At 54.9% G+C, this 66,700-nt stretch overlaps 1 protein-coding gene across 1 annotated transcript; it reads right to left on the bottom strand.

Moving 5' to 3' along the window:
- Positions 1 to 6,283: 6,283 nt before the first annotated feature.
- Positions 6,284 to 47,132, bottom strand: WNT3A (Wnt family member 3A). The gene is made up of 4 exons (XM_026488565.3): positions 47,037 to 47,132; positions 32,184 to 32,425; positions 12,330 to 12,595; positions 6,284 to 6,763 (listed from the first exon to the last, which is right to left on the bottom strand). Exons 1-4 carry the CDS (start codon positions 47,105 to 47,107, stop codon positions 6,284 to 6,286), a joined length of 1,059 nt encoding a protein of 352 aa, XP_026344350.1. The 5' UTR covers positions 47,108 to 47,132.
- Between the last annotated feature and the right edge of the window lie 19,568 nt (positions 47,133 to 66,700).

The raw sequence follows: 66,700 nt of genomic DNA, 5'->3' as shown, positions 1-66,700 counted from the left end.
ACTGTTTACTGTGTGCTCCTGAGACTCAAATAAAAAAGGGAGGGAGAAGGAGACGTGATCGAGGTGCCAGCCTAGAGCTAAATGTCAATTAGCACCTTCTGACTAGCTCCTGTTCCAGCTGCCAGGCGGGTGGTGGCGGCTCCCTGGCTGGGGCCCTCCCAGGGCTACCCTGGTGCGCTGGGCACCCCGCCTGGTCCTGGTGCTGCAGGGACGGACTCTCAGATGTGTAGGAGGCCTCAGGGGCCTGGAACAGGATGCCGGAGCCATAGAAACCACGGCCCACGCTCACCTCCTCCTGGAAGGCCTCCCAGGTGACCCAGAAGGCAGAGAAGGGGCCATCATCGCTCAACCGTCCAGGGCCAAGGTCACCGGGCGAGGTGAGGGGCAGAGCAGTTGGGATTTTCATCTGTCAGTTGCTCCCCATCCCCCCATTTTATGGTGGGACAGGGAGGAGGAAATGGGGTGGCCTTGCCTTCATAAATTTACACTGGGGAGAGCGGCCTCATCCAGCATGCCTCAGTTTACCCATTGGTGCCTATGAACATGAGGGCTGGCAGCACCCTCAACCAGGTGGGATGGGAGGGACACCATCCCATTCTCCCCCAGCTGTGGACGGTGCCCTTGAAGTTCAGGTGCAGTCCACACTGAACGTACCCGGGTTGGGGGGCAGCACCCAGGTTTGGGCCAGAGGCCAAGGGGCTTCCAGAGAGGAAGCTGCTTACCGCCAGGCCAAGACCTCAGAATGCCCTGTTCTTGGGGTAGCATGAAGGTTTCATGAAGGGAGATGGGGTTTTAACAATGAAACAGATGGCAAGAGGGCTGAGCAAGTCACGGAGGACGAGGACCTCGGGCTTGGGGAGGGGGAGGATGGTGTAGGGGAGGGCAGAGGGAGTGGGGCCACTCCAGGCCAACAGGCCAGACCCTAAAATGGCCTGTTTTTCATTCCAGACCACAGGGCAGGGCCCTGTCCCCCAGACCAAATCCCAGGGCAGGGCCATGCCCCCCAGAGAAGGGGCAAAGACCCGGCCAGTGGGGCCTCGAAGCCCATCTAGCCCAGGCTCTGATGCTGGGCCGGGGTCATCACCATGCTGGGCCTGGGGACAGGGTATGTGTCGGCGGGGGGGGGGGGGGGGGGGAGGGCTTAGCTCCCGGTGCCAGCCCAGGGACCCAGAGCTGGCCCTGCACCTGCTGCCCTGGGGGTCCCAGCCCTGGGACATTCTGGCCCAGCAGGATGAGGAGGTGGCTGGAATGTCCCTGAAGGGAGGAAACTGAGGCCCCAGGACCCAGAAAGTGGGAGTCTGGGGGGAGGGAGAGCAAGTGGGGGCTCAGAGGAGGGGGCTGGCCACACCCCTTCCATGACTTCAAAGCTGCTGCCCTGGGAGTGTGAGATTTGCAGGGAGGCTGAGCCAAGGGGGGCCTGGTGGGGTGAGGCCCCACTGCCTCCGGGCCTTTAATATGGTTATTCCTCTCCTGTCTCAACTACCTGTGAACAGGCCCACCGGGCCCATTTCCTCCCTCTCCAGGGCGGCGGGAGGGGCTGTAAACTCCCTGGAGAGGCGGAGGGGTCTGCCCTCTCTGCCCTCTGAGTGGGGGATACAGGCAGGGCTGGGGGCTGGGACTGGCTGCAGAGGGGGCTCTGCATGGAATATTCCACAGCTGCAAAGCCAGGAGCAGAGAGACCCTGGGGAGACCCCACTCTTGCACTGCAGGGAAACTGAGGCCGGCTGGCAGAATTGAGGGTTTTGGCTCGTCATTCACTCAGGCTCTTTCCAGCCCCCCACCCATGTACTAAGCCTGCCAGTGCCCCATCCTGGCCCCCTTCTGGTGGGGTTCTGCCTCTGTCTGTCCTGCAGCCCTGGAGAGCTGAGACCATCTCCACTGTGGTCTTGCTCCCAAGCCTGCAGGGGGCCTAATGCCCGGCACCCAGAGGCCAGAGCCTGCCCAGGTCCCTCACGTGCTGTGTGTCCTCAGGCCAACACCTGGCCCTCTCTGGGCCCCTGGGGGACAGAGCCTGCATGCTGGGGGTTTGTAGTCCTGTGACACAGAGGTATGGGGGTCCCCAGGGTGACCCATCTGCTCCCCTAGCAGGCTCTGCCCCTGCGTCCTCCCACCCCACCCACCTCTCCAACCCTTTCATCTGAGGAGCCCCCAGCACCTGGTTCTCAGCAGGTGCCAATTAGGGCGGCTCCTGCCTGGGCCCTGACTTAGAAGTGCTATGGGCTGCGCTCCGTGCTGTGCACCGAGCCCAAGGGTGGCTGGAGTAGGGCTCCTGTCACCCCCTACCTCCAGGGCCGGACCCAGTGCCAAGTGTCTGGTCCAGTGTCACAGCCCAGGACGGCCTGCGGGCTGCGTTCTGAGCTCCCCTACTGGACTCCCCCCATGGAAGAGATTGGCTTCCCGCGCTCCTGCCTCGGCCTTGGCCCTTTGCACTTAATCACTGGCTCCTTCTTTATAGACCATCTGCCCACAGCCCACCTGGTTTAGCTGACCCCCGGGGCCCCAGCTGGGAAAGGGCCTGGTGGGAGAACAGCCAGCATAAGGCTGTGACCTTGGGGTGGGGTGTGGGGAGTCAGCCATGATTTGGGATGTGACGGGAGGGGTACTGGGAGCCCAGGGCCCTGGGTCTCTGTCCAGTTCCACTGCCCTACTGGGCCCCATCCTGCTCTGTCTTCCGTGGCTTGGAGAGTCCTGGGAAGAAGACCAGCGTGGCTGGGAGGGGGTGGACGGGAAGGCTGGGCTTCCCCCAGGTCCTGTTCCGAGGGGCAAGGCCACAACCACCCCCCACCCCATACCTCCGTTTGCCTTCCTTGTCCCTCAGTGCGTTCCCACTCCACAGCCTCTCATGGCTCTCCCAGCTCAGGGCTCTGTTGGATTAGACACCCATGCCTACTCTGGGTCTGTGCCCCCTTGTCCAGGACCCCTGTCCAGCCAGCTGTGGTTTTCTGTCTGCAGAAGGTGGCTCTTCCTCCCTTTGCTCTTAGGGAGGCCGTGGGACCCTGACACCAGCTACTGAGCTGGCCGCACTGGGCTTCCCTCCCTCTGCCCTGGTGAGTCCTCCTCCGGCTGTCCCCAGCCCCCTCCCTTCCAGCAAATGGCCCCTGTAGGTTGGCTGTTCTGGGCCTGAACTTTGAGAGGGTGGGGGCTGGGCCTTCAGCCCTCAGCTTCCTGGTTATCTCCCTCCCATCCCCCATGTATCCCAGCCCGTCCCCCTACCCCTGACTCCTCAACTCCCCCCCCCCCCCGCCCCCCCCCCACCGTAGGTCGGTCTGGCTAGAAATCAGGGTGGGGCTCAGAGGTGGGGCACAAAGGGCAGAGAGAAGAACAGGGACCCTGCACCTGGCTTGGAGAAGTGAAAGTGTGGCCTCGGGAAACCCTGGCCCCCAGTGTGGCCTTAGTTTCCAGAGGCTCCACTCAACCCTGTATGCTTCACATACCCCGAGTTAGGGTGGACGTGGGCAATAACCATGGAGGGGCCATGGGAGGCTCCAGCCTGCAGGATGCCTTGTCTGTCCTGGGGACTCTTCCTGCCTGGCCTGGAAAGGCAGGTAGGGGCTCCCAAAGGCAGGGCCACCCCATCCCCATCCTGAGGTCCTGAGCATGGTGCTGGGACGCAGCCCACCACACACTTAGAGGCTGCTGACCCCTGCCAAGCCTTGCATACTGGAGTTATGTTCTATCACAGAGGGGAGGCCAGGCAACCAGCGTCAGCTCGGGTCCCTGGCCTGAGGTAGACAAGAAGAGGTAGGAGCCCCTAGGAGATCTTGACCTCGTGCAGTGGCTCTCTGCCAGCAAGGGATGTCCCTCTGGCCTTCATGCTGGATTCCAGCCACGTGAGCTGTGACTTCTAAGTTGGCCCTGGCTGGAGGCAGGAGGAGGAAAGCTCCCTGATATCCAGGCTCTGTCTGGGCTGGCGAGCCTTGGGTTGAGGGGGTATGTCTTGCCTCCCAGCCAGGCCAGGCTCTTGGAAAACCCTGTGCTGGGCCACCATGGGGATCCGTGTCTTTTCTTTGGTGACCCTCCCTCTTCCCCTGGACTTCCGGCCTCTGGAGGCCACACCAGAGACGGGTCCTCCCGCCTTGGCCTGTGGACGTCTCCCCTCCCAGAGGGCAACCACCAATCCAGTCCCTGTACCTCACCAACCCACTGCCAAAAATCCAGTACAATCCAGTCTTGTTTCATTGTTTCTTCTTTTTGCTTCTTTTTTGTTTGTTTTTTTACTTCCCCCAATTGTTTGAAACTCACAAGCTATGACTAAAATAATGTCTTTCATAGAAAGAAAAGGAAAACAACAACACATCTGTTTGTCTAGCTCCAGTGTATGGTGGATATAGCAGCATTGGAAATAAAATTAAAACCAAAACGCAAAATTCAAGGCAGAGGGAGGTTGCGTGCGTGCGGGTCATCGTGCCGCACCGTCTCCTGCCCCTGCCTGGGTGTGGGCCCTCAGGGCCAGGGGCTGGGGACATTTCACAGTGGCAGAGGCTGGGCGAGGAGAGGTCTCCGCGGGGCGGCACCCGGGGGGGAGGTCCCAGCGGGCACTGGCCAGCAGCCTCGTGTTCCCTGGCAGGGTGATGAGTCAGACGAGAGGAGCAGCCTTCAGCCAGAGGCTCCAGGACACACATAGCCAGCACACCACAGCCACAGCAGCAGGACCGTGGGGGGCTGGGAGGGAAACCACCCCTCCCGGGGCGTTGGGCCTCTGCCGGCAGCATGGGTGTGGACTCACCCTCCCCAAAAGTCCCCAACAACCCAACCCAAATCAATGTGAGCCTCCGAGGCAGGGTACGGTGCTGGGCAGGGCCTGGACTGCAGCACAGACCAGTTGCTTGGGCAGCCTTGGGGTCTAAGCCCCCTTCCCGCCTTCCTGCTACGAGGGTTGTGAACCCAGAAGGAGACAGGGTGGGGCTGGAACTGGAGGCTTTTCTCTTCTCCTGTGGATGGGAGGTGTGAGGACAGGGAGGAGGGCAGGCCCCGGCGGTGAGACTTTCAGTCAATTGCAAAGTAGAGGTCCCTGCTGGTCGAGCCAAGAGCCAGGCCTGGGTGGGGCCTGGGCGACAGTAGGACTGGTCTGGGGGGGTGGGGTCTGAGGCCAGGGCACACAGCAGCCAGGGCAGAGCCAGGCCTCAGGGTCCAGGCCCCTCTGCTGCTGGGCTCCACGTCCTTTCCCCAGGCAGAACTGGTTCCTGGGTTTCGGCAAGGCGAGGGCTGTCAGGTAGGGTTCCTGGTTGGGGCTCTGGCAGATGCCAGGCCGAGGGAGGGGTACCACAAGGCCTCCAGGCCCCTGAATTGTTCCGGAGCACCAGACGTGGTGGCTGGACCGCAGGGCCCAGAGGAAGGGGTGGGAGGTGATGCCGGCCCCCGGGGTCTCCACTGCAGCTCTATCATGAGTTGCTGCTTTGCACAGGCGAAGTGGGGTGAAATCTTACAGATGGTCTGGTAGGGAGGAGGATGGCCACAGGGAGCTCCGCCCCCAAGAGGACCCCTCCCCACCCGGAAGCCCCACCCATGGAGCCGCGCCAGTCCATGGAGGAACCCCGCCCCCATCCCGGAGGTCCGCACCAGCGTAGAACCCCACTGTCCTCAGGAGCTTCACCCTGGCCCTACCACAGGGGACCCTCCTCCCATCCAGGAGACCCCGTCCTGGAGTCCGGCCCCCGGACAGAAGGCCCGCCCCATCCAAGGAAAAAAACCAGAACCGGTCGGAGGACCCCGCCCCCATGGAGGGAGCCCCGCCCCCGCCCTACTAGGGAGGAGCCCACCCCATCCAGGAGCACCACTCGGAGGCCCGCCCCCAGAGAGGAGCCCCCGCCCCATCCAGGGAGTAAATCAACGCTTGTCAGGCGGAGCCCCGCCCCTCCCGGAGGAGCCCCGCCCCCGCCCTGTCCAGGAGGAACCCCAACTCCATCCAGAGAGAAGCCCCGCCCCCGCTCCATCTAGGAAGGAACCCTGTTCCCAGAGAGGAGCCCCGCCCCGCCCTGTCCAGAGAGGATCCCCAACCCCATCCAGGAGCCCCGCTTGGGGGCCCCGCCCCTGTCGGGGAGCCCCGCCCCCATCCAGAGTGGAGCCCCGCCCCCGCCCTATCTAGGGAGGAGCCCTGCCCCCAGAGAGGAGCACCGCCCCCCAGTCCAGGGAGGAGCCTCAACTCCATCCAGGAGCCCCACTTGGGGGCCGAGCCCCACTTGGGGGCCCCGCCCCTGTCGGCGGAGCCCCGCCCCCATCCAGGGAGGAGCCCCGCCCCCGCCCTGTCCAGGAGGAGCCCCGCCCCCGCCCGGGGCGGCGCGCGCTACTTGCAGGTGTGCACGTCGTAGACGCGCGCGCACTCCTGGCAGCTCACGTAGCAGCACCAGTGGAAGACGCAGTGGCACTTCTCGCGGCGCCGCTCGGTGCGCGCGTTGTGGCCGCGGCCGCAGCACAGCAGATCGCAGCCGTCAATGCCGTGCGAACTCACGTTGCACGTGCGGTCGCGGGTGCCGAACGAGCCGGTCTCGGGGTTGGGTTCGCAGAAGTTGGGCGAGGCCTCGTAGTACACCAGGTCACGCTCCGTGGGCACCTTGAAGTAGGTGTAGCGCGGCCGCAGGGTCTCCACCCAGCCGCGCGACTCGCGGTGCTTCTCCACCACCATCTCCGAGGCGCTGTCGTATTTGTCCTTGAGGAAGTCGCCGATGGCGCGGAAGTCGGGCTGCGACCACCAGCAGGTCTTCACCTCGCAGCTGCCCGACAGCCCGTGGCACTTGCACTTGAGATGCATGTGGCTGGCGATGGCCTGCAGGAGCGCGCCGAGGGGCGTCAGGGCGGACCCTAAGCACCCCCCTCCCTGGTTCCGTTCGTCTGCACGGCGGCGGGGGGGAGCATCGGGTGTGCTCCTTGCCTGCGGTCCCCCCGCCCCATGAGCTCCTGGCAAGCCCAATGTAACCTGTCTCCTCCATAAAGGCCCTTCTCCGTGGGTTCCCGGCGCCGCCTCTTCTGTGCGCTGCAGGTGCTTGTGCGGGTCCGCACCCTGGCGGACCCAAGATCCCCGGAGGGCAGGGCCTGGGAGCCTCGCCTCTCTCCTGGCTGGGTCTATTTCTACAGCCTCTATGACTGAGTGAAGGAAGGAAGGGACAGTAACAGTAACTGACGATCTGGTCAGGGCACGCAGGAGGGAGGACATTAATGCTGACCTGGAGAGCCTAAGATCGCAGCCCAGAGGACATGCACATGGTGGCAAGGCTGGAGGCTGACCTGAGCGCAGGTAATGGGGGTGGCTGGAGCAGAGAACCTTCAGGGCCCAGGAGGCTGGGTTTATGGGGCTGTAAGGGAATTCCAACAGGAGGAAGGTAGTGTGCATGGACAAGCCTGGGGGACTTTGGGGTCCTAAAGACCAATAGCCAAGGGCCTGGGTGAGGAATGTGTCTTTTCCCTTCTGTCTTTGAGGGAAGGGATGGGGTTGGAGGCGAAGGGGCTTGTGACTCAATACGAACTGTCCACGGTTGCACTGACCACTGTGATGGACGCCTGCTGTCCATGAGCCCTGGAGATGTGGCTGGTCCAAAGTGTGCTGTGCTGAATGCTGGCCCACACAGCGTCCCCAGACTTCACTCAAGAAGAGGATGTAAACTATCTCCTTCACTAGTTTAATATTGATGGTGACCATTACTGCAATGATAACATGTTGGTTGATATAGCCACCTTAATAAAATTTAATGTTAAAAATGAATGCCACCTGTTTCCTTTTTAAATGTGGCTACAAGAAAATTACAGCTATGTACACAAGTCCCATTATACTCCTATTGGTCAGTGTAAGGTGGGCTCTGCGTCCAGAAGCTGCCTCTACCCTGCGCCCCTCTCCTGCTGTTTCTTCTACACTTCCTGCTCATACTGGCCCTCTCCTGGGGCGTCTGTAATGACTGCATCCCTCCCCCCAGTTAATTTCTGTCTCATCTCCATATTCTTCTCTTTCCCAGAGGAGACACCTCTTCAGTGTCTTTACGTTTACTTTTATCAAAGTTATATATGCATATACTTTAAAGAGTCCAAGAGTTCCTGAGACTCACTCCCACACCCGCTCACACGCGGCACCTTCCTGATCAGCCCAGGCAAAACCTGTGCCTCTTGCCTCTCTAACAGAATGTTTGTCTCGCTGCTCCTTGAGTGTTGGGGGCTCCAGCAATGTCTCCCCTCTCACCATGGAGGGTGGGAAGTCAGCTCTTTATCATCACACCACCACTCCAGTGCACACCTGCCTAGTCCCCCACCCACCCAAAAAACTGAAGCATCACCCAGTTAGATCAATATCCAGCACTGGCAGTATTGGAACTGTGTGTAATGTCATACCCCGTTGAGCCCTGTGACAGGGTATGATTCCTTTTCCTTTCCTACAAAACTTTGTTGTTGCTGTTTTTAATGTACTTATTACAGATTGAGACTCAAGCTTGCCCCGAATTGTCTAAATATCCTCTTTCAGATGTGCAAACACACTGCCTAGTCAAAGATTTCATCTTCTTGGAGACATCTTTTTCAGAGGCTGTCTAGTAGATTTTGTGAAATGTGCATGACCAAAAACACATATTTTCTACTTGAAAAGTGGAAAAGATGGTTTAGCTGGGTATAAAATTCTTGGCTTAGAATCTTATTTCCCTTCAGAACTCGGAAAGAACTGTTCCACTTTTATCCCAGCTTCCAATGTTGTTCTTGGGAACTCTGATGCCATTTTGATTCCTGATCCTTTGCATGAAACCCACGGTGTGGAGGGCTTCTCTGTGTTGTAGGTTGTGAATTTCATGATGATAGGTCTTGATATGGGTCTCCTCTCTCATGTTCCAGAGTTTCTTACTGGGTCTGTTTGGTCTGAAACTTGTGATCCTCAGTTCTGGGAATCCTCCTGCCTTCTTTGCGAACTTCCTCTTCTCAGTGCTCCTCATTGTCTGTCTTGGACAGCTCCCCCATGTTCTCCATTCTTTTCTTATTTTCCATCTCTTTGTCTTTTTTCCTTTATTTCATAGATGGGTATCTCAAGTATCTGCCAACCTGTGTGCTGGGAGTTCGGTTTCTGCTATTCTACTTTTAGTATCTACCAGCTTTTCCCCCCTCTCTAAATGTTCTTTTCATTTAACACCCTATTCCACTTTTATGGAAAGAGTATTTTATCTTTCTGGGGATAGTGGCAGCTTTTTTCTTTTTTTTAACTTTTTTCAATCACTTAAAAAAATTTTTTTTAAGTAATCTCTACACCAAATGTAGAGCTCAAACTCATGACTCTGAGTCACACACTCTACCAACTGAGCCAGCCAGGCGCCTGGAAGTTTTCATCTCTCTTTTCAATGTCTCTTTTCCCATAAGTTTTGTTTTTGTTTGTTTTGGTCTTTACTTTGTGGATGCGAGAGGCCTTCCTCATGTCCTGTGATCCTTGGCTGTCTATTTAAAAGGAGGACACTACACATTGTGTGGGAAGCTCATGTGCTTGGTGGGGACTTACCAGCATGGGCCCTCACTATAGAGGGGACCTGGCTCCATTATTTCATGGGGAATCCCCAGGCAGTATGTTTGAGTCTCTTGGATTAGTCCAATCCCCAGGGGGAGAATCTTCCATTCTCCTGCCTGGAGGGTCATAAAGATTCACTGTGGGGTACAGAGACTAGGAAGAGCAAGGCATGTGTAGATGGAGACTACTTTCACTTGGGAAACCTCACCTTCACCCAGGCTGTCCTTGGTGTCCCTCCAGACACACTGTGCTTTGCCCTTCCTGGAAAACACACCTCCAGATTTCTGCCATGGTAGAGGGTGGGGGGGTTTTCCTGGATGCAAGGAGTTAGACAGAAGACCTGGTGGGTTATAAACTGCTTTTAAAGTAGATTATCAACCCATCTTCCCATTTTTAGCCCCATTGTTTATCTCTACTTTTCAAGACACCTGATACTAGTAAGTCTGGGGTTGGTTCTCAGAGTTCTCCTCTACTGGTTTAAGATTCTACTTTCTCCTAAGACCCAAGTATTCATGGATCTCCTTCTTAGTCTGCAAACTTTTGCTGCACTGTTAGCCCCTGGTTTCCATGTTGTCAGGAGTGTTCATGTATTTATGTGTTGTAACATTCACTCACTGTCATTTTAGTGGGGTCCTGGGGGGTGCAGAGGGATGCTTATGTTTTGGGATTCCTCATAGACCCTTCACAATTGCTGTGCGATTCTTTCCCAAGTATATTCTGTGATTTTTATAGTTTCCAGTTCCCCACTGAGACATTCAGACTCGTGTTTTGGCTTTGTAAACCTAAGTAAGCACATTTCTTTTTTCACAATCTGCATCTCATAATGCCAGTATCTGGAGTCCCTGCAGACTAGTTTCTGTGGTTTTTGCCACCGATCATTCGTTGTGTCACCAGCTCATATGACAGGTTATCCTTTGATTATGTGCTGGGCGCTGTGTTTGAAAAAATATTTGTAGCAACCTTTTTTGACCCTGAATAAGGTGATCATCCCCCGAAGAGGATTTGCTTGCTTTTTCCAGGTGTGTGGGAAAACCAGCAATTTGGGATCTCCGTAATCAGTTCCCAGACCGTGAGATTTTTCCAGCCTGCACATGTGAGCAAGGGCTGGTCTACTTCTGGTTTTCCTTTACTCCTCAGGGTCCCAGCCTGAGCTGAGGAGTGGTTTCCTAGAGATAGCACCCTTGCAGGCCCCTCAGCTCCGGGAGGCTGCCGGAAGTGCAGCTCAGTGTATGTACTCTGGTCCAGATCAGGACAAAAGCTGCCGTGAGTGCTGGGCTCAGGATTCTGCCTTCTCCCGGCCCTTGAGCTGCTAATTCCTCAGTATATGAGGTTACTTACTTGGCACTTAAAATAACTTTATGGGAGCATAATATACATACAAAAAGTATATATGTTATAAGTGCAAAACCTGACAAAATTTCACGACCTGCCAGCCACTGAACACCAGCTCCCCAGAACTCCCATTATGTTCTCCTCGAGCTGCAGCTCTCTTCAGCTCTCTTCCAGCTCTCTTCCAGCTGCAGCTTCCTGTTCAGCCTCCTATACCTTTTGTAGGTGTCCTTTTATGAACAGAAGTTCTTTACTTCAATGCAGTCCACAGTATTGCTACATGTTTCTTTCATTGTAAGTGCTCTTTGGTCCTGTTTAAGAAACATTTTGCTACTCCAAGGTCACAGAAATGTTCTCCTGTGTTTTCTTCCTGACATTTTTCTTTGTTTCACCTTTTCCATTTGGGTTCTAATTGACTTTATTTATGGTCTGAGGTAGGGGCCAAGGTTAGTTTTTTCTTCCCATCATATTATTGCCCAATTGACTGGGCGCCATTTGTTAGACAAGACTATTTCTTGTCTGCCCTGCACTGTCATCCCTGGGATAAGTCAGGTGATGGATGGTCCACAGGTGGGCATCCTATGCTTTTAACAGGACACTTTTCACATGTAGTCCTGCATTTGTACTTGTCTCCGACAGAAAGATGAGTCAGTCACCTTGTCTTCTGTCGCTGGCAGTCAAATGCCTCAGTCCCCTGCAATCCCCTGGTTCCAAGGCCAGCGTCATCTTTGTGCTGCTGAATCTATTGGAGCTCTCTGGATTCCACAAGTGGTCAGTGTTCCGTTGGTCCCCCATGACCTTCAGACCCAGTCCTTCCAGCTTGGTCCCCATGTCTCTTCTTCCTCTGCTCTCCATATGCTAGTCTACCAGATGAACTCACTTGCAGTCGTACACTTTGGGCTGCCCAAAGACTCCTGGCTTCCCTCCACCTAGATAACTGTGTTACTTTGCATGCACTCCTTTCAGCACCGTTGCCAGCAGAAGGCTTTGTTTGAGATGCCAGCCCGGGGTGTGGCCCCTCTGAGGTACCCACGTCACCTTGTGTGTGCATTTCCTTATCACAGAATGTCCCACGCTATGCTGTAGGGGCCTCATTGTCTTCCTCCCTGGAGGTGCAGGCACTCCTACAGGGCAAGCCTTTATCCCAACCTGCCACCCTGTGGGAATGCCCTAGACCCTCGTGCAGCAACTGGACTGGGCTGTTTCAGACAGCCCTTGGCAGTAGGTGAGCAGATCCCCAGCCTGGCCACCAGAGACAGCCCTCCCACCGTATTTCCACCAAACCACACCCTTCAGGGCCCCGGGGCACACATCCTGCTCAGAAGGCGTCTATCTCCCCAGGACCCTCAGAAATGTGGTCAGAGGGTGCACCCCCCAGACCCACAGGGCCGCAGTGGGATGGCCCCCCATTGCACCCGCAGGATGCACAGGGCCTGGATGGATGACTCCCGGTGCTCCTGAGAACATGCACCCCCTGTGCATCCCCAGCACACTCCCCACTCCACGTACCCCCAGGACCAGCCAAGAGCAGCCAACATACCTGGCGACCGGCCTCGTTGTTGTGGCGGTTCATTGCGGAGCGGGCATCTGGCCGGTTCTCCCGCGCATCTGCAAACTCTCGAGACACCATGCCACCAAACTCGATGTCCTCGCTGCAGCCACCCCACTTCCAGCCCTCGCCCGGAGAGCCCTGGTGGCGGCTGCTGCAGCCACATATGGCTGCGGAGCCCTCGGCACACGAGCGTGTCACAGCAAAGGCCACGCCGGCAGAGGCAATGGCGTGCACGAAGGCAGACTCCCGGGTGGCTGTGGAGAGAGGTGACTGGGTTGGCAGGACGCGGCAGGGGCTGGGGTGGTGGAGCCTGGTCCGGGGCATCGCGGCCCCTTGCTGGGCTGGGCCTGGGCCCCCTGGGGTGGGTGGGAGTCCTGGACTCACCGTCACTGGAGTGGCCAGGCAGGGTTGGGTGCCCCCCGCACGGAAGACCCAAGGAGGAGGGCGGGTACCAGGAGGAAGTACTTGGAGGGCCAACCAGCCCAAGGAGCGGTACTGGCCATCACTCCCCGTGAGGAACCACAGGGATCCCTGCAATCCGAGGTCAGATCCTGGCCAGTGCTGGCCACGATGGACAGAATCTGAACCCCGAACACGGCTGGGGGCAAGGAAATTGTACTGCTTCTTGGAAAGTGGTTTGACAGCTTCTTAAAATCAGATACCTGCCATGTGACCGGGCCATTCAGCTAGGTATGTACCCGGGAGGAAACTCACGTCCTCGCAGGGACCGGGAAGCAAAAATCACGGCTACTGTATTTGTAAGAACCCCCGTCTGGAGGTTCCCAAATGTCCACCAACAGGTCAACCGATAAAAATCTGTGGCCTGAAATAAGTCAGTCGTGGGGACGTGATGCGCAGTGTGGTGACTTCTGCTAACCAATCTGTCCTGTGTGTTTGAGGGCTGCTAGGAGGATAGGTCTTCCAACTCCCGTCACGAGAAACACAACAGTAGCCGTGGGGTGTGCTGTGTGTCAACCAGACTGACTGCGGTGGTCGTCTTGTAGTGCACGTGTCTACCGAATCGTTATGTCGCACACCTGAAACTAAACGTTACGGGCGGTCATAGCTCACTGACAAAAGTAAAATGGATTCTGTCTAGCAGAAACAGAATAAAGAGCATGGATGGATCTCAAAATCATCTACTGAGAGAAGGCAGATAAAAAATAAAACCTTGGGCCCCAACAGCCCAGGGTGGAGACCCCCCAACCTGGAAGTCCAAGCCGAAACTTCCGGCAGCCTAATGGCCTGTTTGGGTGGCAGTTCCTGGCCCACACACTACCCACCTGCACCTCTCACTCTGCCTGCACTCTTTCCCCTCCTCCACCCCTAACTCCAGGAAGGGCCACCTCTTCTGGACCCTGCTCAAGACCAGTGGCCCCCACGGCACACTTTACTCTGTGCTGGCCCCCTTCTCTTGGGCCTGGAGACACCGAGGGCCTCAGCATCCAAGCTGCTACTGACCCCGAGGGCTGGTTTTGAGGCTGCCCAGGCCCCCAAATGCAGCCTCTCCTTCCACACAAGGGGAAACTGAGTCTGGGGAGGTGGTTTTCCAGAAGTGCAGTGGAGGAGGGCTGGAGCTTGAGAAGGAGCTGATAAGGCTGACCAGGAGTGGACAGAGGCATGTGGGAGGCATTGAGGGAGGCCCAGAAGCACAGGGCATGTGGGGGCTTTGCAGAGGCCCTGCAGACACTTGGTCCCCAGCCAGGCTTCCTCAGACCACATGAGTGCACCATGCCTCCCGGGTCTGTGCAAGCCTTGCAGCAAGGGTACCCAGCAACAATCCCTGTGGGTGGAAGGCGAGGGCATGGGGCTACTCTGTGTGAGCAGATGGAACTCTCATTCCTCCACATGTGCATTTGGAGCACCTGCTCTTTGCCAGGTTCTGCAGGAGGGAGCGTGATGGCCTCATGGAGCTTACGGGCTGATTAGCAGGAATTTAAAAACTGAGGTGAAAAACCATGGGCTGTGGAGCTGAGCAGGCCTGGGGCTTGGTGTCTGATGGCTGATGTACCCTTGGATGTCTCTGCTGCTGTCATGAGGTGGGACCGGCAACCCTCCTTTCTCAGGTTGGTAGGAGGGAGAAGGGAGCAGGAGAGATGTGAGGATGGGCCTGACCGGGCCTTCCATGCTGGGCATGGAGGGGTGCCCTGCATGTCCCCATGTTCCTGCTGGGCAGCAGGCCTGGACAGTGCCGGGGCTCCCAATGTCTCCCATCATGGGGTGCAGCCGCCTCCCCACCCACATCAGTGCCCAGGGGGCTTTTGTCTTGGGAGGGGGATGAGCGGGTAGGTCTCATCCTGGGGAGCGAGCAGAGGCTGCAAGCAGAGGCTGTGGACTGCTCCGCACCCCTTCCCAAGCTTGCATGCCCCAAAGCCCAGGCAGGTAGAGGCAGGGGACTGCAAGACGGGTTCCAGCCATCAGCAGGCACACACTCAGACTCACTCAACACCCGAAACACCTGTCACTGAAAAATGCACATTTACCATCCGTGCCTCCCCCTCCCCCCAGGCCTTCCCATGAGTTCAGCCCTCAGCACCTGTCACCTGCACCGTCGGAGGCTCCTGCAGGGAGCCCTCAGCCCCAGCCTGCAGGTCCCCCATCCACATGCGTGTGCCACATGTCTGTGCACACACGCGTCCTCACAAACACGCACGCACACATGCAGTACATGTGCACATACACAAACACGAGCGCACTGATATGTGCACACATGGGCTAAGGGCACAGCCCTTCTTTTCATGACCACCTAGCCCTGCCTAGTCCCTTCTGAGGTTTGGGGTTGTGTCCTTGCTTGACCTGCACACAGGCTTGCCCCACCTGCTGCCCTCCCAGCTCTGGCAGCTGCTCCCTGGCCTCCAGCCACACTCAGCCCCCGTCCTCCCCGGGGGCGATTTCCAGCTGCTCCGCTGGTCATGTGCACCTGCCGTGTCCCCTGTCTGCTCTTCAGGCTGGGGTGGTCATGCCGTCTGGGTGTGGTCAGTGCCTGGCCCAGGAAGCTCTCGCCTCCATCCACTCCTGATTTGTCCCCTCCTCAGCCTGGAAGCTCCCTGAGGCGGGGACTGTGCCTTGTTCATCTTTCGTTTCCAGGGGCCCTGGGCTGGGACAGGGAGGCTGAGCAGGATCTGAGCCCGTGGGGCTGGCTCTTCACCCCTCCCCGCTCAGCAACCTTCACTGTCCCCTTTCCCAAAGGCAGCCAGGCAGCCACTCCCCCAGATGCTGGATGCCCTTGCCTCACTTTGCGTCTGTAACACAACCCATCAGTTCCCAGGCAGGCAGGAGCTGCCTTCTGCGGGTCTAAGGTCTCCGTGAATAAATCCCAGTGTGCCCTGGACATGGACCCCTTGTCCTTCTGTCCCTCCCTCCAGCAGAGTCACGCCTTTATTTTGTCTTCCCAAGAGAATGTTCTCCCCAGAGGGTGGGCTTGGCTCCTTGCTTGCTTACTCTGCAAGAGCCTCGGCCTGTGGCCTCCCCTGCACCCCGTGTAGGGGCCTGCAGGCTCCTGGGGCAGGCCGGCATGTCCTGGGCTCTCCTGGAACCCAGTGCACACACCCGGTGCCCTTCCCTGCTGCACCCTCTGGCTGCTTCCAGCTGGCTGAGGCTCCCAGTGGCCCTGCTCCAGGCCCTGAGTGCCCGACCCCGGCCCGGGGGGCCAGAATCACTCCTACTGGAGGAGACTGCCTCTTCCTCTGCCCGCCTCCCCTCCTGAGATAAGGGAAGAGCCAGCAAGCCTGGGGCCTTGCCCCTTCCCCGAACAAGGGCTTGGCTGCTTATCAGGCTCAGGCCAGGCTGCCAGACATACTCGAGGGGAAGGGCGTGCTCAGGGCTGGAGGGGGAGGGGTCCCCCTTGAACTTGGAGGAAGAAGAAGTCAGTCTTTCCCTGCTCTGTCACCAGCTGTCCGTGTGACCCTGCTCAGGCCTCCCTCCCCTGTGGGCCTCAATCTCCCCTTCTGCCCAATGAGGAAAACACTCATCACACATGAAGTCCCGAAGGCTGAGGACAGCTTGTAGCCCACCCTCAACTTGCTCCAAAGGAAAAGAAGCTCTGAGGAGAGGCCACGAGACCGGCAGCCAGAAAAGCGTGCGACGGTTTGCTCTGGCAAAGAAAGTCTGTTTAAAATGGAAGACACGGCCTCCACACAGTTTGGGAAGGCTGTGTCCTGGCATTGAAGACGCCTGGCCCGCCCCACCTTGCCGGAGGGGTCAGGGCTGTGGGCACCCCAGCAAGCAGGCAATGGACACCAAGCACCCCTTGAGCAGATGCTCCAGAGACACCCGTGGAGGCCTTCTCACCAAAGAATCAGGAAACTTCAGACAAACCCAGGAGGCCTGACCAAGCTCCTCCAGGGCATGAAGAGCAAGGACCAGATGGACCTAAGATGGGATCCCGGACAGCTGGAAAAACGGGTGAAATCCGGGGATAGTCTGGAGTTCAGCTAACATGGATGGGTATTTGTTCTGATGGATGCTGCTGGACTGGTGGGTTGTCAGCCCTGGGAGGTCTGGGAGGGGATGTGGACACTGTGGGCACTGTTCCTGTGATGTTTCTGTACGTCCACAGTTCTTTTTAAATGCATGCTGAGGCCATGCAGAAGGAAGAGCCCAGTGTGTCCAGGTGACACCCACAGTAGTGGGGCTTCTGATCCAGGGGTCTCTGGACAGGCTTCACTGTGGGCAGGAATCACAGGGCATGCCAGAAAACTTCGGGGTGTGTGTATGTGTGTGTTTTGGATAGAGAACCCATTGCTTTTATCAGATTTCCACAGGGGTTTGAAACCAGAAGGTCATGATCTGACACAGCCTCACGCTTTGGAGGAAGTGGGACAGGGCACCCCTGAGGCCGTGGGTGGGGAGGGCACAGTGAGGACTCAGACCAGGGTCTGGAGCCCTGGCAGCCGCCCCAGCCACAGCGAAGTTCTTAGCCACCGACAGCAGCTTTGTCAGAGGTTTCTGCTTCTGTTTACACAACAGAGGCAGCTATGGAGTGGGAGGGGAGCCATCACACCGTGGGAAGGGAATCACATCTTTGCAATGAGATTGGAGACACCTCTGTCCCCATCACCTGCAATGTGCTCCAGCAGGTCAAGAGAGGAGGAGGGCACACGGGCCCCTGGGACGGAGTCAGCCCGAGCCTTGGGAGCTGCTCAGGACGGCTCTGCTGGCCCCAGGATGCTTCTTCACACCTATGAGATGGGCTTTGCCTCCTTGAGCCTCAGCACTCCAGAACTAGACCAATCTTGTTTCCAGACTTGGATTTCACAGGCTTGTTGAGTACCAGAGATCATTTGAGGACTGAACTAGGACTGCCAAGTGTTGTCACTTTCTGTGAGAGGATAAGACCTATGGAAAATGACTGTCACAATTTCAGAATTGAGGTCGGGGCTGGGAAAAGGAAGAAGAAAGGGAATTCAGTGACAAAGTCATTCTGTGAGTTAAGCATCTTCCATGGGGAACACCATCTTTGCCAGAAACTTGACATTGTTTCATTACCAATTATTTACTGAGTTCCTGTGAAGTATCAATGATCTATTCCTCTTTCCATTCAACTACCATCTTTCCACTTATCCTTGCATCCATCCACCATTTATCCATCTACCATCCATTTATCCACCCACTGTCCATTTATCCATCCATCAAACCATCCATCCATCCATCCATCCATCCATCCATCCATCCATCCAGGATCTTAGAGTCTATAAGGAGCTACACACTAGGCTCAGAACTAAGAATATGAGGTGGGCAAGATGTAAGGTATCCATTCTCAAGAACCTAGGTAAGAAATCTGCAAGAAAATGGATTGCTGCTCTATCTGATGAAATTTCTAACAACCCAGGTTTTTGAAAGTTGAAAAAACTACCTACCCATCCAATTGTTAATTAAGGAGAAGCTGGATGACCCGTTCTCCAGTGGAGAGAACCCTTGCACTGGAAAGGAGGAGGGTGAACCAGGGGAATCCTGCCTTTAGTGAGAGGCTCTGCTGTTGTGAATCCGGTTCTTGGCTTTGAACTGTGCAAAGTCACCAGCCTTACAGATCCTGAGATATAGAGTAGGGAAAATAATGGCACACAATGAAGTTTGCCAATGTGAACTCTGGGGCAGGATTGAGAGGGATGGATGGGTGAGTGGCTGGTTGGCTGGCTGATTGGGTGGGTGGGTACATGGATGGGTGGATGGATTGATGGATGGATGGATGGATGCTGGATGGTGGGTAGATGGGGATGTGGATGGATAGATGATGGATGGGGGAATGGATGGACGGATGGGTGGATGGATGGATAGATGGTGGAACATGGGTAGATGGGTGGATAAATGTATATATGGATGTATGGATGGGTGGGTGGATGGGTGGGTGGATAAATGGATCAATGGATGATGCATGGTGGATAGATGAATGTGTAGATGGATGGATGGGTGAGTGGGTGGATGGATAGGTGGGGATATATGGGGAATGGACAATGGGTGGATGGATGGATGGATGGATGGATTGATTTTTGGATGGGTAGATGGATGAGTAAAGTCTGGGACAGCTGAGGGAGTCCTATGTGGTGAGAGCTAGCTGTCTGGCAGAGGGCAGGGAGAGAAGCCCCACAGTGTTCCATCGCAACTAGGCTGTGGAAACTTAGGTGTCACCCATGAAATGGGCTTCAGCAGTAACTTTGCCTCCTTAGCAAAGTTTCAGAACTTCAAATTAGAGAGGCCTTAACAAATTCTTGCTTCCAGATTCAAATTTCACGGTCTTGTCAAGTACCAGAGATCATTTGAGGACTAAATTAGGATCACCAAGTGTTGTTACTTTTACTTTTTTTCTGGGAGAGTAAGACATATAAAAAATAACTATCATAATTTCAGGAAAAAAAAAAACCTTTTAACACACACAAAAAGATATGTTTCCAGGGTACTTTGTGTTGAAGAAAGTTCATCTTTCACGCTTCACCATGAAGTTGGCAATTGGCAACTGGTAATTGAGCACTGACTGTGCTCTCAGTGGACAAGAAGGCTGCAGCCTCTGCTCTGGAGCTGACCTTCCTGCAGAGAGGTTGCCCCGGAAGCTGTTTCAGCAGGGACCAATATGTCCCCCTGCCTTGAGTCTGCCAAGTGCTTTCATCACTGCTGAGAGAACTGGCCCAGACAGGAAGAGGGGCACTCCTCCCTGCCTAGCACTGGCATGGGTCCTGCAGGGTCCCTCAGCCCCAGCCAATTGATGTACTGCTGCCCACAGCAGTGGATGCTGAGCCCAGACAGGGCCTGGGGCAAGGCTCCCGCACCCCCACCAGGTCTTTCTGGTGCCTGTAGACTTCAGGTAGCTGGGCTCACCTGTCCTCTCTTGAGGGAAGACTGTGGGGGATCGCACTGGATGACAAGGATAGGGACATATACTCCTGGGATGAGACTAAGGGGGTGCTGGAGTGGCCTTTCCAAGAAACACGGGTGACTTCTGGGAGCAGAAGTTCCTGGAAGGGGGCTGTGGTTCTGATGTGACCACTGATCAATAAGATGGAGTTCCTGTGACATTCTGCCTGCCTGGGTGGACCCCTCTAGAAGCTCTGCATGGGGGAGGGCTAGAGGCCGCTCCAGCAGCAGTCACCCTGGGCAGTGTATCACTGAACACACATGCTGGGCCCTGGGGCCATAGTTCTTGGCGGGACACCCATTTCTCTAAAGGGTCCCCAGGTGATTCTGATGCAATCCTGGGATGAACCCTGGGCTCTATAATAGCCCAGGGCACAATGACTCACAGACCTGTCCCCCTCCTCAAGATGGTGGCCAGACCAAGCAGGCCTGTGGAAGGAGGCCCCCAAATGTTACCCAGCCAGGCGAGAGGAGGGAGCATGGGGGGGGGGGTCTCCTTTACCACCTCCTTAAGATGAATGTATGGGGGTGGTAGCATGGAGGGTTTTGATAAATCCTCCATCAGACAGACATGGAGGGGCTGATATGGGGAATCTCTGACACTTTCCCCATCAGAGGGACCTGTGGGGCTAATATGGAAAGCTCTGACACCTTCCCCTCCAAGTGACATGTGTAGGCTAGCTTGGGGGATTTCTGACACACTCTCCCCATCAGAGGAACATCAGGGGACTAATATGGGGGGCTCTGTCACCTCCTCCATCAGAGTGATTGAAGGGGTTAATGTGGGGGATCTGACACCTCCCTAATCAGAAGGATTCCTCTCTCCATCAGAAGGACATAGAGAGGTTAATATGGGGGGCTCTGAAATCTCCACATCAGAGGGACATGGGGGCTACCTTGGGGGATCTCTGACATCCCCTCCTTCCTGCAATGGACTGCAGACCTTTTGTCTGGCCCTTACACAAAGGCTGGCCCCCGGTCACCAGCCTTTAGGACTTAGGGGCCCCGCCTCCAGTCAGCTGGTGGGAGGCAGAGACATAGGCCCAGGGCAGGGTAAGGTGCGAGCTCCCCTGAGAATTGCAGGTCCTACCTATCAAAACCTTTCCTTGGCTGACCCAGTGGCAGAGGAAGGGCTCTCCTTCTCAGCTGACCTTGCCTCCGGAAGGTGTCCTGGGACTCCAGGCTCTGTCTCACCTCTGGGCAGTGCTGACCTTGGGGCAAGACCTCCATGGCATTGAGGTTGGTGCAGCCCATAGGTCTGCAGAGGGGGCGCAGCGGGGTGGGGTGCATGCTCTCGTGCCTCTGTGGAGCCCCCCCATGGCATTGCCTGCAAGCACAGAGCCCTGGCCAGGGCAGGAGTTCCCAGTCTGCAGCCCCACCACCCCACCACCTTGCAAGGAGGTTGGCTGAGCACGGCTTGCTGCGGCTTCCCTCCCACCAGGTGTGCGGGGGTGAATCCCCCGTCCTACAGGCCAGCCCTGCCAGCCTGGACCCTCTGAGTCCTCCTGGTGCTCTGAGTAAAAAGCACGCTCATTTTGGTAGTTGCAGTGCCCACAGCTGGGTGGGCTTTCCAGGAGCCTGGGCTCCTGGGGATACCAAGTCCCCAGGCTTCTCTGCTCCTGCCCACTGCTTTCACCATGCAGCATCCCCAGCATACACACGACCCAGACAACAAGGTGGTCTCTCCGTCTCTGAGGTCTCCCAGGGCACTGCCCACCCGGCAGGTGAGGGGTGGAAGGAGGGAGGATGCAGAAGTGGGGGAGGGGCACAGACAAGCAGGTCTTGCAGCACCTGTGCGGGTGGAGAGGCCAGCAGACGCTCCCACCTCCCTCCCTCCAGCCAGTGAGACCTGGAAGGCTCTTCCTGAACATTCTGTAAGTTGGCGCCTCCTCCGCCCACTGATGCCCCAACACTGAGCGGGGACCCGGGCTCTGCCCAGCGGCCAGACGACCAGGAGGACGGCCAGAGGCCTGGGCCAGCAGGTTCCGCCCCTGCGACGACGCCCACCTTCCTTGGTCCTGGAGCGGGCAGCGTCCGGGAGGGGCTGTTGCGGCGGCATTCGTTAACCCCCGGCCGCGTCCCGCACAAAGGAGGAGCCACCTGAGAGCGGAATGCGGCCCGCGCCCCACTGTGGCCGCGGCCCCTGACACCGCCCGGCCGGCGGCGCGGCCGGCGTCCTGATTACCTGCTGGGGCTAATGAATCTGGCTTTGTGAGGCACTGTCACGCCGCGTTAGGCCCACAATGGCCCGCGATATTTTATATGAATTTCCCCCTCGTCGGCGATTAGGCCATAGCAAGCCAGTCATAGCAACCGGGAGGTATGCGCGGCCGAGGGGCCGGCGGCGCGAGGGGAGCGCGCTATTCACACGCTTGAACACTGCTCTCCCGAGGGCGTGTGAATCGCCCGCAGCATTTCACTTTCCCTTGTGCTTAATCTTGTCCTCGTCGTGGGGACATTGTGTTCCGAGCCGGGCGCGGCGGGGTGTCGCCGGGGTCTCTCCTGGCTCCTCTACACCCCCCCCTGCTGGGCAGAGTTAATGATATACAGGGGAGGCCGTGGAGACCGGCCGAGCCCCCCAGCCACCGGGAACCGAAACACTTTCCGATGGGGGTCAGGGGTCGCAACCTGGATTCGGGACGCCGCTTCCCCCCTGGCCTGCATCTCCTCCGCGGCCCCTCCTGAGCCCGGCGGCTTGTGGCTTGTGCTGTCCTGGCCGGCCTGCCCCAGCCCGTGCCTGTGCGCTGGCTGGGACACACAGGGCGGCCGACAGACCACCCCCTGGAGCCTGACCGCGGGGACGGGCTCCTCCAGGAGGCGCCGGGTGGAGACGCGCCCTACCACCTCCGCAGCAGCGCGGGCCCTGGAGGAGACTGACCGAGGACAGCGGCAGGGGTGTGCAAGGAAGGACACCATCTGGGGGAGGGCACACCCTTGCTGAAAACTTGATTGACACCTGTGGACCCCGCCCCAGAGGCTTCCGGAGCCCTGCAGTACCCACCAGGACCGATGCTGAGAGGGTCGGCTCTCCCCCGCCCCCCTCCGCAGCCAACTCAGCTGCCTACCGGGTGAGGTCCAGGTGTTGACCCCAGGCGAGGGCCAGCCCATCTCTCGGCATGGGCAGTGACACCCCCTCCCCATATACTGCTGGGGACACCTGCTCCCTGACACAGAGGGACAGGCCTGGCGTCCCCTTGGCCCTGAGACCCCAGGGTAGCCAGGGGAGTATAGCCCTGTTGCACTGGGCTTCTGAGTGAGTGGACAATGCAGGCTGTGGGCCAGTGCCCTGGCCGCGCCACACCTGTGCCCTGAAGGGCTGGGGTGCTGGGGGAAGAGGCACCAAGGCTCCTGCTCCCTTCTTCTTGCAGTTACATGCTGCCCCAGAGACTGCTGGCCTGGACCTGGGCCATGGTGGCCACTGAGCTCTCTCAGTGGCACGTTCTGCTTGGGCCTCCTCCAGGATGGCAGTGGGCCTGTCTGCTGGGGCACTGAGCCTTGGGATCAGCCTTGTCTGCCCTGTGTCTTCCCCACCCCCTCACCTCCCTGGGGGTCAAGAGGAGGTGTTGGCCAGCTCTCAGGGAAAGCAGGCCCTTCAGGTGCCTGGGGGCCTGCCTGAAGGGACAGATAGCTGCCACACACTCAAAATTCTTCAAATGCTTTCTGCCCCACGACGCAAGTTACACGGGCCTGCTGCCTTCTGAAGCAAGGGCAGGGAGCAGTTCTTCCCAGCCTGGGCTCACTTCTAGTGCCCAACCCCACGTTCTGCACCGGCAGCTTCCGGAGGTCTGAGTGATGACCCAGCCCCCAGCCACCCCCCCACACACACACGTGCTCACACACACATGCACACGCTCGCACACGTCCACACAGGGCTGGGCCCCTCTCTTCAGCTGGCTGGGCGGCATTAAGCCCTGTTCAAGAGGCCGCCTCAGCAGGGGTGGCCAGGCGCCCCGTGGACCCTGCCACAAAGCCTGGGTGACCTCTGACACGATTAGGGTCGCCCTGACCCTAATCCAATCAGATTGATTACCACAGGCGCGGCCAGGCGGGCAGGCTGGGGCCTCTACAATGGCCTCCCAGAGCTGGCTTCTCTCTGGGGCACCTGGCGGCTCCTTCCTCGAGGGCCATTCAGCTTTTTGGCCACAATGAATTCCGCCATTTCTCAGCCCTGCAGCAGGCAAGGGGGAGAGGGGGCTTTCTCTTTCCATTAAAGCCAAGTGCTGAGGGCCTGGGGGTTGAGACAATTTTCATCCCAGAAATGGGAGAAGGGTGGGGGGAGAGGGGGTAGACAGGAGGGGCAGAGGGAGCAAAGGGCAGAGAAAGGAGCGTGGACATGGGAAGGAGACATGGGGGTCATGGGGAGGTGGATGTGAGGAGTGGACTTGGGGGAGGGGAACAGAGGGGAGTGGACATGGGGAGTGAACATGCAGGTCATGGGGGTTATGGGGGGTGGACATGAGGAGGGGACATGGGGAGGGGACACGGAGGACATAGGTATAAGCGGACATTTTGCAGAAGAGGGGCCAGGACACAGACTTTTAAGGAACAAGGCAGTGCAGGGGAGGATGGGAGCTTCCTGGGACCACAGCCCAGAAGCCAGGGGCTTGTCTGCTCCTTGGGTGCTTACTTCCTGGGCACTGGAGGGCCTGCTGTCCCCAGCAGAGAGCTCTGCTCTCCTCTCAGACCCCTGTCAGGTATTCTCAGCAGCCTACACAGCCCCATACAGGAGTCCCGGCCTGACCCCTGCACCACTCCTCAGTACCCTCACTTGCAAACAGACCAGCAGTTTGTTGGAGGGGTGTTCGGATTCAAGTTCCTGCTGTGTGGAAAACACTTAGCATAGCCGCAGAAAGCACTGTGAACGTGTTCTAAAGAAAGAGAGAAGAACTTTAGCGATCCAGCTCAGGTGCCACCCCCCCTGGGAAGCCCACCTGCCCACCTGCTCAGTGCCTCCTTCTGACGCACCAGCTATGTGCCAGAGCAGATCCTTGGCACTGCCCTCGCAGCTGCCTTGCATTCGTGCTGCATGAGCACCTGCTGTGCACCTGCTTGCACCTGCTGTGTGTGACTGGAGGGCACCCTGCAGGGCCTGGTGCTTGTCCTGGGAGAGTGATGGTGGGGACAGAGTCAGGAAACTTGGAACAGCTCTGGGGGCCTGGGCAGAAGGCTGAAAGAAAAGGTGGAGCTGGAGAGAATGAAGATTGCAGGGACTGAGCCAGTTTCAGACTTCAGGGAGCAGTGAGGACACGGTGCAGAGGCAGGCAGCTCTGGGTGGGCAGGAAGGTCTGCGTGCAGCAGCAACGTCTGAACCAGATGGGGTGTGGGCCCGGGGAGGGGGTGGTGGTGATGCAGAAGGGCAGAGCAGCAGGGAGTGGGTGCAGAGGCCAAGGGCCCCTGGAGGCCACCCTGACTGGGGAGCTTGCAGGCATGTCTGAGCATGGTTGCAGGTTTGGCTCTGAGAATGCAGCCCAATGTATGAACATACGGGGAAAGGATGGAGCTTGTGGCCGGGGAGGGCAATGCTGCACCCCAGGGGTCTCCAAGGCAGGTCTGTGTATCCCGGGGGGGGGGGTGTGCATGGAAATGGGCCAGGATCCTTGGACAGCACAGTGGTTCCAAGGCATCCTCCCTTCTTCTCTGCCTCCACCCCTATAACCACCATCTCCCACTTGTCCCAGGAGGGGACTTTCAGGCTTCCAGGCCATGTTGATAACAACTGGGCCATGGAGCTCTCTGCAAAATAGGTCATCATCCAACTCCTTGTTTTCCACAGGCTGAAAGGAGGACCCAACTGAGCCATGAGCTGACAGATGTTTAAAACTGTTTGATAATAGATCATTATGTGATTTTTGTCACATATAACTCAGAAAAAACTCAAAGAATTGAGAACCACGTTAAATCAAAACTTTCCCATGTCACCTATTCATTGATATGAATGAAGATCCTCACACCCGGATCTTTAAAACTTAAAATGAAGTGCAAGGTTTGTATGCTGAAAATTGCCCAATGTCATTGAAAGAAACTGAAAAAAGCCTAAATACATGGAAAGACATCCCATGTTCATGTTCTGGGTGGCTTAATATCAAGATGGCCATATTCCCCAAGGGGATGTGCAGATTCAACACACTCCCTACAAATGTGAGCTTTTGTTTTTGCAGAAACTGACAAGCTGACCTAAAATCCATACAGAATGGCAAGGGGTACTGGATAGTGAAAACAGTCTGGAAAAAGCAAAGCAAAGTTGGAGGACCCACACTTCCTGATTTCCAATCGTACTGCACAACAGGAAGAGAACAGACATGTAGACCATGGGGTAGAACAGAGCCCCGGAGTAAGCCCAGGCTTCCTTCCCTGGCTTCCAGGTGGGGTCTGACCCTGCCTGACACTGCCCTCCTCCACCACCCAGCTGGTAGCTTCTTCAGGTAGGTCAGGCTCCTGTCTCCTTCCTGAAATCCCTGACATTTCTTCTCACCTGGGGGAGCAGGAAGCATTCAGGGGTGTTTAGGGGCCTGCTGGACATGTCTCCTCAGGCCACAACACCACTGGCACAGCAGAGGACCTATGTGGGTGGCAACCACACCACACAAGTGTGTTCACATGTGTGCATACACATGCACACATATGCATGTACATAAATGTGTACATTTGCTCGCACACATGTGTGCTCACAGATGCATACACATACATGCATGCATACCACGTACATGCGTGCACACACATGCATATACCATACATGTACAAATACACACACACATGCATGCACACCACACCACACACTTACAAATACACACACACACACACACACACACAGGCCCTCATACAGCTGATGTACCACAGCGTCCTGTGACCCTAACTCCTCCCACACATGGCAGCAGCTGTCCCTGTGGGGACTACCATGTAATTACCCCAACTAGCAGCTCTGTGAAGTCAACTGAGTGGCAATTAGTGTCCCATTTTATAGACAGGGACGCTGACACTCCAGGAAGCCAACTGACTCACCAGTCAAGGTCACATGGTGTGATCCCTCTCCTTTCCCTACATGGCCTGTGGGCATGACCATAACCACCTGAAGGGGGGGAGCCTCAGGTGCTTGAACAAATGCAATCTGGCATCACCAACCCTCCATGCAATGCTTGGTTGCACTCTCGGGACCCTTCCTCAGCTGTCTTCCCCTCCATGCACACCAGTGGTCCCAGGGCCCAGCGTATCTTCCTCCCAGACATCTCTTGTCCTTCCTTCCTCTGCATTCCAGACGCAGCTGCACCAGTGCATGTTCCATCCTTCATGCTTGTCTCCCTAGAGGACCTCGATATGCCACTGAGGGGTGGGGTCTGGGTCCCCTACCTTAGAATCCAAGTGGGCCTCTGTAACTGCCTCCACTAACAGAATGTGGCACTGCGTAGCCACTGAGGCCAGTCTGGAAAAGGTGGTGTGGAGTGGCATCAGCAAAATGGCAGAGTGAGGAGATCCGAGGGCCCATCACTCCACAGAAACATGGCAAGAATGGAGCAGAAACTGTCAGAGCCAATGCTATCAGAAACCTGGAAGGAAGTTCAAGGTTTTTAGCAGCCAAGCAAATGCTGAATCAAGAAAAAGGTATCTCTGACAACTTAGAAGAGCTTTGAGGCATTTTCACTTGGTCACAGCACCACCCTCCCCAGCACAGTGAAGTCTCGAGGTGGCAGTGTGAATTGTTCCCATGTGGTGGATGGTTCCAGAGGGAGCAGAGTGGATGTTGCTCCTTAAGAATTTGTCTGTTTGACCTGAAAAACTGATGCCTACCTCAGAACTCAGGGTGGAACAGTGGCTAAGCAGAGGCCACTCCTGGAAAACACTGAAAATCAAATGAGCGAGTGGCTGCCACATGGGGCAAAAAATTATAGTTGGGGCCAACAGTAGACATAGCGACCATCTGGTGGAAAAGTGTTGGGGAGAGTTGCTTTGGGGAATGAAGTGTTTGAAAAACTGCTGTGTGTACGAGGAAAGTTAAAGCCATGTGCCCACCAAGAGCAGAGAGCATGCTCAGGAGAGACAACAAGCTTCCACCCACAGCTGATCTTCAGGCTCAGTGCAGGCAGGAAGTGAAGGCCAAGGCAGGGCTGTGAGCAGACTAGCTACTGTTGAAAGCCTGCACAACACAGCCAATCCACAAAGATGAGAGGAGTCTTCTTTCTTTGCTTTGTTTTCTTTTTTCTTCCCCTCCAAGACATTAAGGAAATTTTTGCCAAACCACTAGCTGACCACAAGCTAAAGACAAATCACTAAACAAACAAGCAACTACAACCCACAGTAAGCATGCTGAACTCCAAGGAGGAGAAAGAATTTGATTTCCTGAGTGGCCATCTTGTAATGATCAAAAGGCACACATTTCAACAAAAAAATTACAAGGCATGCAAAGACACAAGGAAGTACAGGCCATTCAGAGAAAAAAGAAATTAACAGAAAGTATCCCAAAGAAGCATAAATATTGGCTGTACCAGACAAAGACACTGAGTCAACTGTCCTGAATATGCTCAAAGGGATAAAAGAAACCAGGAGAACAAAGTCTCAACAAAGAGAGAATATCAGTAAAGAGATAAAAATTACAAAAAGCAACCAAATAGAAATTGTAGTGCTGACAAGTATGGTAACTGAAATGGAGTATTTGCTAGAGGTTTTCAACAGCACAGCTGAGCAGCAGAAGAAAGAATCAGTGACCCTGAAGATAGTTCAATTGCAATTATGCAGTCTGAGGAGCAGAAAGAAAAAAGAATGAAGAAAAACGAACAGACCTGTGAGACATCATCAAATGTGGTAACAAACACCACATTGCAGGAATCCCAGGAGAGGACAGAGAGAAAGAGGCAGAAAGAATTTTGAAGAAATAATGGCCAAAAAGTTTCAAATTTGATAAAGGACTTGAATCAATATTTCCAGGAAGTTCAATAAACTTCAAGCTGGATAAATATACAGAGATCCACACTGAGACATATTTTAATTAACTATCAAAAGACAGAGACAAAGAGAATATTTAAAGCAGCAAGAGAGAGGCATCTTGTCATGTACAAAGGGTTCTGCATGAGATTAGCGGACAATTTCTCATCAGAAACCAGAGTCAGAAGGTAGTGGGACAATATATTTCAGGTACTGAAGGAAAACACTGTCAACCAAGAATTCTACATTTGGCAAGACTATCCTTCCAAGATGAAACACTGACCTAGATGACATGGATACATTCTTAGACACACATAAATACCAGAACTGACTTAAGAAGAAATAGAACATCTGAACAGACCTATAACAAATAATGAGATCGAACAAGTAATTTAAAACCTCCCAAGAAAGGAAAGCTTCACTGATGGATCCTACCAAACGATTAAAGAAGAATCAACACCAATCCTTCTCAAGCTCTTACAAAAAGCAGAAGAGCAGGAAACATTTCTTAACTCATTCTCTGAGGCCAGTGTTGCCCTGATACCAAAGTCAGATAAAGATACTACAGGGAAAGAGAATTACAGACCAATGTCCCTTGTAAATATTGATGTAGAAATCCTCAACAAAATGCTTGCAAACCAAATCCTCCAGCATGTTAAAGGGATTATTGACCATGACCAATGGGGATTTATCCCAAGAATGCAAGGGTGCTTCAGTGTAGGAAAATCAACCAATAATAACACATCACATTAAGAGAATGAAGGAACAAAACCGCATGGGCATCTTAAGTGGAGCAGAAAAAGCATTTGATATAATCCAACACCCTTTCATGATACAAAAATTCAACAGATGAGAAATAGAAGTGAATTTCCTAAACCTGATAAAGGGCAGTTATGGAAAACCCACAGCAAACCTCTTACTTGATGGTGAAAGACTGAAATGTCTCTCCCTAATCTCAGGAACAAGACAAGGATGCCCACTCTCACTGATGCTACTCAACATAGTGCTGGAAGTGGTGGAACAATTAGGCAAGAAGAAGATAGCAAAGGTATACAAACTGGACAGGAAGAAGTAAAACTGTCACTATTCATAGGTGACATGATCCTATATATAGAAAATCCTAAGGAACCTATAAAAAACCTCTCAGAGCTACCAAAAATTAAGCAAAATTGCAGGATACAGGATCAAAACACAAAAATTATTTGTATTCTATATAGTAGCAATGAATAGTCCAAAAAGGAAAATAAGAGAATAATTCCATTTACAATAACATCAAAAAGGAAAACAAATACTTAGAAATGCATTAACCAGGGAGGTAAAGTTAAATGCATTAACTGAAAACTACAAAACTTTGCTGGAAGAAAGCAAAGAGGACCTAAATAAACAGAAAGTAATCCCATGTCATAGATTAGAAGGCTTAATATTGTTAAGAGGGCGATACTGCCCTAAATAATCTACAGACTGTAATGCCCATGAAAATCCCAAAAGCCTTTTTCACAGACATGCAGAAGTTGATCCTAAACTTCATATGGAATTACAAGGGACCCAAATTGCCAAAACAATCTTGTAAAAGAAAAATAGAATGGAGGATTTGATTGGCACTTTCTGACTTCAAAACATACTACAGAGCTACACCATCAAAATAGTGTGGAATTGGCAAGAGGACAGTCATATAGATCAAAGGAATGGAATTGAGTTAAGAAATAAATTCCACACATCATGGCCAACTGATTTTTGACAAGGGGACCAGGACCATTCAATGGGGAAAAAATAATCTGTTCAACAGCAGATGATGCTGGAATAACTGGATTTCCACATGTGAAAGAAGAAAGTTGGATCTGACCTCACACCATACACAAAAATTTACTCCCTGTAAATCAAAGATTTAATGTAAAAGATCAAACTATAAAACTCTTAGAAGAAAACACAGGTGTAAATCTTTGTAACCTTAGATTAGGCAATGCTTACTTTGAACACTTCAATAAATAAATTGGACTTCATCAAAATTTAAAACTTTTGTGATTCTAGGACACTGTCACAACAATGAAAAGACCACCTATACAATGGGAGAAATTATTTGCAGATCATGGATCTGATAAAAATTCAGTGTCTATAATATATACAGAGGTCTGACAACTGAAAAACAAAAAGACAAGCACCCCAGTTAAACACTGGGCAGAGGCGCCTGGGTAGCACAGTAAACTGTGCATCTGACTCTTGGTTTTGGCTCAGGTCATGATCTCAGGGTTCTGGGATTGAGCCCAAGTTGGGCTCTGTGCTCAGCGCAGAGTCTGCTTGAGATTCTCTCTCTCTCTCTCTCTCCCCCTCTGCCTCTCCCCTCCATGCACTCTCTCTCTTAAATAAATAAATAAATAAATAAATAAATAAATAAATAAATCTTTTAAAAAATTGGGCAAAGAATTTGAACAGACGCTTCTCCAAAGAAGACATACAGATGACCCACAAGCCTATGAGCAGATGCTCAACATCATCGGCCATGTGGGACACACAAATAAAAACTGCAATGAGATATCCCTCCACACCCACTGGGATGGATAAGGAAAGAGGCAGACATGACACGGTGGTGGTGAGGCTGTGGAGAAATTGGAACCCTCGCACATTGCTTGTGGGAATGTAAGATGGTGAGGCCCCTGTGATGTTTCCCCCAAATCTTAATCAGAACAATTCCACTCCTAGGAATATATCCCAAAGATTTGAATACAGGTATTCAAACAGATACTTGTACAAAAACGTCCATGGCAGCTGTGTTCACAAAAGACACAAGGTGGAAATAACCCAAAAGTCCATCAACAATGAATGCATCATAAAATGCGGCCCATCTACTCAGTGGGATACTGTGGACCCATAGGAAGGAAGGAAGTGCTGACACACGCAGCACGTGGACCGATCCTGAAAACATCATGCTGAGTGAAAGCAGCCTTTCTCTCTCCCCGGCCACCATATTGCAGACGCCACTTAAGGGTGTGCCTGCGGATCTCAGCGACGGTTGCCAGACGTGGGAAAGAGCGGGGACCCGCTGAGGCGCCGACCCGCTGCCCTCTGATTTGCAGACGTTGGGATATACAGCGCGTGGGTATTATTATGCAAACCACTATCTTTGGTGGAAATTTGCTCTTCACCAAAAGTTAACCAACGCCCAACCCTCATCTTCTACCTCTTCCTAACATAACTCCCTGGCCCTAGCACCCTGGATAACTCCTGATGTGTGCCTCTGTTGTCCCCCACCCCACCTCCCCTCCCTGTGTTTAAAAAACAAAATTGTATTTTCTCTCCAAGACACCCCTGAAGGCCTGGTTCCTGTGGGAAGCCTGTCTCTTTGGACCCGTACAATATCTCCTTGGGGAAGGGGAAACAGGAAAGGACCCATGTGGGAGATGCCCCGAGAATGAGGTCTGCACAGCACGGCCAACCTGCTGGAGACGCCGTTCCCAGGCGGCGCACAGCAGAGACACTGAGGCGGGTCAAGACAGAGCAGCTCCTGCTGCTGGGGGCTGCTTGGACCTGCAGCACACCGCCCAGCTCGTAGCCTCCACCCGAAGGCCGTGAAGGGGCCCCGCGTACCTTTGTCCAGCACAGGGCCGAAGATGGCCAGGCTGTTGTTGACCGTGGTGCAGTTCCAGCGGCGCCCACGGAACTGGTGCTGGCACTCCTCGATGCTGATCTTGATGCCCTCTGCCACGCTGGGCATGATCTCCACGTAGTTCCGGCAGAAGCGCAGCTGCTTGGGGACCAGGCCGGGGATGCTGGCGCACAGGATGGGCTGAGTGCCCAGGGATGAGTACTGGGGTCCGACGGCCAGGGACCTGGGGAGAGGAGACCGGTCAGCTGGGGGGCTGCTCAGAGGAGGGAGTGACCCTAGCCAGTCCCAGCACAGCAGGGTGGAAAGCCCCCGCAGACATTCACAGCACTGTGACCCGGCCAGAGCCACCCAAGTCCACACCCACAGGAGCACGGGTGGACAGGGGTGTCTCCTCCTGCTGCTCCGAATGGAGAGCAGTGAGCTGGGGGGCGGGGGAGAACAGGGGAGTCATAGATGGGGGCAAAAACCAGGGCACAGGGTCCTCCTGAATTCAGGTTGGAGGACCAGCGTGAGTGAACACCGCCCGCCACGGATCCCACTCACCGCTTGCACCGTGACATTTAAATTACGTGAAACAACAAACGAAGAGAGAGAAATTTGGTTTTTCAGTCCCACCAGCCAACATGGCCATGGCTACCGAGGCGGTTGGTTAGAAATGCTACCTTTCCGTCCCTGCGGAAAGTCCTACTGGACCGTACCTGTCCGGGGTGATGGGAGCGCTCTGTGATGGAAGGGGGTGTTGGTTACACACGTGTTCACGTGTCAAGACCGACCAAACCGTGTCCATTTTACTGTAGGTAATTACACCTTGATTTCAAAGAAAAGGTGCCAGGTCCTTTTGTGGACATATAGTAAAGAGCTTCTACGATCAGATGGGTGACAAGTTGTAACACCTGCCGGGGCCCCTGGTGACCCCTATTCCGCCGTACGTGGTCACTCCCTCCTGTTCCCCAGGTGACGGTGGATCCTGCCGCCCATGAACGACCCCGCCCAGTGCTGCCCGTGGTCGGTCTTGCAGCGCTCTCCTCTTCCAGCTTGGAGAGCCCATCTGTGCCCTTCCTCTGGGCTGCTGGGCATGCTGCATCCCAGGCCAGAGCCGAGATGCACAGCTGCCCATCAGCCTGGCAGGAAGGTCCCTGCTTATTTATTTGGTAGCTTGGTCTGGTGGCCTCCAGGCAGGAGGGCCTGTGTCTCCTTTGTCTGGAGGGAGAAACTGAGTCAATGACAGCTTTATTAGCCTCAGCCGAAGCGCCCCCCTCCCAGTCTCTTCTTGTTGCCCTGGGAGGTTGAGCACCGGGAGAGAAGGAGAGACAAAGGCTTCTGTGTCCCTTAGCAGCCCACACACCTGCGTTATGACAGTGACCTTAGGTAAGTCCTACCTTGAGTCTAACCCAGTTCCATCCAGCTGTGGTAAGAGCCGGGGAAAGTGGGGAATCACTGTCTGTCAGAGAAACAAACCTACCCTCCGGAAATACACAGGAGATGCTAACCTGCTTCCCTCCTCCTTCTCTAACATCTTCAAGGCTGCCTTGCCTTGAGGCACAAAGCCCACACCCTCCAGCACCTGGAGCTTCCTCAAGCCTGTCCTGCTAAAATCTGGCTCAGTCTGCTCTCCCCGCACACACTGCAGGCCCTGCACCACCGCCCAGCCTCACTACACCTTCCTCCTCCTCCAGCGGTCTCTCCACCGACACAGGCTTTGTCCCCCCGGTTCCCGTGCAGCCCCCTGCCCCTGTGTGGGTCCCCCTCCTGGCCTTCCCTCTGCAGCAGCTCTGCCTTACTTAGGAAGCCAGCTGGGAAGTGGGCAGTTTTCCCACCTCCGCCCATGCTCCCCTGGCCAAACCCCCCAACAGCGTGTGTTTCCCCACATTCCTGGGCATGCCACCACGTCCACCGTCTCCTCGCCTTCCTCTCCCCCTGCTCAAGAACTTCTTAAGAATTAAAGCCTCTCTCTCCCCAGGAGCACAGCACCTTGCAGCCAGGCGCCCGAGTCAAGCCTCCGTCCGTGGGCTGTGGGCCCGCGTTCCTGATCGCCCACACTTTTAGACCACGCTCCTGGCATCCTGCGTCTCTCCCACGTTCACGCCCCAATATCTGACCCCCCTTCCTCGGCTCAGTCCGCAGGGGTCCCGTCTGTCCTTACCCCAGTGCCTTGACAAGCTGCACAAACCAGACAGGACCTTGTGTCAGATACCGCAGGCCTTCCCACTCCCAAGTAAGTGTGTGTCCCCAGGATGGCCTGTGATGGTGGGGCTGGCTCATCTCTGATGGGGTTGTTCCCTCGCTGGTTCCTTCTCTACTTGCAGACCCTGCTGAGTGCCAGGTGCTGGGCTAGACCTGACTTTCCCCACATTTCCTCCACACCTGCCCCCACAGTCCCGTGAGCCTGCGGTTTCCAGCCCTCTGCCTCACCTACCTAGAAAGTGTTCTGTGGTCTGGGCCTTGCTCTCCTGCCCTGGCCTACAGGGACGCTCTGAGTGGAGACCACAGGAGCTGCCCCCACGGGGACCCCCGCGCTTCCCAGTGGACCAGCTGAGCAGGTGGGTGGCGGGATGGGAGGGAAGCTGGGCATGTGGGCTACACGTGGGCTGAAAGGTGGTGTGCAGGCCAACATCAGGGTTCTCTGACCTCGGGGGCCAGTGGGTGGAAGTGAGGCATCCAGGCTGAGAAGATGGGCCTGGCTGGGCTAGAGCACAGGGAGGGGACAGAGAGGATGGGGGAGGCAGCGGAGTGATGTGGGGAGAGACAGGCTGCATCTACTCTGTGTGACCCACTGTGACCCCGGCTGGAGCTCCCACAGAGAACCTGTACACACAGGGCAAACGCCCCCAGCCCCATTCTCCTTCAGAACATCCTCACCTGTGCTGCCTGTCCAGCGCGCACCTGCCAAGTCCAACCCACCCACCCAGCAAGCTGCCCCGTCACCGCACCAGGGACCACAGCCTGAGTCAATGCACAGGCCGTGTGTGGATGGCTCTGCCCGCACCAGGCTAATGTCAGGTGTCTGCCTCCACCGTGAGGTAACTCTGGAAGTGAACCCTGGTATCCCCACCTCTGACATCCGCCCAGCAGGAAGCAATGCTGAGGGCTCCTCACCAAGTGCTCTGGGAACACACACTGTCCCAGGCCGCGTGCCCCCACCCCACTCTGCATGACCAGCTGTGACCTGGAACTGGCAGCAGGAGGGGTTGGGATGACACCCCCTCTAATGAGTGGAGGGACCCAGGGAGACGGTCCCTGAGGACCAAGTAGCCAGGCGGCTTTGTGAGGACGCAGCTGGGAAGGACACAGGGCAGGTGCTGGGGCGGGGTGGGTGGACTCTGGTTCAGGATGCTTCTGTAGCTTCTACGGCCTTCCCATACAGGAGTCCAGCCCTGCCTCCCTCTGGGTGGCCTGGCCGGTCACTTGCCAGGCTCCTTTCTGCCTCCGACCGAGATAGGGCTGCTATGGGCAGTCCTGGAGGCCACACCAGGCCCGGGAGGTGACCATGGGGCCCAGGCCGATGGTTCTCAATCTATGCACCTCCAAGCATCCAGGAGCCCCAGGAGAGGTGCCTTGGAGGCCAGCTGGTGGGGCGAGGCTGGGGACCAGCTGTCCCAGTTTGTGCAGGACTCCGAGCTGGACGAGCTGGTCACTGCAGGTGGGGCTTCCCTGGCAGCTCCTCCACTCTGAGAGCCAGGATGCCTCACTGTTACTTGGATCACACGGGATGTGATTTCAAACAAGTGTGGAGCTCTCTTTACTGATGAGCTGGCCGAGTGCTCAGAGGCATAAACCTGGGAGATGAACAGATGGGTGGCTGGAGGGGGTGCTCTGCTGTGGGGTAACCAGGCAGAGGAGTCGTGGGCACACAGATGTTCCTGTCCAGACCCTGCATCTGGTCTGACTGCAGGACGTGCTCGGGATGGAGCGTTTGGGAGGTGGGGGGGGATCGTTTCCCGTCATGGCTCTGGTGGCAGAATGCTTCCCAGGGGGTCTGGCTCCTGGGGGGCTCCCTCCAGCATCTCTTCTGTTGTCTCAGCCTCGCTCCAGTCCAAGAGGGGCAGACAGTCCACCCAGAAGGAAATCCACGCACTCGGTTATTTCTCTCTTGGTTGAATGTGCTTGTTTACTGGAGACTCAGAAGGAGTGGAAAAGAAAGGCACCACTTAGTTTAGACAAACTTCGTCAGGCCTGAGGTGCTGGCTCCTTGGCCAAATGCCAGAGCCAGGACTCATTCTGGATGGGGGCTGGGAGGGGGGCAAGGTGCACCCCAGAGCCCCGCACCTGCAGCAGAGAGCACAGAGCCTGCCTCCTGAGGCCCCTCACCTCCCAGGTCAGAGCAGGAAGAGCAGCCCTGTCCTGCTCCCTGCCGTCAGGCCTCCTTCCCGCCTCCCAGGCCATCCTCCAGGGAAAGCAGAGCGGGGACTTCCAAGCTCCCGCTTCTGGCAGCGGCCTGGCTCCGGGGTGCTGAGTCAGCTCCTGCCCGCCCCACCCCCAGCACCTCCACCTGGCCAGCCCTCCTCCTGGGCAGGCCCCGGCTCGCCACCTCCCAGAGCCAGGGAGTGAGGCCAGGGTGCCAGCCCTGATGCTGCTCCCACTGTCCTAGCCTTCACCAGCCCGGGCTGGGTTCTTCTCACACCCACTCTGGACCTGACGCCCGGTCCCCCTTGAATTGGTTCCGCAGAGGTTCCTGTGTCCAGAACCAGGTGGCCAAGGGGGCCTGGGTGCTGCCAACCCTGCCTGAGGGGGTGGAGAGCTGGACGCTTCCGGTCCTGCAGGGGAGAGGGCCAGCAGAGGGTCAAAGGGGCTCTTTGGGACACCGGATTTGGCTTGGCCTCGAAGGCAAAATGGAGCCATTAAAAAAAAATAACATTAGAAGTTCAGGTGATGCTCAGTAACCTTACGTGGTATCATTTCGTAATATACACACATACCAAATCATCACGACGTACACCTTAACCTCTCCAATGTTAGGTGTCTGCTATATCTCAGTCAAGCTGGGGAAAAATCCAAGGGGGACGTGCACCATTCCCCCACACCCCCAGGACCCAAATTCTTAAAGAGAAGGTAGATATCCCGATCCGTCAGCACTGGGAAAACCACAGTCTGTAACTCCCACCTCCCACACCCTTCTGGGAGGAAGTGGGGCGCTCGGGGTGAGGCCAGGGGCAGGACAGGAGGGTGGGGAGAAGCTCCAAGCGGAACAGGGGCTGCAAGGGGCCCGTGGCCACCTCTGGGGAATGGTGATGCACTGGCCTGTCCAAGGGTCTCCCAGGGACTGGAGGCACTGCATAGGAGAGGCGCACCATGATCCCTGTGCCCTAGGTCTCCCCAGGTTCTCCGAGCTCGTAAAGTCAACAGCACCGGGGGCTCGCTGGGCTCCTGGGTCATGTCCGGGAAGGAAGAACATCCCCGGAGAGACAGTCCACAGCCTATAGCAAGGCACCAGGGTGGTCTCTCCACCCTAAGATGTGTGTGTGCTGGGGATGCAGGTGGGACAGGGGCATGCAGCTCTCTGAGCTCCTGCCAACCCAGCAGAGAGGAAGAAACAGGTACGGCAACAGGACTGACGCAGAGCTGCAGTGAAGCACATACTGGTGAGCCCACACTGGGGCTAATCCACGTCCCACCTGCCACCTGAGATGAGCGTCATCAGCTTCCTGCCGGTGACACCAGCTCACAGACCAGAACGCGGCTGCCGCCCTATGTGGCCTGTGCTTGGCTGCTGTGCGCGGTGGGTGCAAACAACGAGGGCGTCTCCCCGCGCTGGGGGGCCACCCCGCAGCGCCGAGGATGCTCAGGGGCTTGCAGGAGGGGACACACGGCTCTGAACCCTGGGAAGGCGGCAGCCCCGCCAGGCCCAGACTCTGGCCCCACTGCCGGGACCATGTCGGGATGACAGGCCATGCTTGCTTACAGTGTTGCAGATGTCAGTCAGGTTGCCAACGCCTATTGCCCTCTCACCACGGGCTTTTCAAGCACAGCCTCTGGCTGGGAGCAGAGTCAGAGACATGGGCATCCAGAGCAGCTGCTGGCCCTGTAATGGGGGGGCTGCATCCCTGGACCACAGAGCTCCCCAAGGAGCTGAGAACCACCCCGTGGCAGCCTCAAGCTCGTGGGGACCAGGTCCCCCCCAGTGCAACAACCAAGTCTGAGAGTGGGCGAGGTTGGAGGACACTGTTACCCCAAACTGGCTAACACCTGGAGCCGGCCTCTTGAGACCCAAGTGGGGGCCCCACATGAGCCAGCCAGACTTGGCACCTGTTGGGCGTGAGCTAACAGGTGTGAGTGTGAGCCCTTGGAAGCCTTCAAGTCTGGCCCCTTGTTAAGGAGCAGAGACGGGCATACCGTGTGCTCCTTGCCCTCCAGCCTGCTTAGACCCAGGGGACAGCACCTCCCTGTGTAGTTCCACGGTCAAGCCACAGCACCCTCATTGCCTGGCCGCCTTGGCCTTTGTGCTTCCCTCCTGTCCTCCTCCTTGCTCCCAAGCCACCCCTCCTCTTGTGCCCCCATGCCACCCCTCCCCTGCCCCTGTACCACCCCTCCCCTGTCTGCTGCCTGTCCCTTGTGCAGGCTGGTTACTTCTCCCTTCCAGGCTCCTGCCGTCCCTCCTGCCTCTGCCTACCATTAGCCACTGCCAGCCTCCCACCGGCCCCACCTGTCTTGTCACGTCACCTGGGTGGCCGTGGGCTCAGCTGGGCAGTTACCCGAGTCCCTCTGACCCACACGACCTTGTGGACGGTGCCCTGACACCTCCTGGACCAGGAATCTTGGCTCAGGTGAAGACACCTGGCCCCGTGTTCATACAGCAGGACGGCCTCCCAATTGCCCCCTTCTCCATACACTCGGATGCCCTTGAGATGTATTCAGTATCATGCAGACAAATAGCGTCTAGGGACAAGAGTCTCCACAGACCGGGGGCACTTACTTCTCCCTGATCTGGAGGCTCGACGTCCAGGACCAAGGTGTGGCAGATCTGGGGTCCAGTGAGGACCCCCTTGCCGGCTCACACATCAGTGTCAGAGAGAGCCCTGGTCTCTTGTGCTTCTTATGGGGACACCGCTCCCGTTGTGGGGGCCCCTCCCAACACAGTCACCGTGGGGGGGGGGTCTCCCACACACGAGTGAGGGGAGTGAGCGTCAGTCTGCGATGAGTGCGCGATGTGTCACATCTACAGACAGAACTCACGTGGCCAGCACCACGAGTCTCCTGGGCCCTGTGTAGTTCCATGTACGTTGCTGACCAGTCATCGAGGGTCAACGTGAGTGGCGCCTGTGCGTACCCCTGGCTGGCTGCGTCAGGGCCCTCTGTGCCCCAGTTTCCCTCGCTCACACCCCAGGTATCTCTCTGGAGGTGGCCAGAAGGGTGATGCTGCACGGGGCTGCCCGCTCCCAGGCCCCACGGAGGTGACCTCGGGGTCCTGCCCTGTACCGTGAGGGGGGCCACGGGAGGGTTCCCAGCATGGACCAGGCCTCACAAACCCTCAGGAGCCTACACTGAGCTTCGGGTTAATCCCCCACTCGCCCCCTCAGCCTCACAGGCTCTGCAGGTGTGCAATGCTCCAGACAGGGACGGGCGGCGCCTGACTTAGGGCGCTCCCTTTGGGGGTGGTGGTGTCCAGGGGATGTGGGACTGGAGCTTGTAGTCCGTTGTCCCGCTGTCTGGGTCACGGTGAGGTCCCAACCCTTCGTGATGGCTCCAGGGAAAGCTGGGCAGTAGGGGGGTGCCGTAGTCCCCTAGCGCGGTGGTCCTGCGGGTCTAGGGGAGCAGAGGTTGCCCCACCCTTGCTGCACCCACTTCCTTTACCCTGCACCTGGCGCTGTGATTCAGCCCATGAGGAATTCACTGCACTTCCCCGTAGAGCAGGGTGCCGTCCCAGAAGGCGCCCACACCCGCACTGTCCGCCAGCACCTGGCTGCCCGGCTGGACTTCTCGCCCGATACCTGAAGGCCCCTCAAAACCAGAGCGTCCCACACTGAATGCACCCACCCCCCAGACATGGCACCCTTTCTCCCTCTGAGCCTGAGCCCTGGAAGGGCTCTCCCTCTGCAGGGCCGTCCACACAGCAGAAGGGCCGACGTCCAGGATCAGGTGGTGGCCTCCCCGGGCCTCCCGACACGCAGACCACATGTGGCGGAGAGGCAAAGTGCAAGCAGGACACAGCACCTCTGTGGGTGAATGTGTGGGTGACGCGAGTCGTGAGAAGACGGCGGGCTTGGCCCATCTTCCAGGTTCCCGCGAACACTACTGTTTCTCGGGAAGTGGGGGGGCATCACCTTCCACCTGGAGCACGCGCATGCAGTCTGGAGAGTGACCCCTCGACTCCAGTCCCAGCCTGTGACTGGGGCCACGTGAGCCACACCCGCCGCCCACCGGTGGTAATGGTTTTCTCCCTCCCGTGGAGGGCAGTGCTGTCGGACAGCTGGGCACCTTGCCAGGCCATCTTGCTCAGGGTGGAGCAGAGGCGCTGGCTGGAACACGCAGGAGAAGGAGGTGCCCAGGACCCAGTCTGGGCTGGTGGCCGTCCCCCGCCGGGGTTTCGCTGTGGTTGTGTGGCGGGGGGGGGGGGGTGTCATCCATCTCCCTTGGCTCCTCTGGGCACAGGTCCGCAGACAGAGGAGACACCTGTGTACTGTTCCCTGCAGTCTCAATGGGGTGGCCGGCTCCTAGGTGTCTTTGGACCTGGTTCTGTTTCCTTCGGCAGCAACTCTCAGCATCACTCTGCCCTCGCCTGAGGCCGTGTATGTCCCCTGGACAAGTGGCGACTTCAGGCAGTTCTCACGGAGAGAGGGGCTCTGTGGGCGGGGCCTTGGCGGGCAGGGGTAGGACACAGGCCCCAGCTCCGTGGTTCATTTGCTTCCCCTCCTGGCTTCAGTCTCCCCAGCTCTCCAGGGAGGTGGGGGGACCACATTCTACCCGAGGCTCCCTAAGTGGAGCTGAGCCGTGGCTGGCGGGGCCATCTGCACCTTGGTGTCCCCTGGGGCCACTTCTCCAGGAAAGGCTCTGTGCCCCCAGCCCTGCTAGCCACCTTCTCTAGGCCTCAGAAGCTTGCCACCTCTTTCTGCGTGTCATTTCACTTCTAGGCCATGAGGTGCCGCTCCCACAGGGCAAGACCCCATCTTGTCCTTTGAGGACACAGAGCAGGCATAGAGGTCCACGCAGGGCCCAGGGGAGTAGGGAGGTCGGGGCCCACGTTCACCCTGGGGGGCCTGGGATGGTCCCATCAGTCTGCCCCGTGGAGACAATGTATGAGGTCTCATGGAGACACGGATTCCTGTCCCCAGACCAGAGCCCTGAGTGTGGGGCTGGTCAGTGGCCCTGGGGGCTGAGGGCTGCCTAGCAAGATGGGCGGGCTCTGTCCTCTCTGGATGGAGCTGGCTATCTGGGAGCCACATGGGGCCGAGGGCTCCACCAAGGGTGCTGACCTGCTGGGTCCCCCCGGGGCTGCTTTCTCTCTCCACCCTCCATGCAGTGGGGTCCACTGAGAGGGCCCGGGGTCTCCACGCTCCTGCCCCCTGCTGCCTGGAAGATCCCTCCCGGGAGCTGGTGCACTCGGGGCACTGGGAGGGCGCATGGTTGAGGGACTGCAGGACCCTGGTCGTGTCGGGCCACCTCTCCCTGCCTGCAGCCCCCCCAGCACCCCCGCTGCCCCGCCGGCTGAGCCGGGATTACTGACACATACTTTGAGCAAGTCCTGGCAGGCGGGCAGAGGCTCCCGTGCCCGCGGCCATGCATTTGCCCGCTTCCCTGGGCGGCAGCGGCACGTTTTGTCGGGGAAGGAATGTGGAAGCACCGAAGCACGAGACACCTCCAGGGTGTCACCTGGGGAGGCCGGGAGGGAGACTGAGGCAGCGCTGCCCAGTGTGTCATGGGGACCTGGCCCCAGAGCTGGGAACTCAGCCAGGGGGTGCGGGGACGCTCAGCTGTGTCCTCCCGACCCAGGCAGAGCCCACTCGATAGCTTTCTGTGTTTCATAGGAGAGACTCCATCATTCATTCGATCATTCATTCATTCGCTGGGTCGACAGGGTCTTGCTGAGCAGTTGCAGAGCTGAAGGGTAGAGAAGGGGAAGGACCAAACCCTGGTGGGATTTCACAGCTGGGGATTCAGGCATTGCCCTCCTGCTGGCTCTGCAAAGGTAGGGTCAGGGCACTGGGCCTCTGCAGGCTGTGCCTTCTTGGGCCTCTGCTCCCTCCCCGCATGACGGGCAGCTCACCACCTCTTGGCACCGTACAGGCATGCCTGTCATCCTCAGGCAGCCACCCCTCCTGAGGCTTCTCGATCCTTCAGCTAGGCTTAGAAGGGGCAGATGCAAACTCTCCATGGGGCCAGGGCCGGGTGGCCGTGCGTGGAGGGATGGTGGTCCACGGGGGAGAGACCCCACTCAGGCTTGCTGGCTGATGTGAAGGTGCTTTTTGACCTAACAACTTGGGTTTTGGGGTTTTTAAATTTCCAATCCATTACTACAAAGTACGTAAAGATGTTGCATGAAAAATGTACATAATACCATGTCATCCCCAAGCATCCCGTCTTCAGCTTCTGTTCCCATTTCTTCATGGACAACTGTCCCAGGGTGGCTCTGGCCTGGGGACCACTTCCACTGTGATGGGTACTTTCATCGACAGTGGGGTCTCCAGGCCCTGCATTCCTGTGCTGGGAGGATGGCAGGGCCCCTGGGGGACAGGGGCCCTCCCACCCTGCAGGCTGGAGATCTGCATGCAGGACACTTCGTGGCAAGTGTGGCTTTACAGCTCTTGGCTAACGAAGACCATTTCCTCCCTGATTGTGTTACTCGCCCTGTCCTCCCCCTCCACCCCCGCCACAAAGGGTTCTAGCAGGTTTATGCAAATGCAGCAGAAAATCATCTTATAAAAGAGCGAGCCCACTGAGATGCAGGGATACCCAGGCCTGGGAGACAGTCTTGAGTGTGTGGGCAGCCAGGTCAGGGGGAGTTGGAGGCGGGAGGCACGTGCGTTGTGCTCTGCAGGGACGGACATGAAGGGTGCCTGCCTGGTGGTTCTGTAAAACAGGTTTCTGACCATGTCCTTGATACAAGGGTGGTCATTGGTGGCTCTGTGGGGGGACGCTGATCCTAGTACCCCGAGATTAGAGGGGTCCACCTACTGTCCGGAATCCTTTGGTCTTATGGCCTAGCTAACTGTTCTCACCAGCCTCCAGGCTGCAGAGAGAGACAGAGAGACACAGAGGAATGGAGAGACCGAGGAACAGAGAGACAGACAGAGGCAGACACAGACAGGCAGGCAGAGGGAGCAGAGAGATTAGAGCAGTGAGGGGCAGGGCCGCCCTGGGGAGGGGTGCAGGGGTGCAGACAGCTCAGGAGGGAAGTCCTGTGCGTGGGCCCTGCTCTCTGAGAAGCTCAGCTCTCAGGTCAGAGTCACCTGACACAGGTAACCCTCACCCCAGCAGCTCTCCCCTCCTCCTTGTCCCCTTGGGGCTGGGGCCACAAGGGAACCCCCCCAGAATGCTCCTGGCTGGCCACCCCCTCTGAACTCAAGGTGCGCCTGCACCCCACAAACAGTGGGCACATGGAGGGGACCCATGTGGGGGCTGGAGGGGTGGCATGGGGTAGGGCCACGCAGAGAGGAGGCTCTGGAAGGTGGGGGCACTTGGGGATGAGCTGGCCTTCTTGGGGGCAAGCAGGGCCTAGGGGCCAGACACTGGCTCTTAGTTGGGAGTCTGTTGCCAGCAATATTTCGTGCAGGGTGGTGGCTGGGGAGCACTGCACTGGGAGCACAGCCCAGACTGTGGATCTGACCTAGGGGTGGCCTCACAGGGGTATGTTGTGGGCCAGCCCAGGTAACGACTGTGCCAGAGCACAGCCTCTGTGCTGGGGACCCTGGGGTCTGGCTGCCACTGGTGAGGGGCCAGGCAGCTGCCGGCCACTGGGGCTGTAACTCCAGCACAGTGAGGGTGTGGGGCGGATGGCAGGGGGCAGGCTGGCCAGAACAGGCGGGAAAAGGCGGGAATGGAGCCGAGCAGCCTGGTGGGGGGAGCGCGGGGCCTGGCCTCCTGCTGGGGGAGTAGGACTGAAGCCAGGCTGGCCTGCAAGGCCCAGGCAAGGCCCAGGGGGTTACCAGATGCCCTCAGCCCAGACTCAGACACAGGAGGAGGGGGCCCAGAGTGTGCCACGGAACGCTGGAGCCTACTGGGTTCTGTTTCCAGTGTTCGGTGTGTCCCCTTGACCCTGCTGCCATTCTGTGTTCACAGGGGCCCTCCTGCATCCTTGAATTCCCAGTGGACAGGGGAGGGACCTGCAGCACACATATCTTTAGCCTCTCCGGTCCCTTCTTGGGGACCCCGTTGTCCTGTCCGCCACAGGAGGAGCCCACAAGGAACACTCTCAACATTTGGGTCTTGGGACTGTGTGTGTGTGTGCCTCTCTGAGGCTAGGCTGAGACCTGCCCTGGCACCCCGGGGACGTTTCCGCAGGCACGGGGGAGCGGGTGGCCCTTGGAATTCCCGCCGGGCTGCTGCCAGCAGCACCAGCTCCTCCTCTCCCTCCACCCTCCCACCGGGAGCCACACCAACTTCAAAAGCCTAATTACTCCCGATTTGGGCTGTTTCCTCATCTTTCCGTCCTTCCTGCAGGTGAGAAAGCCCCCGTTACTTTCACTTTTATATGCAAGGTGTGGGGAGAAGGGGGGGCAGCAACTTCATCTGGGGGAGGGAGGATGAAACAGAACAACCAATTAGGGAGGCTGGGCATGAAGGTGAGAAGTTATAAAGAGAGGGTCCCTCAGCCCCACTGGGGGTAGGGAGGGCAGGGAAAGGAGGAGCCACCAGTGGGAAGCTCCGCCAGGTAGGGCGTGAAGGTGGAAAGGCTTTCCCCAGCCATGAAACCCGGAGTCTTTCTCTGTGAGCCCTCCTCTCTACTCTGCCTGTGTGCACCATGGGGATATGGCTCCTTTCCCTGTGCAGCGGGTCTGCGGGCACACAGGAGGGCAAACCCGCCGTCCCCAGAGAGCCCTAAGGTTGTTCTGCCAGAGACGCTTCTCCTCAGGAAACAGAATCACTGACTGGGGGTTCCATGGCACCCCTTCTCTCTGGGGCTAAAGGGCTGCTCTAGACTCTTGCTTGGGTGGATTGCTGAGCGGAAGGGCCCCTCCCCACGGACCTGGAAAATGCAGGGTTGCGTCAGAGCATGTGCGGGTCCATTCAGACGGAACACATGCGGTCCAGATGCAAAGGGGGGGCATACCTGTGTGTGTGTGGTGAGGGGGGAGGTCAAGGCGAGGGAGCCTCAGGGCCAACAGGACACAGATCCCAAGGTGTGGGGTAGCAGAAGGCTGGTGGCAGGGCCCTTCCTTTTGGGAGCACCGCGGGGGCGAAGGGCGCTTCCTCCTGCGCCCAGGAGCGCGGCGGCGGCGGGTTCTAATTAGAAGTCTGCGCGGGAGCGGGCGGCCGCGGGGCTTTGTCGGACGTGCCCCCCCCGGCTCCCCACGGGTGGCGGGGCGGGCGTCAGTGTCCCCACGGCGGCAGACACTGCCGCCCCAGCCCACGCTCCAAGCCGACAGGGCGCTGCAGGTGCGGCGCACGCTGGTGCGGGCCGCCAGGGTCCGCGAAGTGCGGCCAAGCGCCTCTCCCAGATCTTTAGACCCACCCGGGCCTCCCCTCCCGCCCCGCCCCGCCTGGCTGCGCCTGGACGCGCGTCCCCACCCGGGCGCCCCTGCTCCTGAACCATCTCGAAGAGAAAAATTATTATCGGATTAGATGTACTTCGGCTCGCTCGGTTCCCCCCCTTCCCCTCGGCGTAATTATTATAATTCCAGGCAAGCCGTCGGAGAAGGTTCCTGTGTGTGTGTGTGTGTGTGTGTGTGTGTGTGTGTGTGTGTGCACGCGCGCGCGCGTTCGCCCGCAAGCATGTGTGTGGGGAGTCTTCTCTCCAACTCCGGATCTTCTGGCCGCACCCCCCGAACTATGTTGGTCAGATCTTGGGCTTCTCAGAGCGCAACCCAGCACACCTCCTTCCCCCCTTCCCCCGCCCCCGAGTTGGGTGACCTTTGTCAATGGGGGCTCTGCCAAATTAGATACCGCGAGGGAGGGCAACCCTGACCCCCCTTCCCCCAGCCCCCCCATATATGTGCAGCGGACCCTCGGGACCCTTCTTTTGGTTTATCTGCATTCCCATCGTCAGATTTCCGAGGGTTTCACTGAAATGTGTCTCCCCTGGGCACAGGATGCAGCCCCCACCCCCGCCTTCTCAAACGTGGGGCCTCACTCAAGAGCCTTCAAACTGGATGCCTTCTCGCTCTTCCAAGGCAGCCCCCTTTCCCTCCCGATCCAGACGGGGGCTGACGAGGAGGGCCCTCCGGACACCCGTCTCCACACACACGGAGTCAGCCCGAGAGGCGGCAGGGACTCCCGGCGCGAACCGCTGTCTTTATGTAACTGCGCTGCCCCAAGCTGTTCGGTCTTGTCTCATCGACTTTGTTTTAAGGTGTGCGTGTGTGTAAGACACGGTCCTTAAGGAACGTCTCCCTCTCCCCCGCGCTGCCCTCGCTCGCCCTCCAGGCTTCCTTTGGCTGCAGGCTGCCTGGCTGTCGGTGCCATCTGTGCGAACCGTGTTCCCGCCTCTCCCCAGCCTCTGCGCCCCTTACGACGCCGGGGGCCCCTCTAGGCCGGGGACACCAATGTCCCCGGAAGCCCCGAGAGCCGCGTCCCAGCCCCGGCCCGAACAGGTCGAAAGTGGCCGCCAAGGAAAACAACCCGCCCGCGCCCGCGGAGCCGGAGCGGCGGGGAGAGGGCTCCGGGCCACCGCGGGGCCCTGCCCGAGGGGACGGCGGCTCGGGGCCGCTCGGAGCAAGACCAAGGCGAACGCGAGGAAGACTCACCACCAGATCGGGTAGCTGCCCAGCGCCTGCTTCAGGCCGTAGAGGAATAAGAAGTATCCGAGCAGGGCCATCGCCGGGCGGGAGAGCGCGGAGGGCCGGGAGTCCGCCCCGAGAGCACGGGCGCCGGGGCGGGCCGGGCCCTGGGAGCTGGCGGGCGGCGGCGCTGGGCCCTCCTGCGGCCGCGAGGTGCCCGGGGTGCGCGGGTGTGCGCCGGTGCGCGGGCTCCGAGGGCGGCGCTGCGCCAGGTGGGCCGGCGGCCGGGCGGCGGGCCGGGGCCCGGGGCGGCGCGGGACGGCGGGGGCGGGGCAGCGCCGCGGGGGGCGCCCGCCGGGGCCGGGGCCAGGGCCGGGGCGGGGCGGGCAGGGGGCGGGCGGGGCCCTGGAGCTCGGGCGGCGGCGGCGGCGGCGGCGCTGGCCCCTCCCGTGGCTGCGGGGTGCGCGGGGTGCGCGGGGATGCGCCAGCTCCAAGGGCCGCGCTGTGCCAGATGGGCCGCTGGTCGGGCGGCCTGCGGGGACTCGGGACAGCGTGGTCTGCAGGCGCCCCCTCCGAGTTCCAGGACCGCGCCTGCTCGGAACTCTTGGGCCGCGCGGTGGTCTGCAACCCCGCGCGCCCTGCGCTCGCAGTGGGACGCAGTGTCCGGCTCTCGCTCCTGCTGCTGCTCGTCGTGCGCTCGGTCTCTTGCTCTCATAGTGGCAGGACTGCTGTCCTCTTCTTCCACCTTCTTGCCGGGGGCGTCCGTTCGTCCGAGGCCAGTCCCCGGAGCCGCTCCTAGCTGATCCGCTGGGAACGGAGCTGCCTGCGCGGCTCCGCTGCGGAGAGCGGCGGTGGTGAAGGCGGCCTGCCCTGGGGACAGTGGCTGGGTGGGCGGCCAGGCTGCAGCTCCTTACCTGAAGGTCAGGATTGGGACACGGGCTGTCTGGAGCGCAGGTGTTGACGCCTCCACTTTCTCCCCCACACCCCACCAGGAAAGAGGACGCTCAGTCCCTGAAACTTCCCAGCCAGGGCAGTGCAGCCCTGCATCCCTCCCTCTGGGACCTCCAACCTTGGGGTCTGCCCACCGCTGCTAGTCTCTTCAGCCAGAAGGGATTTCTGACAACTTAGGTAAGCCTTATGGTTTAGTTGATGGGGGAAGGGCAGACCAGAGAGGGAAGGTGACTTATTCGAAGTCTCAAGGAGTAGCTAGCCAGTACCCACCAGGCAGTCCACCAGGAAGCCCTCCTTGCACCTTCTGGGGTAGGTGAGAGGGACACCAGGGGAGTTTTACTAGGGAACGGAAGACCAAATCCTGAACTCTCCCCAGCTTCCTCTGGGCACATGATAACAGGTGAGAGGGTCTGTGTCTTGCATGCGGTGGGAGACCAGTCTCAATGGTGCTGTGTGGTAAACACAGCAGGAATTCATGTCACTGCTTTGGAGTTGAGGGGAGCAGAACAGCAGCTACAAATCCCAACTCTGGGCTCTTCTATGATGTCTCCTTTCTTGTGGACCACTTGCTCCCCACATGAGTCCCCTAAAGCCATGCATCACCACCTCGTCTGCAATGTGGGGGCTCCATGGAGAGGCCATGGGGTAGGCATATGGCCCCTTCTCTGGGCAGGGGTGTCTATGTGAGCTTCCAGGTTTGGTGCTGAGAACCAGAGGCAGGCCACACCCATGGCATGCTGCCCCCACCCACTGTGGTTTCTGCATCTGCGAAGGGAGCCAGCCCCAGGGGTGGTGGGTCACCTGGGTGACCCTTCAGGAGTCTCTTCCCAGATATGGAGCAAGAACCCTTCTCTTTCAAGGAAACTTTCCTCCACACCGCCTTTGGGATCCAGTTAAGTCTATGCATGCCCAGACCCTCTACCTGCTCCCCTCCCCCAGTCACCACAAGCCCCCCACCTGCAGTGGGAAGGAGGGAAGATTCTGGAATGAAGTGGGGTGGGCGGGAGGGGAGCTGGCTCACTCTCCTCTGGACTTCCCCTCTCTCTCAGCGAAAATCCCACCCAATTATCGCATTACCGGAGGACCTGGGCTGTGTGAGTGGGGTGGGGGCCGAGCTGAGGCAGCAGGCTCCCACCCCCACCTCCCCAGCTGTGGGGCCAGGGGATTAGAGCCTTTATGGGGAGCCCCCAGAGGCTGCTGGCTCTGTGCACACAAAGGGGTTAACTACCCAGCGGGGGCGGGCTCTATGCAGAACGGAGCTGGTGGGCACATTCTCCCCACCTGCCAGGCCCCTGTGGGCTCCCTCTGCCCCTGCCTCTGCTGTGCAGGTGATGGGGAGGGGAGAGCGAGCTGAGCAGCCCCCTGTGGTGCAGGGGGGAGAGAGTGGGGGCGTTCCCTGAATGTGCATCTCAGCATGTCTTTGGTGGGCCCTGGGCTGGGGGCTTCCAGAGCCCTTCCTCCCCCCCCCCACCCTGTAGTCTTGGCCCCTCTCTTTGAATGCAAAGACGAGGGGACCAGGACCTTGGCAGGAAGGCTGGCCTGGTGGGGCATCTCGGGTCCAGATGGCAGGGACCACCAGCCCTCCAGGGATCCTGGGAAGCTCACATAGAGGGGGAAATGGGGTCCTGCCCTATTTTCTAGGCATCATCGAAGCTCGGAGTCTGTTTCCCAAGACCCCAGAAGCATGGAGGTGGGATGGTGTTCTTTCCAGCTCCCTGATTTTCGGCTGGAAATTCTGCAGCTTGGCATGAGGGTAGAGGCAGCCTGACAAGTCTTTGCTCCGTTCCGCTGCCCCAGCGGTACCTGCCCCAGGGCCTGGCTCCTTGTTCCTGGCAGCGCCCCCTGCTGTCGCACAGGGGGAGCTTCCTTGGCGGACTGCACCACAGGTCTGCTAAAGGACTCCTGGTTTATGGATGACCTGGGTGGAAGGGTCCCAGAATAGCCCTGGGGGGAAGAAGGGACAGGCCCAGGAGCTCTGGGAGGCCAGATGGGAGGGCAGTTTGCTCTGTGAGGTAGTGAGCTCCCTGTCTGTGTCAGGTATCAGGGGTCTTTACTGTCCTGGGGAGGGGGAGCCAGGACTTCACACCTCCCAGTCTACTCACTTGTTTCCTGGCAGGGGAGGGTCTGGGCAGCCTGGAGCCCCGTGGCTGTGAGCTCAGAGGGGCCGCAGGTAGGGCGGGGTGAGGGCCTGGGATCCCGCTCCACCCAGGGGTCACTCAAGGACAACTGCTTGTGATGGTGGGGTGCTTGCACTCAGAGCTGGACCTTCTGTCCCTCATCAGCTTTCACAGAACCTAGGCCCAGAGAAACACTGCTTGGCGTAGCAAGCGACTCAGTCCAAACAATGAATGTAGTCATCAGTAGGTCATTGAAAAAAGTACAATTCATAATTCACTCTCCTGTAACTTCTGTAGCACCTTGTGTCACTGCTGCTGGCTCCTTGCCACAGCAGCAGCCAGGAACCTGGCAGAGCCCACAGGTGTCTCTCCCGCAGGTGATGCTACTGCTGTGTGTCGTGAACACAGGAAATATCCCCCAGCACCCTGGGGATTTGCTGGGGCACCCCAGGGTGCCTTGGCACACAGTTTGGGAACCATGGCTCTAAGGACAGGAGTGAGGGGTGGGGGAGTTTGAGGTCTGCCATCGCCACTGGCTCACAGTTTCCCTCTTATGTCATGCTCTAAGCGCCTCCTCTCCAGCCCAGATCTGGGTCAAATTTTCAACCCCTCTTGGTTTCCAGAAGATTCTCCGTGTAAACGCAGGCAATCCCATCAGACGACTTCTCTGAGGCCCTTTGAAGGCAGTGACAAAGCCCTCTGGAGCCCTGGTCCCACCCAGCACCCCGGGAAGCCGCATCCAAGGAAGCTCAGAGCGGCTCACTGCCAACTTTCCCCACACCCCAGCAGGACTCCAGGGAGGATGGGGGTGGAGGGTGGTGGTCTCTGTGGATTACGTGTGCCACAAAAGTAAGTCCCTCCAGAGCTGAGTGGGGGGCTTGGGGCCTCAAGGTGGGTCAGAGAGGGTGTGCATGGGGTAGGTTCCTGTGGGGAGCATGCATGGTCCTTGTGGTTTGTCTCTATGTGCTGGCGTTCTCTGGGACAGGAAGCTTGCAGAAGTTTGGGGCAGCACTTCAGAGAACCAACCCATCCATCTCGAGTTATCCTCCATGGTGGGTGCTCCCCCACCCCCAGCCAAAATTGGAGCCCTGGATCAGCCCCTCCTTGCACAGAGGAGCAGGGCTCAGAGTAGTGACAGGGAGCCAGGGGTGTCTGGACCTGTCCTCCAGGGACCTCCATGCCTTTCTGCTGGGGGATCACCAGCCGCACAGCCTGCACATTTGTGTGTCCCATGGGAGGCTGTCATCAAAGGCTTGGAGAGTGAACGTTCCCCACAATGCAGACTCCTGTGTGCATTCTGGGGTGTGCAGCCCTTGCTCATGTGTCTCCCTTCATAGGCATCCCAACCTCCGGTCCCTGGCTCCAATTAAGACATGGCCACTTAGCAGGTGTGGCAGACCCAATGCCCCTGAAAGCTTGCATTATTCTTGAGCCCACTGTCCTGGGTCAGTTGGATGGATGGAAGTGGCCTGGTGATGTGGGAATTTGGGAGGGAAAAGGGTGGAATCCCACAGTCATGGAGGGGGGCACCAAGTTCTCACTCCCCAAGTAGCCATGCTGTGTATTGTCCTTGAAAGAGCAAGTTTGCTCTAGACATGCTGGCGTCACCCAGACACAGAGTCATGGGACCCAGAGCAGCTTGGAAGAAGAGCCATTGGATTTTGGCATTGTCTGATTCTCAAAGCAGGGAGCCACAGATGGAAAGTCTTAGAACCATAAAGAAACGAAACGTGGGGGGTAAAAATAAGCACAGTGGAGTTCTGCCATCCTGTCACCACTGCCATGGGGACTGTAAATTAGCTGTCCTGGAATCTTGGCTTCCCATGGGGCCCTAAATCTTTGCCTCACTCCCTCACCTGTAAAATGAGGATGTTAGCCCAGCCCTTCTGCCCAACATGCTGGTTGTGACAGCCATGCTTCTGGGCCGACAGCACCACCATGTGGAGATGCTGAGTGAGGTGCCGTGGATGAGGCACCAGGGGTCACTTCTAGGTCCCCCATCTGCAGGTGTCTGGGCTCAGCTGTGGTTGGAGCAGGCCCAGCCCCTCCTCAGCCCTCGGCATGCCTGCCCCCCAAATGCAGATGACTCTCCTCCTGGTAACAGTGGTGCCCACAGCCCTGGCCAGTCTGCATTAGGTGCAGCAGGCAACCTGCTTGATCCTGAGTTGACTTGAGATGATAGTATCACTATCCTCAGGGCATGAATCAGAGCTCAGGCCCCCCTGGGGGCCAAGATTGAGGTTCATGGGGTGGGTGTTCAGAGTGTCCAATTAGGACATAGCCTGGGTTGTGGCGTCCTTCCTGCGCTGCCCATGACCTCCCCACAATCTCTGACTCCCTCCATACCAAGACTCCTGTGCACCCTCAGTGCCACCACTGGGCTCCATCAGCAAAGGCAGAGGAAGCAAGCATCCCTCAGACACCCCTCCCCGGGCTGAAGAAACGGGATGTCACCTCCCCACACCTCCCACCCAGCTTCCCCATCAGCTTCTCTCCTGCCCAAGAGGACAGTGTTTCCACCCGTCCAGTTGGTCCAGAAGACTCAGGAAAGCATGTATTCCCATGTCCCAACTCAGCAGCCGTTCCCTGTCGCTGAATCTTCCACCTGCTTTACAGTCCAGCTCCTTCCTCTTAGTCTAGAAGCTAGATGCTACTTTAAGTGGTATTATTTCTTCTCATTTCCAGTTCTGTTACTTGTTGCTCCTGTGTAGAAATACCATTGATTTTGGTACATTGAACGTGTATCCTTCCTAAACACACTTGTTAGTTCTAGTGGGTTTTTTTTTCACAGATTCTATAGGATTTTCTACACAGACATGGTGACATCTATGAATAGAGACACTTTTACATTTCACTTTAAATTCTGGATACCTTTCGTTTCTTTTTCTTGCCTTATTACACTGGCTAGAAATGCCAGGAGAGTGCTGAATAAAAGTGGTGAGGGTCAATAACCTGGTTCTCTTCTCGATTTGGAGACACAAGCATGCACTCTTTCATTTAGTATGACACCAGTGGCAGGTTTTTTATAGATGCCCTTTATCAGGTTGAGGAAGTTCTCTTGTATTCCTCATGAGCTGAGTTTTTATTGGAATGTCAGAATTTGCCCACTGATTTTCTTCATCTGTTGAGACAATTGATGGTTTGTATTTTTTTAGTCTCTTAATATATCTAACTGTATTAACTGATGTTCAAATATCAAACCAACCTTGCATTCCTGGGATAAATCCCATTTGGTCAGGTTACACTGTCATCTTTACATATTATTCAATTAGATATGCCAAAACTTAGTTAAGAATTTTTGTATCTATATTCATGAGGGATATTGTTCTGGTATTTTCTTTTCTGATAATATCTGTCTGATTTTGGCATCAGGATAATTCTGGCCACATGGACTACTTCGGAATATTACAACCTCTTTAATGTTCTAGAAGAGTTTGTGGAGAAGCGTTAGTATTTTTTCCTGAATGATTAGTAAAACAGGTGTTGATCAGCACTCAGGGATGACTTGAGGGAGCATTCTGCAGATCTCAAGAGTGCTGTCCATGCAGTTCTCTCCTCTCTGGTGCTCTGTCTTGTGAGCTCCAACCAACCTGGATTCCTAGACACCCAACTCTGTCTCCTTTGGTCCAGGAGGGCTGCAGCTCCCACTGGGTCCTCCTCCTTGCAGCAGTGGGGACGCTCCCCAGTTGGTCTGGCAATTGTAGGACTCACCTTGCTTGTTTCCCCTCTTTTAGGGATCACTTTCCTGCATTGTTTGACACTCACTGTGTGGTTTCATATATTTCCTCCATTACTTTTATGTTCTTTGTTGTTTTATACAAGGAAGTGAATCCATTCCCTATTCCTATTGCCTTGGATGGAAGCGAAAGTCTCGACGTCAGTATTGATTTAATTCTGCTAGTGGATGTGAAGTGGTAGCTCATTGTGGTTTCCATTTGTGTTTTTTCTAATGACATTTGTTTATTTTCTTACTTTGAAGTATCTGTTTGAGTGTTTTACACATTGTTTTATTGAGATTTGGCCTATTTTTTATTTGTAGGAGTTCTTTATACATCCTGGATGCAGGTCCTGTGTGTGTGCGCGCGTGTGTGTGTGTGTGTGTGTGTGTGTGTGTGGTTTCATGAAATTTTACCACATGTGTAGAAGCACCACTACAATCTTGTGAAACTACTCCATCACCTCAAAAAAACTCACTATGTGGCTCCACCACTGATGTGTTCTCCAGTCTCAATAATGTTCTTTTAAGAAGATCAAATAAATGGAATCATATGGTGTGTAACTCTTTGAGGCTCTCTTCTTTCCTGAAGCATAAAGCCTTTGAGCTTCATTCACATTATTGTATTTATCAATAGTTCATGCCTTCTTGCTGCTGGGGAGTATTCCACCATATGGAGGCACCTGTTTGTTTATCCATTTACCCATTCTCCTGTTGAAGGACATTTTTTTTTTTTTACCAGTCTTTAGCAATCACGAATAGAGCTGCTATAAACTTTAGTTACATGTTTTTTTGTGTGTGAACAAAAGTTTTATTTCTCCCAGGAATAAATACCTAGGAGTGGGATTGATGGGTCACATGGTAAGTGTGTATTGAATTTTATAAGAGACTGCCAAACTATTTTCCAGAGTGGCTGCACCATTTTGCATCCCCACCAGCACATATAAGTTTCAGTTGCTCCATATTCTTGCTAACACTTTGCATTTAATTGTCAGGTGTTGTTTTTTTTTTTTAATCTCCACTGTTTTAATAAGTGCATAGTCATTGCTCATTGTCGTCTTCATGTACATTTCCCAATAGCTGATGCTGGTGAGCATTTTTCATGGACCAATTTCCCTTCTGGGTATCCTCTTTGGTGAGGTATCTGTTCAAATCTTTAATCCGTTAAAAAACACTTTTTATTTAAAAATAACAATAGATCTGGGGTGCCTGGGTGACTCAGTCGGTTAAATGTCCAACACTTGGTTTCCGCTCAGGTCCTGATCTCAGGGTCTTGGGGTCTAGCCCCACATCAGGGTCCGCACTCAGCAGGAAGTCTGCTTCTGTTCTCCCTCTCCCTCTATCCCTCCCCCCACTCATACACACACACACACTCTCTCTCTCTCTCTGTGTCTCTCTCAAATAAATAAATAATTCTTTTTTTTTAACTTTACGCAAGTTATATCTCTTTTTTTTATTTTTTTATTTTTTAATAATGATTTTTTATTATATTATGTTAGTCACCATACAGTACATCCCCGGTTTTCGATGTAAGGCTCGATGATTCATTAGTTGTGTATAACACCCAGTGCACCATGCAATATGTGCCCTCCTTACTACCCATCACCGGTCTATCCCATTCCCCCACCCCCCTCCCCTCTGTAGCCCTCAGTTTGTTTCTCATAGTCCATAGTCTCTCATGTTTCATTCCCCCTTCTGATTACCCCCCCTTTCTTTATCCCTTTCTTCCCCTACTGATCATTCTAGTTCTTATGTTCCATAGATGAGAGAAATCATATGATAGTTGTCTTTCTCTGCTTGACTTATTTCACTAAGCATTATCTCCTCCAGTGCCGTCCATGTTGCAGCAAATGTTGAGAACTCGTTCTTTCTGATAGCTGAGTAATATTCCATTGTATATATGGACCACAACTTCTTAATCCAGTCATCTGTTGAAGGGCATCTCGGCTCCTTCCACGATTTAGCTATTGTGGACAATGCTGCTATGAACATTGGGGTGCATATGGCCCTTCTCTTCACTACGTCTGTATCTTTGGGGTAAACACCCAGTAGTGCAATGGCTGGATCATAGGGTAGCTCAATTTTTAACTTTTTAAGGGACCTCCACACTGTTTTCCAGAGTGGCTGTACCAACTTGCATTCCCACCAACAATGTAGGAGGGATCCCCTTTCTCCACATCCTCTCCAACAATTGTTGTTTCTTGCCTTGTCTTCAAATAAATAAATAATTCTTTTAAAGTAAATAAATAAATAAAGTAACCATAGATCCACAAAAAATAGTACATAAAGTTTCCACGTGCCCTTCATTTACTTTCCCTCCATGGCTGCATTTTATGTAATTACAGTACAATGTCAAAATCAGGGAATTGGCATCGGTATTATGTCTATTAGCTTTTCTCATTTTATCTGCATTTCATCACCACCATCACAACCAAGATATGGACTTCTTCCATCACCACACAGCTCTCTTTCAGGTTACTCATTTATAGACCCACTCATCTCTCCCCTCAAACCCCACCCTGGCACCACAAATCTGTTTTTCATCTCTATAACTTTGTCATTTCACAGAGGTTGTTCACATGGAATCATACAGCATGTGGCTAGTTCAGATCGGCCTTTTCACTCAGCATAATGTTCTTAAGATCATTTAAGCTGTTATGTGGATCAATAGTTATTTTTTTTAAAGATTTTATTTATTTATTTGACAGACATAGAGACAGCCAGCGAGAGAGGGAACACAAGCAGGGGCAGTGGGAGAGGAAGAAGCAGGCTCATAGCAGAGGAGCCTGATGTGGTGCTCGATCCCATAACGCCGGGATCACGCCCTGAGCCGAAGGCAGACGCTTAACCGCTGTGCCACCCAGGTGCCCCCAATAGTTATTTTTTTATATTGGTAAGTACTACATTGAATGGGTATACTAGAGTTTGATTAACCATTCACCTACTTAGGGATATTTTAGTTGTTTGCATTGTTTTAGCTATTACAAATAAAGTAGGCCATTTACATTTAATGTAATTGTTGGTGTGTTGTGACTTATGTCGGCCAATCTATTTTCTTTTCTGTTTGTTCCCTCTGTTTGTTTTATTTTTCATACATTCTTGTGGGTTACTTGAACACTTTTTAGAATTCCATTTTAGTTTGATACTGTGCTTTTGAGTGTAGGATTTTGTAAAGCTTTTTTACTGGTTGGTCTAGGTATCACATTTTGTGTATATAACATCACAGTCTACTGGAGTAGACATCTTGCCAGTTTGAGTATGGTGTAGAAAGCTTACATTCCTTTACCAGACATTATACTGGTTCAAGAACATCCTTTAGCCATCCCTTATTTATGATACAATTGTCTTAAACATTTCCTCTTCAAACTTTGAGAACTATGCCACACAATCTTCTAACTTAGGCTCAAACCATCAAACACAATTTAGAAAACTCAAGGGGGGGGGAATCCTATTGTATTTACCAAATTTTTACTCTTTCTTCTTTCATAATATTCCTTGATTCCTTCCATCATTTCCTTTGTGTTCCATGAACTTCTTTAAACCTTTTTTTTTACAGTGGGTCTACAGGGGACACATTCTTTTCATTTACTTCCCCTACAATGTCTTCACTACTTCTTCATCACAGAAGGATTTTTTATTTTTTGCCTGACTATAGAATTCTAGGTTGACAATTCTTTTCTCACACTGCTTGAAAAATGTGCCACTTCCTTTGGCTCCTGTGGTTTCTGATGAGAAATACACCACAATTCAAATGGTTTTCCCTGGTTCATAAGGTGTCTCTTTCCTCTTGATGCTTTCAAGAATTTTTCTTTGCCTTTAGCTTTCCAAGCGTGACTTTGATGGATCCTGGTGGGCATTCTTCCTATTGATCTGGTCAGAGTTTGCTCAGCTTCTCGAATCTGTAGCTTTATGTCTTTCACCAACTTTCTCGGCCTGGCCCTCTTTCTCCTGTCTTTCCAGGATCCCAGTGACACAGGAGCCATTCTGTTGTCCACGGGTCCCTTGGGAGATCTGCTCTTTTCTTTCCTGTCTGTTTTCTTTCTGCTGTTCAGATTGGGTGGTTTCCATTGTTCTGTCTTCACATGCCCTGATTCTTTTCTCTGTCCTCTCTGTTCAGCTGTCAAGCCCATGCTTTGAGATTTTTATTTAGCTGCATTTATCAGTTCTAAAAATTCTATTTGGTTCTTGTTTATGTCCCTTATTTCTTGGCTGATAATCCCTCCCCCACCATTTATTTCAAGCGCATTTGTAATTGCTTGTGATTCAGTTTTCTAATGGCTTTGTTAAGTTCCTTGTCAGATAAGTTCAACGTCTGTGTCATTTTGGTGTCTGCTGGTTCTCATTCAGGTTGAGGATTTCCTGGTTCTTGGCAGCATGAGTGTAGGGTGCTACATTCTAGTCTGTTGGCCCGTTGTGACACCAGCCAGTGGGGATGGGGAGGTGCTGCTTCAGTGCTGCCAGGGGGGAGATGTGGCTCCTCACCCCCCCTGCTCCCCACATGGCCTCTGCCTGCACCAAATGATGAGGTGGGGGCTCATAACCCCTGGACACTAATCTCTTGTTTGTGTTCTGTGTTATCTCCTTACGCAGTGTGTCATGCTACTTCTGCATCAGATGGTGATGGTGTCCAGTGGATTTTGTTCTGAGATGTTGGCATTTCAGGTCTGTGTTCCTCTGAGGGCTCCAGCTCCCTGTCAAGGAGTGTGAGCTGGGAAGGCTAGAGCCAGCCCTGACTGGGTCAATGCATGAGTCTAAGAATACGGCGCAGGTCAGTCCCAGAGCAAGAGATACAAGGCCTGCAAAGCTCTGTGAGCCAGTGTGCCTGCTGTCACTCCATGCTCTGGTGTGGTAGGAACTGACACTCAGGGAGACATCTGTTTCCACCTGCTGAGGGTCCCAGGTAGCCCACACCTGTTTGTGTCCTCCCCACCCAGAACCCTCAGATGGCCCTGAGATGAGTTCATCTGTGTACACCCACCAGAAGTAGGGGTCAGGATCCACAACGTGTGTCTGTGCTCAAGGGGCAGGTTTAGACAATGGAAGAAGCCAAGGTCAGACACTGAAAGTGTTCCTCCTACCTGACGACGAAGCCCGTAGATAAGACTGCCAAGGGCACCCTCCTAGCAAGACCTCATTGAGTTCACTCGTTCACTGCTGAGAGCACCAAAGGGAGGAGGGGGGGGGCTGGTGCTGTACTGAGTGATCCTGACAGCATGTGCGAGACAGAAACCCCAGACAGCTCTGGGTCATGTGCCATCAGTAACTGAGGCCCTGGCAGTCTTTGTGAAGGTGGGGCAGAGTGGGGACTGGAGGGAGGGACTGGTAAGTGCATCCTGGGGAGAAATGCTGCTCCCATGGCCTCTGCCTACTGGAAAGTCAGGTGTGGAGCCCCTTGACTGGAGCTCAGCACAGGTGTGTCAGTTTTCTGTTGACATGTAACAAATCAGCACAAGGCCAGCGCATCACAAAACTCATGCATCTCACTGGTCTGTAGATGGAGTCTGGGCAGCGTGGATGGGTCCCCTGCCCCGGGTCTCACCAGGCAAAAGAAGGGGGCAGGCAGGCTGTGTCCTCATCTGGGGGCTGGTCTGGGGAAGAATCCCCCTGCATCATTGGCAGAATTGGTGTCCTTGTGATTCTAGGGCTGACATCCGTGTTGTCTCACTGCTGTCAGCAGCTAAGACCCATCCTCATTTCCTGGCCCTCCTGGCCACTCACACACCTCCACTCTCTGTGACCTTTAGAAGGACAGGTCCCAGCTACAGGATCACCTGATTAAACAAGACCCACTTGGACACTCAGCCTTTTCAAAGTCAACTGGTCAGTAACCTGACACCATTACACTCACAGGTGCACCTCCACTCAAGGGTTGGGGCCTCTGCAAGGTGTGCACACCTGGGGTTGGGAATCTTGGGGACACCCTGGAACATTGCCCACCACACTGGGCTTGGAAACTGATGTTTATCTATGCCAGAGTAAAGCATGGGGCTTGGATCTTTCAGGCAAGAATGGGTTGTGCCACTCTCCCCAGAGTGGTTTCTGACAGTGAGGTCCCTGGTTCTAAGAGTCTGGGGACAAGGCTTCTCAGAGCAGGTGCTTCTGCAGATGGACATGCAAGTCCACAGGCTCACGTGGCCTCTCCCTGCCACCTTGGGGCTGTTGTGTCCAGGCATCTTAGGTGCTGGCTGGGTTCTGTGGCTGCGGTGTGGTGCATTGTCTGTCTTGTTGCAGGTGTCCTTGGCCTCTGGAATCCAGGGCTGACCTTATGAGATGGGGGCTGCGGTCTGTTCTAATTCGCCATGCCGATGGCTGTCTTTCCTCAACTCCAACCTTGATGTTGATGACCAAGGCAACACCTCACATATCACATTGCTGGTGCTCTCGCCTGGCTCTCAGCCTCGCATGCACATGTGTGTCAGGAGGCCTGCCAGCAATCCTTGCAGGGCTAGCTGGAGCCTGCCTGGCTTCCTGCTCCCATGCTTGCTCTGCGGTCTGATCTTAGTGCTGCAACCTGAGTGACCCCACTGTGGGCTCCCGGGGCATGTGCCCACTCTGCTTCTCTGGTGTCCAAAGCACCCCTCACCCAGGCCTCGCTCACCTCCCTGCTGACCTCCAGCACCCCATGTGCCCCACCCCAAGCTGCTCAGAGCTCACCCCTCACCACCTTCTGGGCTGGAGCAGGTGCCACTGTCCCAGAGAAGCTCGCTCTGACCCCTGACAGCTCTTCCTGGGTCTAAGTTCCCTGTGCTGTGTATCACCACGTGGGTTCTCCTGTCGTCTATGTAGCTGCCTGTCACCTAACGGGCAGTCTGCCTGTCATCTATCTATCATCTATTGATCCACCTATCGATTGATTTATCTATTTATCTATCAATCTATATTATCTATCATGTATACGTATCATTGATTTATCAATCTATTTATTATCTATCATGTATTGATCTAACTGTCATCTATCAATCAGTCTGCCTAACTCCTGTCTATCTGTCTCTCCATCCAACTTATTATCTGTCTCCCCACAGGAGAACAGAAGAGGGCGATATTTTGCTCTGCTGTTCCCTGCTGGATCACCAGCACCTGGCACAGGCTGAAGCCCTTGGTGTATGATAAATACTTGTTTGTTTGTTTAAAGATTTTATTTATTTATTTGACAGAGAGAGAGACAGCCAGCGAGAGAGGGAACACAAGCAGGGGGAGTGAGAGAGGAAGAAGCAGGCTCACAGCAGAGGAGCCTGATGTGGGGCTCGATCCCATAACGCCAGGATCACGCCCTGAGCCGAAGGCAGATGCCTAACCGCTGTGCCACCCAGGCGCCCCTGCTAAATACTTGTTAATCAAGTGAGCAAACACACGCAAAGCAGCACTGACCAGCAGGACTCCCTGCTGCATGCTCTGAACCTGGGCTGCTCACTATGGTAGCTGCTGGCCACATTCGCTTCCATGCACCTAGCATGCGGCCAATGCAGCTGAGGGCCTCAGCATTTAGTTTTAGCTAATTTTTTTTTTAAAGATTTTATTTGTTTATTCAACAGAGATAGAGACAGCCAGCGAGAGAGGGAACACAAGCAGGGGGAGTGGGAGAGGAAGAAGCAGGCTCACAGCGGAGGAGCCTGATGTGGGGCTCGATCCCAGAACGCCGGGATCACGCCCTGAGCCGAAGGCAGACGCTTAACCGCTGTGCCACCCAGGCGCCCCTAGTTTTAGCTAATTTTAATGAATTTTAACTTACATTTAAGTAGCCACATGAAGCAGGCAGCTCTAAGGTGCTTGGTAGGGGCCTGGCATGCCAGCAGCATCTGCTGAAGGTCCGCTGTCCCACCACGAAGGAGACAGCTAGCACTTTGTTCGCAGTGACCCCTTGAGATTCAATCCTGGTGGGAACCCACCCACAGGCTGCCAGGACTGCTCCCCAGTCCCGCAGGGCAGCCCTTTGTCTACTGTGTTCTCCCATGCATGCTTGAAAGAAACCCCCAGCTTTGTGGGTGCCATGTACAGGAGCACATGTCAGCTTGCTGGGACCCATGTGTGGCTTGTGATGGGCACACGGGGAGCTGCCATGTGTGGCAGGTGAGGGGTCCAGCTCTTCCTCTGGGAAGTGGGCCCTGCCCTGAGATGTCTCTCCTCAAGGTCTAAGGCCCCAGGCTCCTGATCCAAGCACAGGCACCCTCAGCTGGCTTTGGTCGGACAGGAAAGCCACAGCAGAGAGCTCACCTGTGTTCACCTGTGAGCCTCATGGGTCTGGTTGAGGTGCACAGCACACAGCAGGGAGATGCTCGGCAGGACCCTGGGCCCAAGGACATTTCTGTTAGAGGACTGTCTCTCTACTCACTGTCGATGCTGCTGGGGCATGACAGGGAACACAGGTGCCAATGCCATATCTTGGCAGGGTCTCACCCTCCTAGGCATGCCATGTAGTAGAGAACCATGGAATGTCAGCTCAGACCCCTGGGCTTCACGCCTTGCAGGTGAGCAGTTGAGGCCTCGAGGCTTGCAGACAGATGCAGCAGAGTGCATCGCCTGGGCTGTGCCCTCTTCTCCTTCCTCCCTTGGATCAGGGCCCTCCAGTGGCCTCAGTTTACCCTAATCACCTCTTTCCCAGCTGTGTCTCCAAACACGGTCACAGACTGTGGTCCTGCAGGCTATGAATTTTGGGGGTCACAGTCCTGTCCACAGCTGCCTCAGTGGACTCCAGCTGTCTCCTCACCTGGGGGGTCTGCTGGGCCCCGCCCTGCCCTACTCTCTGGAACCCCAACTCACCCATCTGTTTTCTTTCTTCCGAGAGTCTGCTGTAATCTCTGCCCAGCTTCTCCTGATGACTCTTACCCGTGGGCCTTATATCTTCTGATTAATTTATGACCATTTTCGTGAGGCCTCAGGAAGAGGAAGAGATCAGTGTGTCAGCTCCACAGCCATTTTCAACCAGAAGTTTTCTTGTATCTTCAAACAGTTAAATTTTCCTGGAAACATTATTTGAAAACAGATTTCCTCTGGGGTACATTTATAATGCTTGTAATTTTGTACTATTACAAATGATGCTTTGGTCATGATCCCCATCCAGAACGTTTGTGCATCTCTGTTATTTTTCTAGCATAAATGCCTAGAAACTGGGCCGGCACTTTGACGAGGCTGAAACTTCTGAGGTACGTTGCCGGATGCCCTACAAAAAATGTGCAGCGTTTTACCCTGCCACCACCTACATTTCCTTCTTAAGAAAAGCTTTCTCATGAAATCAACAGAAAGTTGTCATTCTTGTTTTGTTAAACTTTCTGACACCCTCTCAACATTGTTTATAGCAGAACTAGGGCTTCAACTTTCTTTCTTGTTTTCAAATAGTTCATTCATTCCCTTTAAAGTGGTTTTCACTTGGCACAGTTCCTCTGGACATTTGTGGGTCCTCCCCTCCTCCAACTGGCTGACTGTGGTACTGCACTTGGGAGGGACCCAGGCAGGGTGGATTTATAGCACTTAGTGCTTACATAAGAAAAGAGAGCAGGCCTCAGGGCAATATTCTCAGTTCTTGCTTCAAGAAACTAGAAAAGGAAGAGAAAAATAAAACCAGAGCAAGAGGAAGGAAGGAAATAAAGAGCAGAAATGGATGAAATTAGAAACAGGAAAATTGAGAAGTCAATTAAGCAAAAGCTGGTTCTTCAAAAAACTCAATCATGTTTTTAGGCCTCTAGCGAGTCGAAGTGAGTCTGAAGAAGTTAAAATGGGAGATACACAAGCCACCAAGATTAGTATGAAATAGGAGGCATCACTACAGATCCTGGGACATCACAAGGATTGTGAGATAGTGCTATCAACAACTTTATGCTCAAAAATTCAATGAGTTAGAAGAAACAGACCAATTCCTTTCAAACTATAGATTACCAAAACTCAACAAAGATGAAAGAGACCACCTGGGTAGTCCTATAACCATTAGAAAATTTGTGTAAATAAAAAGCTCCTAAAAAAAGAAATCTCCAAGACTGGCAGTTGCACTGAAGACTTCTATCAAATATTTAAGGAAAAAATAATACCCATTTTATATAATTTCTTCTAGGAAATAGAGATGGAAAGAGACTCCAGTTCATGTTAGGAAGCTAGCATTACCCTCCTGATGCCCACACCAGGCAAAGACAGAGAAAGTGAGAGCATGAGAGAGAGACTAATATTCCTTATGAACTTAGAAGCAATATTCTCAGCAAAATATTAGCAAATTGAATTTAGCAATGTGTAAAAAGAATTATATACTATACCAAGTGGGATTCACTTCAGATGTGCAAGTCTGGGTCCACATTCGAAAACCAATGACTGCAATCCATCACATCCATAGGCCAAAGGAGAAAAATTATATGATTGTGTTGATAGATGAAGAAAAAGCATTTGAAAAATCCCAACACTCATTCATGACAAAAACTCTCAGAAAACTAGGAATTTAGGAGAACTTCTTCTACTGATATAGACCATTAAAAAAAAAAACACAAACCAAACTCTGTAGGTAACGTACTTAATGGTGAAAAATAGAAGTTTTTCCCCAAAGCTGGAGTACATGGCAAGGATATCTGGTCTCTTATTCAACATAAAATTGGAAATTCTAGTCAGTGTAGTAAGACAGGAAAAAGAATATTGGAAGATGACATGATTATCTACATAGGACACTCCAATGGATCTTAAGAAAAAAATCACAAAAACTTCTAGAACTGAGTTCTGTGAGTTTGCAGGATACAAGATCAACACACAAAATCCATCTCATGTGTGTATACTTACAATGAACATGTGGAAACTGAAATATGATTTTAGGGGTACCTGGGTGGCTCAGTAGGTTAAGTGTCTGCCTGTGGCTCAGATCATGATCTTGGGGTCCTGGGATCAAGCCCTGTATCGGTCTCCTTGCTCAGCAGGAAGCCTGCATTTCCCTCTCCCTCTGCTTCTCCCCACTGGTCGTGCTCTGTCTTCTGCTCTCTCTCAAATAAATAAATAAAATCTTAAAAAAAAGAAATACAATTTCCTCCAAGAAAGGAAATGCTCATTGATAAACTTAACAAAACATGTACTAGATCTGTGTGCTGAAATTACAAAACAATGATAAAAGAATTCAAAGAAAACCTCAGTAGAGACATGCTCATGTTCATGAGTTGGAAGACTCAACATAGCAAAGATTCCAGTTCTCTCCAAATTAATCTATAGGTTTAATGTAATCCCTGTAAAATCTCAGCAAGGTTCCCCCCGCCCAGGCACAGCCAAGCTTATTCTAAAATTTATACGGAAGGGCACAGTTCCTAAACTATCCCAAAAATCTTGAAAAAGAAGAAGGAAGTGGAAGCACCAGTCTTCTCGTTGTTAATGCTTTCTATACAGCTACAGAAACGAAGATGGTGTGGTATCTGTGCAGGCACACTACAGACCCTGGGACATGACATTTACAAACCAGGCAACTGACAAAACAATCATACCTATGATATATGAAGAGCTTTCAGAACTCAACATTTAAAAAGCCAATCCAATTAGAAAAGGGCAAAAGACGAAGAGATCTTTCACCAAAGAGGAGATACAGATGGCAAATAAAAATCATTGATGTTCAACAACATTAGCCATTAAGGAAATGCAGATTAAAACCACAATGAGACACAACCACATGCTTATAAAAACATCTAGAATAAAAAACAAACAAACAGTGACAATCCCAAATATTGGCAGGGATATGGAGAAACAAGATCTCTTGTACGCTGCTGGTGGGAGTGTACAATGGTGCAGCCACTCTGGAAAACAGTTGGGCAGTTTCTTACAAAACTAAACCTGCAACCACCATATGACCTAGCCATGGCTCTTCTGGGCATGCATCCCAGAGAAATAAAACTTCTGTTCACACAAAACCTTTACACGAATGTTTACAGCAGTTTTTACTCGTAATAGCCAGAAACTGGGTGCAACCCAGGTGTCCTTCGATGGGTGAGTGCTTAACAAACCATGGTCCATCTGTAGAGTGGAACCCTATGCAGCATAGAAAGGAAGGAATGTACAACATGGATGGATCTCCAGGAAATTAGTCTCAGTGCAAAAGCTAGTCCGCAAGGGTCACACACTGTATGATTCTATGTGTGTAGCATTCCTGCACTGACAAAGTGATGGATGGAGAACAGGTTAGTGGGTGCTGGCGGCAGGGGGTATGGTGGGTGAGGCTATAAAAGGGAAGCAGGGGGGACCTCGTGGTGATGGAGATGCTCAGTACCCGACCATGGTGGTGGACACATGAACCCCCACGTGTGATGACATTGCATGGACTGAACACAGCACACGATGAGTGCATGCACCAAGGTTGATGGATTGTGTCAATGGCAGTTTCCTGGATGTCATATTGTCCTAGAGTTTTGCAACGGTTTTTCCACCAGAGGAAGCCAGGTGAAGGGTACCAGGGCCACCTTTATTATTTCTTGCAGTTATATGTGAGTCTACAGTTTTCTCAAAACAACAAATTTTAAAAACTTTTAATCATGTTAAGAAATGTTTATTATGCACCCAAGTTTCCCAACACACATCTCACAGAGGGCAAGGTGGTGTGAACAGATGGTGTCCTACTATGAGGAAAAAGCTCCATGTCCATTGCATCTGTCTCAGGACAGGTCCTGTGCTGGGCACTGCCCAGAGGGTGTGTGCACTGGCCAAGATGCTGGCTGGGATGCTGGACCAGGATGCTGGTTGGGATGCTAAACTGGGTGCTGGCTGGGACATTGGGCCAGGGTGCTGGCTGGGATACTGGACCAGGATGCTTGTCTGGGGTACTGAATTGGGTGTTAGCTGGGACACTGGACCAGGATGCTTGGCTGGGATGCTGGATTAGGCACTGGCTGGGATGGTGAGCCAGAATGCTGGCAGGGATGCTGAACTGGGCACTGGCTGGGACACTGGATCAGGATGTTGGCTGGGAT

Source organism: Ursus arctos, unplaced genomic scaffold (assembly GCF_023065955.2).
Source record: "Ursus arctos isolate Adak ecotype North America unplaced genomic scaffold, UrsArc2.0 scaffold_5, whole genome shotgun sequence".
In the NCBI taxonomy this organism is placed as follows: Eukaryota; Metazoa; Chordata; class Mammalia; order Carnivora; family Ursidae; genus Ursus; species Ursus arctos.
The sequence above is the reverse complement of the archived record's forward strand: the minus strand, read 5'-3'. Positions and strand labels throughout refer to the sequence as shown.

Coding starts and splice junctions, on each gene's coding strand:
- WNT3A (XM_026488565.3), bottom strand. CDS start 47,107: ATGGCCCTGCTCGGATACTTCTTATTCCTCTACGGCCTGAAGCAGGCG. Junction 32,426..47,036: donor GGCAGCTACCCGATCTGGTG/GTGAGTCTTCCT, acceptor TCCTCTCCCCAG/GTCCCTGGCCGTCGGACCCC. Junction 6,764..12,329: donor ACAACGAGGCCGGTCGCCAG/GTATGTTGGCTG, acceptor GCGCTCCTGCAG/GCCATCGCCAGCCACATGCA.